Source organism: Populus euphratica, unplaced genomic scaffold (genome assembly GCF_000495115.2).
Source record: "Populus euphratica unplaced genomic scaffold, PopEup_1.0 scaffold1.1, whole genome shotgun sequence".
Lineage (NCBI taxonomy): Eukaryota > Viridiplantae > Streptophyta > Magnoliopsida > Malpighiales > Salicaceae > Populus > Populus euphratica.
Genome location: NW_011499845.1, coordinates 5,736,982 through 5,795,714, shown reverse-complemented (window position 1 = coordinate 5,795,714; position 58,733 = coordinate 5,736,982). Strand labels below are relative to the sequence as shown.

General features: G+C 33.4%; 6 protein-coding genes and 2 long non-coding RNA genes across 9 annotated transcripts in view; 3 read left to right on the top strand and 5 right to left on the bottom strand.

Annotated features, from left to right (window-relative positions):
• Positions 1 to 14,658: 14,658 nt before the first annotated feature.
• LOC105124291 (uncharacterized) lies at positions 14,659 to 17,327 on the top strand. Its single transcript, XM_011024251.1, has 2 exons — positions 14,659 to 15,973; positions 16,120 to 17,327. The coding sequence occupies exons 1-2, from the start codon at positions 14,742 to 14,744 to the stop codon at positions 16,991 to 16,993; spliced, it is 2,106 nt and encodes a 701-aa protein (XP_011022553.1). The 5' UTR covers positions 14,659 to 14,741; the 3' UTR covers positions 16,994 to 17,327.
• Positions 17,328 to 24,460: 7,133 nt separating this feature from the next.
• On the bottom strand, positions 24,461 to 25,878 carry LOC105124286 (uncharacterized). The gene is made up of 3 exons (XR_842024.1): positions 25,502 to 25,878; positions 25,149 to 25,257; positions 24,461 to 24,652 (listed from the first exon to the last, which is right to left on the bottom strand). It is a non-coding gene; the product is annotated as an uncharacterized LOC105124286 (long non-coding RNA).
• A 1,322-nt stretch (positions 25,879 to 27,200) lies between these two features.
• On the top strand, positions 27,201 to 33,064 carry LOC105124275 (uncharacterized). 2 transcript variants are annotated; one of them, XM_011024221.1, is made up of 9 exons: positions 27,209 to 27,772; positions 27,875 to 27,952; positions 28,408 to 29,091; positions 29,253 to 29,355; positions 30,884 to 30,984; positions 31,104 to 31,278; positions 32,155 to 32,325; positions 32,411 to 32,511; positions 32,603 to 33,064. In XM_011024221.1, the coding sequence occupies exons 1-9, from the start codon at positions 27,446 to 27,448 to the stop codon at positions 32,660 to 32,662; spliced, it is 1,800 nt and encodes a 599-aa protein (XP_011022523.1). In that variant the 5' UTR covers positions 27,209 to 27,445; the 3' UTR covers positions 32,663 to 33,064. The 2 variants fall into 2 exon arrangements, with proteins under 2 accessions (XP_011022532.1, XP_011022523.1); XM_011024230.1 differs by lacking the exons at positions 32,155 to 32,325; positions 32,411 to 32,511; positions 32,603 to 33,064 and adding an exon at positions 31,908 to 32,148 and having other exon boundaries at positions 27,201 to 27,772.
• A 3,275-nt stretch (positions 33,065 to 36,339) lies between these two features.
• Positions 36,340 to 39,522, top strand: LOC105124268 (uncharacterized). Its single transcript, XR_842022.1, has 2 exons — positions 36,340 to 38,955; positions 39,204 to 39,522. It is a non-coding gene; the product is annotated as an uncharacterized LOC105124268 (long non-coding RNA).
• A 3,356-nt stretch (positions 39,523 to 42,878) lies between these two features.
• Positions 42,879 to 45,968, bottom strand: LOC105124259 (probable inactive leucine-rich repeat receptor-like protein kinase At1g66830). Its single transcript, XM_011024202.1, has 2 exons — positions 44,058 to 45,968; positions 42,879 to 43,911 (listed from the first exon to the last, which is right to left on the bottom strand). Exons 1-2 carry the CDS (start codon positions 45,556 to 45,558, stop codon positions 43,238 to 43,240), a joined length of 2,175 nt encoding a protein of 724 aa, XP_011022504.1. The 5' UTR covers positions 45,559 to 45,968; the 3' UTR covers positions 42,879 to 43,237.
• Positions 45,969 to 48,047: 2,079 nt separating this feature from the next.
• Positions 48,048 to 51,528, bottom strand: LOC105128191 (reticulon-like protein B14). The gene is made up of 6 exons (XM_011029752.1): positions 51,328 to 51,528; positions 49,297 to 49,363; positions 49,029 to 49,209; positions 48,446 to 48,578; positions 48,280 to 48,349; positions 48,048 to 48,202 (listed from the first exon to the last, which is right to left on the bottom strand). Exons 1-6 carry the CDS (start codon positions 51,526 to 51,528, stop codon positions 48,048 to 48,050), a joined length of 807 nt encoding a protein of 268 aa, XP_011028054.1.
• Positions 51,529 to 51,559: 31 nt separating this feature from the next.
• On the bottom strand, positions 51,560 to 53,203 carry LOC105124253 (uncharacterized). Its single transcript, XM_011024190.1, has 3 exons — positions 53,033 to 53,203; positions 52,740 to 52,948; positions 51,560 to 52,131 (listed from the first exon to the last, which is right to left on the bottom strand). Exons 1-3 carry the CDS (start codon positions 53,126 to 53,128, stop codon positions 51,834 to 51,836), a joined length of 603 nt encoding a protein of 200 aa, XP_011022492.1. The 5' UTR covers positions 53,129 to 53,203; the 3' UTR covers positions 51,560 to 51,833.
• A 2,364-nt stretch (positions 53,204 to 55,567) lies between these two features.
• LOC105124243 (uncharacterized) overlaps positions 55,568 to 58,733 on the bottom strand; it is a 4,696-nt gene continuing 1,530 nt past the window's right edge. Inside the window, exons 3-6 of the mRNA XM_011024178.1 lie at positions 57,704 to 57,992; positions 57,503 to 57,588; positions 57,333 to 57,424; positions 55,568 to 56,421 (exon numbers count right to left, since the gene is read on the bottom strand). Of these exons, the coding sequence (XP_011022480.1) occupies positions 56,189 to 56,421; positions 57,333 to 57,424; positions 57,503 to 57,588; positions 57,704 to 57,992 (700 nt within the window). The 3' untranslated portion in view covers positions 55,568 to 56,188. The remainder of the gene's footprint in view (positions 56,422 to 57,332; positions 57,425 to 57,502; positions 57,589 to 57,703; positions 57,993 to 58,733) is intronic.

Genomic DNA, 58,733 nt, shown 5'->3' with positions numbered 1-58,733 from the left:
TGCTTTAAATTTTATTTTTTATATATTTTATGTTATGTATTTGAATTGAAACTTTATTGTTAACTTAATAAATTTATATATCTTAGTTAATAATTAATTTTAAAAAATAATTTATATATATTTATATCATAGCTCAGAATAAAAAAAATTCTTTGCTCCGCCCCAGCATGACAAGGAGGATAAACGATTGCCACGAAATCCTAATTTGGTAGTTGAAGGAACTTAGAATAAAAAAAATTCTTTGCTCCGCCCCTGCATGAGGATAAACGATTTCCACGAAATCCTAATTTGGTAGTTGAAGGGCGAGGAACAGATCCAGATCGATCGGAAGCATTTGTATGACCTTTAAATGAAAAGATGTGGGAGATGAGTTCATGAGGAAGGATGAATTTCCAATTTCATAGTACGGGCAATCTCTAAGGCCGAAAAGGGAAAATAAAAAACCGGTTCCTTCTGCAGTTTTCAAAACAGTTCATGAGGCATTGAAAGACTTCGACGTCACTGTTAACTTTTTGAAATATGGGGAAGAAGTGAAAGCCTTGGGGAATTTATGAGAAAATTCAATAATGACACCCTAAAGATAGTTGATTTGATAGCTTCGGTAGTAGCATCTACTTTGATAGCAGCTATTCCTGGTGAAGAGTTCAAGAAAACTTTGGTATTGGAGGGATAAAAGTCCATGCAAGAGTTGAAATGTACGTAAAGTTGAGAAGGGTATCATGTCTAATGGTAGAGCTTCGTAATCGTTACTATATTAATGGCTAGCTGAGGATCTTGATTGATAATGATAACGCTGCATGCGTGTATATTATACTATGATTGTTTGAGGCTTATAAGGGAAAATCAGATGGGGTTTGTGTTGATAGAGTTTATGTTTGTTCGGCACAAGGATCAGGAAAAAGGATCGCATGGAAGAGAATATCTTCTGGAGACCAATATATTTTAACTTTGATCTCCATTTCTACTTGTCGAACACGAGACACGGAGATCATGATGAGATAGAAATAATTACCACAGGGAAGTGATTCAGTGACACAGAGGGGCTGCGATTGAGCCCGCGAAAAAGCTAGCTAGAAAGTGTGTGAAATGGGATCATTACGAGGCTCAAAGAATAAAATTCACGCTATCACGTGATAATGAATCGCAAGACTTGGAATACTGATTTGTTCGAAAAATCCAAATGTGTTCACGTCGACCCACCAACGATGTGCAAAACTTTCAACGATGGAGAGATTATAAAGGCATTAATTTCAAAAACAAGCCAAGAGCATGCGATATTACATTTTCCCATATCATTATTTTTTGGGTTGACGAACACAAAAATCCATTTTTCATATCACATTTCTATTATTCCCAGAAATTAGTCCGAGTTAAAATGGTTGCTTTATTGAGGATGAGTGATGGCTGCTTCGAATCATTCCAGGTAAAAACACCTTTGTGTCACATCATCATCGTCCCATCTCAGAATTATTTTTTTAAAAAAAAAATTACTCTAAAATTATGTTTAGTGCAATTGTTTTTTTTTTTTAAATTACTCTAAAATTATGTTTAGTGCAAGATTAAGATTTGGAGAGAGAAGCATTTATTGATCACATATTAAGGATATATAAAGTATTAAGAGATGAGATATTAAAAATGTATGGTAAGAATTGAAAAAACTATAGGTAATAGTGGGTCTCATTTGAACTAGATTATAAAAAATATCAGATAACATATATATCGTGTTAAAAAATTTAAGATGGAATCAAAATAATAGAAAAGATGGGGGAAAAAGAAGAAGAGGAAAACATAAACCTCAAAGTGAGGAAAGGATGGGGAAAAAGAAGAGGAAAACATAAACCTCAAAGTGTTTCCCTCTTGAAAAATTAATCCTTTAGTCCTCCCTCTCCAAGGTTACATGTTAATTAATCTCCTTTAATATTTTTCCTTTCCTCTCAAAAATATACTAAACATGAGTGAAGAAGATGAAAAATTATGAGTAAATTCTCACTTCCCTTAACCTTCTATGAACATATCCTAATAATAATTTATTTGTTCTCTAACTTTCAATATCCAGGCAATATATATATATATATATATATATATATATAAGTATGTATGTATGTATGTTGAGGTGGTCTCCATCAGCTACGGATCTTTTATTTGCAACTGGTCGCTCATGAATCCAATTATTCTCCGACCAATATAGCAACTTGGCTATTCTGCGGTTCCATCACTTAAATCATTACGTTTACATATAATCGGGAAAGATATCAAAACAATCAGGTAAGTGCTAGGTGATAGGGAAAAGTAGAAAATAATTGATGACTCGGAAATCACAATAAAACTTATTCTCATTTGTATCAAGGTCTTCGACCTTAATCTAGTAAATGTTTGTTTTTACTGCAAAAATAATGTTTTGATTTTTTTTTGGCTTGAAATTAAAGTTTTTATCATTTTGATATAGTAATAGTATAAATAAATAAATTATTTTAATATATTAATAAAAAATATGTGAAAAAAACTATACTGTAACTGTAGCAATGACTTGGACGGCAATGAGTGCCTGTGGAATATTTATAATGGGAGAGTAAAATTCATTCGTTCTTTCCAACAGCATCAGGTTAAATTCTTCGAACCCACCAAACTTTAATCCTTTTCTACTGCTCCATCGATTGGCAATAGATAGAAGTGAAAATAGCAATGATTATGAATATGAATTTCCCCCTTTTTTATTGCGGACCCTTTCGCGGCATCGTTACTGGTGAGTTGCGGATGATTGATTCGGTGATCCAGTCCATTATAAGCTTCTGGGTATCAATATTCAACTCAGCGGGTGCCTATTCTTTTGTTCTTTTGGGTTTTAAAAGTTGCTGAGCCTCTTGTGCCTTGATTGATCATTGATATTGTTGTCTGATTGACGCCTTGAATTTGCCATAATCTCATGTTCAATTCATTTTTGCTCAACTTCATCGATCTTAATAGAAAATGCAAATCAGTGGTAAACAAATACATATGTATTTGATCCTTTAATTTATTTTATATAATAAAATTATAGCATTTTTTTATCATACTAAAGTATTCTCCTTTGATGCACAAAGAGTGGAAATCCCATTTACTACTTTTTTTTATTCCAGGTGTTCTTTCCGGGCCCTCGTTTTGGATCATGCGAGATTCTCGGAATAAATGCAATTCAAAGCGGTGTTATAATTAATGATATGTGGACTACTCGAGTGTCAATGTATTTAAGTTTTAATGTCTAATAAAAAAATTGAACTTATAAAACGGGTTCACCTTGTCATATATGCATATAAAAAAAAATTGAAAAAAAGAGAGAGTGATTGGAAAGTTTTTCAAGTAGATATTTTAAGCTACAAATTTATTTTAAAATGAATTTTGAAATTTTTTATAAAATATAAAAGTAGAAAAATCATGAAACCGAATTTATTGCATTGTATGATGGTGTTAATTTTTTTTTTAAATGATGCATTTATTTAAATCCACTTCCTTCTAACCCAGACCCAGTATAAGAAAAAATTAACTGAAGAATAATATATTTATGATGATACAAGAAAAAAAATCAGAGTAAAAACACTTCAATGATAATCTGTTTGCTAGTTAATTTATTTTCTAAATATTAAGAAAAATAATATACTTTATAATAATATAATATATAATCATTTAAAAAATTAATGTGATGTACAGAGATGGTATGAATAGAAAAGGTTAGACAGGATTTCAGGACAAACAACACCATTAACCTGAGAATAACTCCGTGCAAATAACTCGGGGTGGGCTTGGAACGGGTAAGAAAATTACTATAATGCCATGAACCATATTCCCACAAGGTTGGATCTCGTAATTTCATATGGTGGGTTTTTGTTAACCAAGATCCAGCCCAGCAGTACGGCAAAGCAAACAGCTTGGTCTTCTTTCTTCAAATTAATGACCCCTTCTTAGGTATTATACTAGCAACCAGTAACCGTCTGTTTAACTGTTTATATGTTTATACGAACACTAGATGAAGTTTATACATACATAAATATATATATATATATATATTAATAACTTTAGATCATAGTTTAATTAATTGAAGCGCGCGAGTCGAAGCCAAAGTCGTGAGTTTGAGTGTTGCGAGGTGCAAATATCCTTTGCATTGTTTTTTTTATAAGGTAGAAGATGTGTTATCCATCTCTTTAAATAATTAAAAATAAATAAATTTACTTCCTTTTTTATTTTGATATTGTTCTTAAACACTATTACAATTTTTATTTAAATTTTAATATTTTTATTTTTATTATTATATATCTAATGTGAAAATAATAATTTTAATAAAAAATTGTTCATGAAAATTAAATTAAAATCATTTTTTATTCTTAAAGATTTTAAATATATTTTGGATATTATTTTATCACATCTATCATTTTTTAACTTTCAGTTACACATAAAATATGGACATTTTATTTTGAATTTTTTTATTAATCTACTTTAAAAATCATAATTTTTTTTAAATAATTCTAATTAAAAATATTGTGTTAATTAAGATAAACAAAAGATTTGTTAACAAAAAAATTTATTTTTTATATTTTAAAAATTTATAATCCCTCCATAGTGGAGTGTACTAGTATCCTCGCTATCGATTCTGATTATCTCGTTTCTTATTTAACTCCCATTATCTTCCTTCTTTGAAAAACGTCACTGGCAACGGTATTGGAAAGAAACAAATCTAAACAAAATAGAGAGAGTGAGAGAGAGAGAGAGTCAAAGTTGGACAAACTAATAAGCACAAGAAAAAAATGTACTAGTTTTTTTTTTACAGAGAAACCAAACACAGCAACCAAGATAGAATTTAGAGTGCATTTTGCAATGTGTTGTGTGTGTTTTTTTTAATTTATTAATTTATTTTTTTATTTTTAAAATTAATATATTTAAACAATCTAAAAAAATATATATTTTTACAAAATCATACTTTAAAATAAACGGGTCTAAGAGGATGCTGACCTATCATACACCCAGCACAATATAACTTGAGCTCCTTCAATCCATGTTCTCACAAGCACAGATCATGGCCCCCCGGATTTATTTTTTTTATCTCAATCTGAATCACAGATCATACAAAAGTGTGGAGAGAAGATGACAGTCATTTCTGGGATGTTAATTTTCAAGAATAATTCCTTCCTTTTACGTACTGCAGCAAATCACATGACTTTGGGAATGATATGTTTTAAAAATATTTTTAAAAAATTAAATTATTTTTATTTTTTCTTCAAATTAATATTTTTTGATGATTTTATATTATTTTGATTTATTAATATCAAAAATAATTTTTTAAAAATAAAAAATATTATTTTGACATGTTAAAAAAAAATTAAAAACAATTACTATAACACTATGAAACACCCTAAATCAGCTGCCTCGTCTCAGACCTGATTAGTTGCTTCCAAAGGGTTATTATAGGATGTTTGGGATTGTACATTTGTATTTGAGTGAGTTTTAAAATTATATATAATTTTTAAAAAATATTAGAACGTTGTTTTTATAATATTTTATAATAATTTTAATGTACTATATAAAAAATAAAAATTTATTTTATATATTTTTAAATACAAAATATTTTTAAAAAATATTACAAATCACAGCACCAAACATTCATTTATCTCCACTGAATGGATAATTAGCTAGCTATTTGCTCTACTTGTGGTTCCAACCCTCTGACTTGCTGTCGCAGCACATTTTGTTCACTCTCGGGTTCATTTCTAGAGGTCCGACCCTTCCTTCGTTGAGGGCCTGGGTTACTTTAGCTTTCTGAGTTTATGAACGAAATTCTCCAGTCAATAACTCTCCAGTTTATCTCCTCGATCAGTTCCCATCTAATCTAATCTAATCAAATCAAATCTCATCTGCTCATCAAATACATTTTTAAGTTCTGTTTTAATCCTCGCATTTTCAATAAATCCGCCATAATTTTACAAAATTAATTTAATTAAATATTAGAAATTGATCTTTCTGGTTTTACTACTTGCACAAGATATCGGATAGATACGGCAAAACTGAAGAGGATATTTATTGTTTTTCAAAATATTTATTATACTTGCACAAGATATATACCCTCTGTGGCACGCGTTATCATAATAAAACCAATCAAATAGCTAATTTTTCTCCATTTTTTCAAAGCATTTTCCCTCTTGTGGAAAACTACAGGCACATAAACACCTAATTGTTCATTCCAGTTCCCCCGCACAAGGCTCGCATCTTCATTGTACGGATAAAAGGGGATGTCATCTCCTGAACTCTTTCAAAAGTTTTTCTTCGATACTTCCACTTCTATATCAACGTACACGTTAATTTAAGCTTATTTAGAGTTTATTTGAAAGTTTATTGAAATTGCGGTTATGATTATTTTTTAAATAATTTTTTATATTAAAATATATATTAATAATTTTTTTTTATTTTTAAAAGTTTATTTTTAATATTAGTACATTAAAACAATTCAAAATATATTAAATATATTAAATTTTTGTAAAACAAAAAAAATTTAAATTTTTTAAAAATGTGATTTACACAGAGAAACAGTACCTTAAATTATTTAATCTTAAATATATTTTATTTTCAGTATAAAGCATTCCATGTTATAATTTTATTTTATAGTTTATACGTGATGTCTATGATAATTGGAAGATTTATACTATTGCATGTTCTCTATAATCATAAGATATTATCATGGATTGTTTCGTAGCTGGAATCAACAAATATCATTCAAGGTATCTATCTCCTAACAAATAAATATTGATTGAGTTATGGTTTTATAATATAGATTATGGATATTTTTTTATAAAAACATCAAGGTTCATCTTACCAACTAAATCGTTCTTAAAAAATGGCTTTGACTAATTAAATCTATTGAAGAAATTAATTTCTAGCTACGCCACTGCCCACGGTTCCATTAAAAAACCCAGCAAATAAGTATTATTTATCTTGAAATTCGCCACCGTTGTTTCTTGACAAACTATTAAAATATCTGTGCGGTTGTTAATTTTAGCTACTTTGAAGACTAATTATAAAGATTATTGGGTTTTTTTACGTTAAAATAAAATAAAAGTGGTGGTTGATGTAGAATTGTATACTCAGTTAAACTCTCCTGTTCTTAGAAAAGAGGGGTGAAAGGCTAGAATATAATATTTTTTTGGTTAATTTGGATGGTAATGATAAAAATTATAAACGCATTATATATTTATGTCTATAATATTACATAAACGATCACTCCATGGATAAAGACAGATAACTTCCACAAACTAGGGCTTGGCCTAGCGGTGGAAGATAGATAACTTCCGCAAACTAGGGCTTGGCCTAGCGGTAAAAGGGACTTGTTTCTTTCCACTGTACCTGGATTCGAGCCCTAACATGCACGCTTGTCATCCCCGTGGTGCCTTACATGCCTAATCTGGGTTCGAGTTCTAGCGTGTACGTCTGTCACCCTCACGGTGCCTTACATTCCTATTGGATTTGCAGGATATTCAGTGGGCCGTGGGGATTAATCGTGGTACGCGCAAACTGATCCAAACACCCCACATAAATAAAAAAACAGATAACTTCCTAAGCAATTAAATAATTAATCCTATCACGCTGTCCATGTGTCAACATCATCGTACCTGCTTTCCTCGGAAAATACAAGGCACGGAAAGCATATTAAAATGTATTATTATAATCATCCTTGTCTATACCGCTCGTTTTCTCTTTAACAATTCAGACACTTCTAACTCGAGGCCAAGAAAAGGCAGATATAAATTGGGATGCTAGAGGTTATGTTTACGTGGTTGTTTTTAAAATGTATTTTTATTTAAAAATATATTAAAAAAATTTTACAAAAAATTATTTTTAATATTAACATTAATAATTATTGACACCTTCATCAACTCGACGATCCTTTAAGGAACATCCGATCTGATACACCATCGTTTCTTGCCGTGTACGTCCGACACTTAAATTAAGAGAAAATGTCTGGAAATCATGACGACTACATGGGCTTTATACATAGATCACGTGGAACACTATGATTGGCAGGCTTCTCGATACATTAATTATTTCATGCACTCCATCATACCCTTCATCAGATCAGTATGAGTTTATTCTAGGATAAACTTACTTAATTCCTGCTCCTATACATCCTTATAGTTTAAAATTTATCAATATTATAATTTTAGTTTCAAGAGATTCCCAGCATTATCCCCTGGTCATCATTGTATAGCTTACATTGAGTTTCCATCTCAGATTTCGATTTGTTTTTTCAGAATACCATACCATATATGTGGATTCAGGAGGGTGAGGTGGGAATGAGATACAGATGAGCATAAAATAAAATAAAAGCATGAAAGGTTCGCTTTTTATTAGTTCTTTTGGTAGGAAAGAGGGAAATTGAAAGACTCCTGGAGTAACATTAAGAAATTTAAAGCTGCAAGGATATATAGAAGTGGAACACTGATAAATTTACAAGGGCAAAATTATAATCTTCCCTCCTTTTTAAAAGTGTGCTCGCCGATGAAAACAGGGTCAAATTTGGTTTACGGGAGGCAATCAGGGCAGTCAGTCATCAGATTCACATTCCTTTTCTCAATCTGGGTCTAAAGGCTAAAGGATAATATATTTATTCCTGTCTGGGCAAGGGCCAAGGAAAACGAGACGAACTACTCTCTTGTCAGCAGCGTCTGGACTACCAGATGACCTTTATATCAGAACACCAATGGATTAATTAGTTGTCTATCTGATCCTCTTGCCATTAGCAAAAATTGAGACATGGCGAAACTATAATAACGTTGCAGATTGATAAATTTACAGCACGATACCGTGATCTGTTAAAATTGGTTTGCTACTTTAGATTCAAAATCACATTGAAATTTCAAGTTATTTTTTTCAGTAAAGCTGGGAATATTATCCCTGTTCTACGTTGCTTGATTTTGATAGAGGAGTCAGAAAGTAAAATGTATTGAAAATCGATGGCATTCTTCCAATCAAAGAAGAAATATCTTGTTATAAAAGGAAAATTAATAGCACTATGGTTGCCTTGTGACAGAAGTTAGGTTAATAGCTACGACAACAACCGCGTCATACGGGAAAAGATAAAGAAAACCAAAATGGATGACACAACAGGTGCCGCTATTTTAAATTTTTATATCCTTTTGTTTTTATAATATGTTAAATATAAAATTGTATATATCAAATATAAAATATAAAATTGAATATAATTTTTTTATAATATGTTAAATATAAAATTGTATATATTAAATATAAAATTGTATATCATAGGCCTCACATAAACAAAGTATGTATCAAATATAAAATTTGGCATAATGCATTATATATCCTTTTTTTTATAATATGTTAAATATAAATGGACATTTTATCCCAGAGCTGGTTACTGATATCTTTTTCATTACTTGTGTTTTTCTATGAAAACCATTTTCTATTTCTCCACTGATATTGATATCATAAGCAGATTCGGTTTGAAGTTAATGGATGCCCAGCTTTTCAAAAATTTAATAAATATTTTTATTTTTATTTTTATTTTTTATGTATGTCTGACAAGTACTGGAGCCCTTTAAATAAATAAATTACGACAATTTTTATTTTGTACTTTAGATCTTTTGTTAATTAGAGACAATCTTTATTTTATAAAGCATGATTGATAAATATATTTTATTTATTTATAGAAGTTTGTATTAAATGAAAGCTAGCCTTGAATTATTGCTAAAATGGCTCTTGAGCTATAGCTGACTCTGATCATTAGATATATTACTGCAGCTTTGAATTTTAATTTGATTGGAGATTCATTTTCACTGAAAGAATTATGCTTGGTTTAAGATGTTCAATGCACTGCTGTATCTTTGAATCCAGATAAAGAATCTGATCGAATCTATGAAAAAATGTTAGTTTTGTCATTCTGAAATTTTATTTCATTACGTTCGTGTGATGGCACGAGGGAAATATCAAAACAATTTTTTATATTAGTTACGTGATGGTTAAAATAAATATCTGGAACAATTTTGAAAGATTTAAATAAAAAAAATGTATTTATTAAGTCAATGTTTTCATTCTTTATTCACGTGTTTTTGGTTTTGTTCGATGGACTTTTTTTTTTTTTTGTTAACAATGTCATTTTTATTATAAAATCTCGAGTTAATTGACATAAATATTTACAAGAATATATATTGATAGTTTAAATTAAGGAGGGGAAAATTTATTAGTTGAGATAAAATTTCCATTTTAGTATTATTATTTTACATAAACATGTCTTTTGTAACAGTAGCATATTTTTTTAATGAAAACTTGTCATAATTTAAAAAGGAAGTTCCAAGAAAAAACAAAAAAAAATGTCTAGTTTTTTTATATGATTGTATGAAAAAATAAAATAATAACTAATTCGTGAAAACTATGTAAAAAGTTATAGATAAAAAATATATATTTATTCTCATTTTTTATATTTTATTTCATGTTGCGCTCATATATAATTATTAACATAGGTGTTGCAAATATAACCATAAAAGATCTAGTTTTTTTTACAGTTTCTTTCTTCTTTCTCCTTTTCTAGTATTTTTCTCCCTTGTCTTCAAGAACTCCAAATTAAATTATAATAAAAATAAAGTTTGAGAATTAAAATATAAAATTAAAGAAATCAATCATCAAAAAATCAAACGATCAAATTAATATTTTTTCTTTTTTAAAAAATGCTTTCCAATTCAACAAACAATGAAACCATATGTTTTTGTAGTATAGAACTGGACTAGGTTCTTAATTTTTTTTTGGGTAAAATATCTAGATATCATAAGCATATTTTTAAAAAAATAGAAAGAAAGCCAATAACTAATGATAACAAACACAAGTGTGTGTGGGTGTGTGTGTTTGTGTCTTGATGTCAAGGTGACTGCTCTGTTTTTTCTTGAATATAGCCTAAACGCTACATGAAACTTGAACTATCTATACTTTTAATATAATTATAAATATTGGTATTTTAAATATTATTATTAGTTTTCTTAATTTTTTTAGAATAATTAGTTTTTAGAGTATTAATAGTAAAAATATTATTCTTTGTTTTGTTGATATTATTTTTTTAGTATGAATTATTATGTTTTACCTTAATATATTTTCTTGGTATAATTGTATTGGTGTTAAAAATATTATTATTTGTCTAGTCTAATTAGCATGTTGATATCAAAACTATTATTATTTGTTCTCTTAATATTATTATTATTTTGTATAATTAATATTAAAATTAAAATTATATTTTTCTTAATATATTTTTTAGTATAATTAATAGTATTAATCTCAAAAATATTATTATTTTTGGAGTTATAAATAAGATTATTTGTATAATAATTAAAAATATTAATACTAAAAATATTATGATTCATATTATAAATATTATTATTTTTAGTAAAATTTATAAGAGGATATTTTATTGTAATTAACATTATTAATAAAATAATTGGTGAATTTGAAAGAAAATGTTATATTATTTATTAATTTTACCAAACGTATCGTAATAATAATTTTATTAAATTACATTTAATTTTTTATTTATAAATTACAAATAAATTATTAATTGCAGGATCTAAAAATAAATTTAAATCCTATAATATACACAATTCAAATAATTTTGAGTCTTGCATAACCTGACCTAAAACTAATTTAAAACTAAACTTAAAATAGATTTAGCATTACCCAAAATAATCTTGAATCCTGGCTATAACAAGATATAGATATACTTAAAACTTAACTTAATTGGACCTAAATAAAATTAGTTTTTGCTCTTAATTTTTTTAAAAAGTTAAAGGTGAGTTGATAATATAACACGGGTTACCTCACTAGTTTTATTTAAATATGATGTAAATAATAATAATTCATTAAATATTCAATCCATTAATGTAAATTTAAATGAATATTTATCTAATTGGAGCAAAACCATCTTGCTTGCTGCCATCCCAAACGCCGAGTGGATACCAGAGTCCACAAGCACAAAAATATGCTCCACCAGAAGAACCTGATTTTTTGGATTTTAACTTTTATGCTGTTCAGTGGTGAAACGAAACGTGGCCAGGGCAATTCTACCGTTACTGTGCTTTACAGCACAGCATCTACATGGACGCCGCCTGCCATTATCCCCCACTCTCCATCCTTACACGCGCCAATGGCATCACTACTCGAAATTTTCAACTGGCAGCCAGCTAATATCACCGTGTTTCGTGTCGCGTCGCAAGTGGGTCAGCCTAATAATTGTTTTTAGTCGAAAAGTCTGTTTTTTTTTTTTCAAACAAGTTTTCTTTTTTTAATATTGGTGAAATAAACAGTTTGTAGATACTATTATTAGAAACATGATTCTTACATCTTATTACTATTCATAATAGACATAGTTTAAAGAAATATTAAATGGATAGAAGAAGGCAAATAATTTTTTTTAAAAAAATATATCAAAATTCTAATTACAATACTAATACTTTTACAAAAATCTTAACAAAAAAATCAAATAACATCAAGTAATGTTATCAAATATAAACTAGATACGTCACACTTATCCTAAAAAACAAGGGGCTATTCTTCATATGTATACGGTAAAAATAATTTACTCAAATCATTATATATGAATTTTTTTTAGTAAGAATTTTTCATGTTTAATTTTTAAATCTAATGTTTAGGGTTTTTTCTCTCTCTCATTGTTTTTTATGTTCATTTAACATTTTTTAAAAAATATTGTTATTTTTAACTATAAATTGTGCAAATATTTTTTTTTAAGAGTGGTAGATAAAGACTGCATTATTTTTTTTTCCCTTAAACTTTGTGTTATTGTGGCATAATTTTTAATTAACACTGACAGTTTCTTAAAAAACAAATAACAACTGAAAGGCTTGCAGAATGATCGCGTCACCAGTGGTGCGCGTTCGCATCGCTAAAGTTGCGGCGGCATGTACAAGACCGTGCTCGGCTGGAGTGTGAAGTCTCTGTAGGCAATTGGCACCCTAGAATATAATTTCCCTCCTCACGTTCACCGATGGGATTATAATTATTCAAATGGAACCCACGTATTTACCGGTGATTTTCACCTGACAGATGTTTTCACGGCAAGTTTTTTTTTTTTTTAAAAAAGAAATAGAATAGTGACAGTGCTTGTAAATTCTCCTTGTGTTTTAATTACAGTAAATATTTATTCATGACAAACCAAGCAAATTCGGCAGATCCTTGTTATAGACAATTACTAATGAACACGTCATCGCATCGTAGATGTCGTTATAATACAAGCGATATAAGTTCGTGCTGAATTTACTTATTTATACCTTTATTATTCTATAAGCTTGATTATAATTACACGGTCACCCAAAGACTTTTCGATCTATTTCACTATTACCTGTCATTGTAGCCGATATCAAACTACGATCTTCTAACTATTGCCTGCCTGTATTTTTAGTATATATACGTGAAAATCATGCTTTTTATTTGTTAATTTTGTCAGGGGCGGAGTAAGAAAAAAAAATTAAATTATAATTACACGGTCACCCAAAGACTTTTCGATCTATTTCACTATTACCTGTCATTGTAGCCGATATCAAACTACGATCTTCTAACTATTGCCTGCCTGTATTTTTAGTATATATACGTGAAAATCATGCTTTTTATTTGTTAGTTTTGTATTTCTCGGCTCACCAAGAATAATAGACTTGAGCTTTGCATTTTTAGATTATGATTATCAAATTTATTAGGACATCTTCGATGGGATATTAGCTATACGGAGAGAGAGAGAAAAAAAACTATTAAAATGATTTTTTATTTGTCAGTTTTGGATTTATAAGGGAATGCCTGTGTGGGATGCTAGAATCTCTTTTTATCTCGTACATGTAAGATTAAGGGAGGAAATTGAAATATTTTTTCTCTTTAAACCTTGGTAAAATATAAAATACAAAGTTAAAATGTCCTTTTTCCATTCACGTACCGATAAAAAAATAAAAAAATATTATTCAAAATACTATATTGATAATTTGATTCCTTCGAATAGGTATTGCGATTAAAGATGCCCTGAGAAAATGATTATAGCATCCGTGACTATGCCTTTATTTTCTACAATAATCTTAATTTTATTTAATTATTGAAATGGCCTCCATTCGAAGCTGTTCAGTACTGGTCTGTTTTATTAGACATTTCACTGGATCATGGGTGGTTCATGGGCTCCTGCGGATTCTCCTCCTCCTCCTCCTCCTTTTTGTTCTTTAGTTTTTACATACAGTCATCGACATGTTAATGCTTCCAGGTGCATCAATCCAAGTTTCGAGCCCAAAAAGTGATTTAGTTGTTTAGTAGTATTGAGTTTCTACATGTTTTATTATTGTATTTTAAAAATATAATTATCCTGAAAAATATTAAATGAATTATAATATTGTTTAATAATATTCATGTAAAAATATAAAAAAAACTGAATTTTTTAAATATATATATCTAAGCAAAAAGCTAGCAGTCAACCCCTTAGTTTTTATCTCAACTTGTCTTCTCTCCTTTTACCTCTCATCAGTCCCCACTGATTTTCACCCCCTCCCAGTGAAGTTTTTAAAAAACAGAAATACTAAATAAATAAATACTGTTAAAATTAAATGAAACAATTAAACATTTGAAAAAGAAAAAGACCCACCTAGACGCCAGACCAGGTGTGGAGTACCTATAAGAGCCTCAATTCCCACTACACCCATCTCCCTTTACCCCCTCTCTCTTCCGTTTCCAACCCATCCGCCATGGACCCACCACCACCACCTCAACCTCCTCCACCGTCCGCCACCGCCGCCACCCCTACTATCTACCCGGATTCCGTCGAATCTTCCCCTCGCTCACGCAACACCGACTCCAACTACTTCGACGACCCACCACTCTCTCTCTCTTCAAAACTCCGCCTCATGTGCTCTTATGGCGGCCACATAGTTCCTCGCCCACACGACAAGTCGTTGTGTTACGTAGGAGGCGATACCCGCATCGTTGTCGTCGACCGCCACTCAACTCTCTCCTCACTGTCATCTCGCCTCTCCAACACTCTCCTTAACGCCCGACCCTTCATTTTAAAATATCAGCTTCCAAGCGAAGACTTGGATTCCCTGATTTCCGTCACTACAGATGAAGATTTAGAGAACATGATTGATGAGTATGACCGGACGAACAGCAACAACGGTCCGAAACCATCGCGATTGCGGCTCTTTTTGTTCCCTTTGAAGCCGGAGTCGTCTCAATCGATTGGGCCAATTCTTGAAAACAGTGCGAAATCAGAAGATTGGTTCTTGAACGCTTTGAATGGAGCTGCCGCGGCGGCGGCTGCTGGGTTGTTGAACAGAGGGTTTTCGGATTCTGCTTCGGTAAATTGTTTGTTGGGTCTTGATTATAATGATAGCAGTGATGGTTTAAATAATGAAAGCAATAGTAATAATAACAGTAACGCTGATTTAGTTGTTGTTGGTGGTGGTAGAGACGGGGAGGGGTCGAATAAGGGAGTTGTAAAGCAAGATGTTCATTCAGTTCCGGATTCTCCTATGTTGGAGACTACGTCGTCGTTTGGTTCGACTTCTTCTTCGCCTTCGCTTGCGAATTTGCCTCCGATAAGGGTTCACGTGGAGGATGGTGGTGGGGTTAGAGATCAGAAAGTGGTGGGGATCGAGGATCAACTTGCTCAAATGACAGTTGGTGGTGGCCGTGTCGGGCAGAGGCAGGATGAGGGATTTGCGGCTCTATCATCGCCGCCGCCGATGCCTGTTTCAATTGCGGTGTCGAGTGTGCCTGTTGGCGGTCAAATGGTTGTCGGTGAGTATCAGAATCGGGTTTTCTCTGATGATGAAAGATCCGATCATGGGGTTGCTGTTTGTTATAGAAAGCCGCCGCAGCCTCAGACGCAGATGCAGACTTTGACTCCCCAGAATCAACAGAGGTCAGGCAGTGGCGGCGGTGTTGCTATTGATTTACCTTCTCCAGATTCAGTTTCAAGGTACTTAATTTGCTACTCTTTTTTATATTATTTTGAGCTTTATTTAATAAATAAATCTGAATGATCCGATTAGATTGTTAGTTTAAATGGGAAGAAAATATTAGATTTTGATTTGGGTTTTGCTGGTATTTGTTTTGATGTTCCAGTGATAGTAGTCTAAACAATGCTATAAATCGACAAAAACCTGTGATTTATCAAGACCAAATTATGCAAATCCCATCTGGAGCGAACAGGGTTGCTGCTAACCCTGTTGATTCAAAGATCAATGCTTTCTCTGATCAGAACACTAGAGTTCAGATTCATCAACAGGTTCAGGATTCTGGTTATGTACTGCAACACCAATTTGATCAACAGCAACAGCAACAACAACAGCAACAACAACCACAACAACAACAGCAATTTATACATGCTGGTGCTCATTATATTCAACATCATCCCACAGGAGCAGTGCCCATGTCGGCATATTATCCTGTATACCCTCCCCAGCAGCAACAACAGCACAATCACCAGCTTCAGCCTCACATGGATTCGCAATACCCTGTGTACTATGTGCAGACAAGGCAACCCCAAGCATACAATTTGCCTGTGCAACAACCCAGTATTAATGAATCGACAAATACCATCCCTTCTAGCCGAAACCAAACACCTCCCAATGCCAACATGGCACCTCCTAGCACTTTCAATCCCATGAGAAATGCTCCCATTGTGAAACCTGAATTGGCTGCTTATAGAACAGCAACTCCAGGCGCACCACAGTTAGTTCAGGTCCCGTCCAGCCAACATCAACAGCAATACATTGGTTACTCTCAAGTTCATCATCCATCTCAGTCTGTTGCCCCTGTTTCTACTGGTACTGCTAATTATGGTTATGAGTTTGCTGATCCTTCTCAAGCTCAGATATACTATGCGCAGCCTATGGCACCCGCAATGCCTCAGTACCATACCATGATGCCAGATTCTTCAGGGCAACTTTCCAATGACAACATGAAGCAGCAGATCAGAAGTTCACAGCCAATGTAAGTCAAATTCAGAGGGGAAAGAAGACACAATTTTGAAAGAAGGTTCTGTGGTTTATTTGACATTTCTGCTTAGCGTCCGTCTTGGAATGGTTTTGGTTTGTGTTTATGTATTTGTGGTAGATAATAAGGAACCCTGCTTGTCTTTACTCTTTCTTGTATGTCATATTGTTACTTTCATAGGAAATGAAAGTGGTCTGGGATTATACTGTAAAAGCTCAAACTACATATATTGTGTGGTTGTGCAGTTCATATAGCAGTTGTTGAATAAATATTTACACAAGTGGTGAGAGCTTTGAATTAATTAAATCCATGTTTTAGGCGTTTGGCTCTTGAGATATTGAATGCTGAAGGTCTGCATTTTTGCGTCTGATATTGTTCCAGTCTTTTGTGTACATATCTTTGTTACTTATAAAGATAACCTGCAGAAACTTTAGAACCAATAAATTGGCAAATGTGAAGACAAAATGAAACCAGAGAAATACTTGGCTAATCTGCCTCATATTTGCCGTGGAGTTCTTTCTGCATCACCTTTGTGCTCTGTTCGAAACTGCATTTCAGTTGTGTGACGCAGCAGCTTCAACTATGTATACAAAAGATCTCGTTAGGTTTTCCGGTTCTTGAGTGGAGAATCTTCTCTTCTAACTGGTATGCTTTCAAAAAGAAATAAGCTTAATTCTCTTTAGCCCCATATTTCAGTTCTGCTCGCATCTTGCAATTTAAACTGTTTTTCGAGCAAATTATGGTGAGAGGGAACTTTTCTGATGCCCTAATTTTACCTTTTAATTCTATAGTATTTTGGGTAAAAATGACCAGAATTTGATGCTATGATAAATGGTGAAGCCAGTCCTTTTCATTCTTTCAGTACATTAATGTCACGTTATAACAAAGTTGTAATGCATATCCAGATTTCGGTCTTCACTTGTTAATTTCTTTCAATCGCTCTCATTGTTTCCGACTCTTCTTCAACCATCTTTCCTGAGCTTACGTAGGCATCTTCTTTTCCATCATCTCTCGCCAAACTTCATAACTAAGAAATGTAGGCGTCAAGTTGCGTTCAAGTAGATTGTTTCAGGACGAAATAAGACACTGAGGCATGGCCTAGCTTAAAGTAGGCGAACTCGATTCATCCTATTAAATCATAGCCATTATTTGATTCTTTTTAAAGGAAACTACTTTTTATCAACACTCACCATGGATTGAAATTGAATAATGATCACCCCCGTGTTTTTTTTGCTCTCTCGGAGCATCTCTAACAAGAGAGGTAAAAAGAGAAAAAAAATAAAAAAATGATTTTTTTTAATCTTGCAGTTTCAATGGAAAAGCTAAAATGTTTTTTTTTTGTTTGAAAGATCATTCTTATATATCTATAAAATAGTCAAAACATTAAAATAAATTATTTAAAAATTCTTTCTTTTATCAACTAAATTTTTCTCAATGACTTAAAAAAAACTAAAAGTATGAATATTAAATATATTAAAATATAAATAGTCTGTTAAAATAAATTTTTTTATTAGAGTGCACGTATGAAAAATCATATTTATATTATTAAAAAACCATATCAACAATCTTACTCTTTTTAATGTATTTTGTCATTAAAGATACTTGCAATCTCATAAAATCAGATCAACCTTGTTCCTATTGCTGGTAATATGTCCAAACAAAGGAGAGAAACAACATTATTGTGTGCTCACTACGAGCCACTGATTTCTCATGTGACTGCACTGTTACAGCACATTAGATTCTCTGTTTTATTATGCCTACACTGTGTGGTTAGTAGTTAAACTATGCAATTAGCGTACGAGGTTTTGTGTTTTGTTTTTCGAGATGGGAGAGATTAAGCTGTTTGTGTCTGCGATTATTAAGCCAGGCACGTGTTTTAGCTAGCTTTCAACTGTCGCAACAAATTAAAGCAGCTGCTGCCAGATTCTTGAAGAATTAGCCTTGTCTTTAGAATGAGCAAGGACTTGCTGCTGATTCCACTTCACGCCACCACATTCCTTGATCGAATTTCAGGCCGCGTTCTCAAGAAAGGATAAAAATGGGCGGTGTGGAGGAGAAAGGACTGATATTATAATCCATCTATTAATTTGACTAACAGAAGGAAAATAATTGTAAATAATTGTATTCAATCTCTCTAGGTTTAGTGGGACTATAAATTACAAATGAGGAAGTTCAAGAATAATCCTTTCATAGGTCTTCATCGGTTGTGGCAAATCAGGAAATTATCTGTCTTCTCCCTTCATCCATTCCCTCTCATAACATGGCTCTATTTTTTTTTAGGTTAACATGGATGATCAGGTTAGCTTATATATATTATAACTAATCTCATGAATTTTAAAATTAATGATTATATAAGACTTCAATGATTATTATATAAATTAATTAAGAACTCAAACCTAAAATTATAAAGAAAACAAACTTTTTAATTTTAAATTTTTATTAATTAGCCACCATCTAAATCGTTTAACATAGCTCTATTTATTAAAAAAAAACAGAGAGAGAAGAAGGAAATACGTACGATAGAGTAAGGTTGGAAAGTAAAAGGATGGATCTTCATCTTCTAATTAATTTTTCTTTCAATCTAATTACGCAAATTGTATGCTGCTATAGGCTGGTAGGGTGGATTACTTCTTTTCTTTCCCAGGCTTTTTATTTAGCGTGTCAAGTGAGGAAATCATCACACCCAACCCCTCTCATTTGTCCTCCCAGCCATTATTCCTGACGAAGTGAATAGCGGGCAGTATTTACAAAGTAAGAGAAGGGATACCGTCAACTTCTACTTAGTTTAGGTTGTGTGGGTTTTAGACTGTGAATACATTGCATTTTATCATAGATTAAAATGCATAAATAATTCTAGTAGTAACAAGCGTTAATATTTTCGTTCAAGTCTCTCTGTTGCCAAAATATAATAATAGTAATAGTAAAAACAATAATGCCTGTGTCCATCACTGGCGTGAGTGTTTAGCACTTGATAGGAATGGCAAATTATTTCTAGTGGCTAAGCATCTTTTAAGAGGCATTTGGGGGCTAATTAATAGATTGGGATCTTTGACAATCTAACATTCAATGTTAAAGTCCTGACCGGGTCATATCCAACCCCAGGCGTGCTTGTTGAGAAAGCTATGAAGAAAATGCTGCGCCTAAACTTCTCATGTCATGCTGGAAAGCGTGGAGATTAGAGAGGTATCCTTTGTTTTTCTTGCATGTTTAAGCATATAAAACAGATCATTGAAGCTTTTCACATTGGCAAGTGAGGTAAGGGCTTCCACCTCTGCCTCGGACTCTCAATCAATGGCTGCCTGTCTCCTCAAAGGTCAGTTCATGGAATGAACTTTCGAAAATGCATGGTACAAGGGGACCACAAAGAAGATTGATATCACTATATTAAAATAACGTAAAATTATAAATAAATTAAATTGAAATAAATAAATTAAAAATTTCAAAATAAATTTTTTTCTAAAACGTATTTTAAACGAAAAAACAAATATATTTTTAAATATAATTTGTTTTTGTGTTTAAAATTGTGTTGGGATATATTTTAAAATTGTATTTGATATGAAAATATTAAATTAATATTTTTTTAGTATTATTTAATAATTTTGATGTCATAATATAAAAAAAAAATCCAAATTCATGTTTATGTATTTCAAGTGAGAACCAAACATATATTTAAAAGAGAATTTGTTTTTACAGCGTGGCTATGTTTTTTTTTAAATTTAATTATTTTATTTTAAATTAATTTTTTCATAGCAAATCACTATAACAAAAAAAAAAAATCAATACTATTCTGGACGAGCCTAAAGCTATCTTTTTGGCAACCTTCTCCCATAAATCTTCAACAGGAAAAAAAATAAAAATATAACAAATATTTCACTTTCAAGCAACTCTCTGCTAATCACACAACGAGAAATACAAATTTCCATATAAAACATGCTTTACCCTGAAGTTAGTGATGGTATATAAGTCCTGGAATTAATATTTCACCATCTAATTATGAAACTAAAAAGATAAACCCAATAAAAGAATACAACAGTTCACCAAAATGCAGCTCCACTGTTCATTTTAGATACTTGTGTAGGATATTTTAGAGATAAGTTCTACAAGAAATGGTAATAGATCCTCCTTTACTGTACGCTCACCAGTCCAAGCGCATCCAAACCAATCCAGCAAAACAGAATACATCAATCAACTATCCATTATAATGGATCCCCATTTATTTATTTATCAATTTCCTTTTGTTCTTATCAAGAAGATGAAATTCTTCGATGTGCTTCACAGTTCACACAAACAACGTGCCAATTGGAAATGCATGGCTTCAAGGACCAGCAAATAAATGCATGAGAAGGTGCCCCTGTTCTTTTGATTGTAAAAACGGAGAACATCCCATCTCTTGACATTGCCAAAAGCATAATGTCATCACGAGAGAATTCCATTTGTGTCACTGTTAAGCTACGTGACTTCAAACGACCAACTGCCTTCCAGCCTCCAGGAACCCACTTGCGCCATGGCCATATATTTCTGCTACCATTGCAGACCGGGCCTGTAAAACATAATATATCTAACAAAAGATTTACAACCACCAAAACCATCCTGCATGTTTGCAGAGGGGGGAAATTAGAGCAATCATAGAAAATCCATGCATGTATTGGAAAGAATGCCACTCATCACTTGTGCAAATAGCATAGAGTGCCATAGCTGGTAACTTACATAAGTTTGTGTGTATAATAATATATATCTCCAGTTTAAAATAATTTTTTTGATGTATTCGAATGTGCAGCCCTCCCGATTCACTACTGAATCACTTCAACTTTAGATAAAAATATTTTCTTCATTCGCATTTCTATGGGTTCCCAAATTATAAGTTGTCTATGAAATGTAACTGTTTCCCATTTGACCGCAACAGCAGTGAAAATGAAACCAAATTACTTCCATATAAATGCTTCTACGGAAGCCAATGGCCATAATATGCCAACATGTCTATTGGATGCATGGTGGGGACGCCAGACCGGGCCTGAAAAACATAATATATCTAACAAGAAATTTACACGAGGAAGCGACAAGCTTCCCCTCACGATCGCAGCTGATCAAGGAAAGAATTTCATTTCCATGACCGTAAAGTTTTTGCGACTCTGACCATAACGTATGGAATGCCAGTTGATCTTCATAATTAGGAGGTTCTGTGAACATAAATGGAACTGCATCAGGAATGCTTTCGAGGGTGTTGAGACCATCATTCCTATTCCTTTCTGGGATCTCCTGCACAGATTTGCGCAGCCAAAACATCAGTTAAATGCTTTTAGTTTTTGAAACTTGCACTCGCTGCTAGTTACAATAAATCTTGGTCTTCTCTTATGAACAACAAATAGGAGAACATCATCAGTTTAAAAAAACTGACGTGCCGTTAACTTTTTTGTTATAATCACTAAAAAAGAAGAGCCTTTATCTAATTATGGTCCCAACAAAGCTAGGTCCTCCAAGGAAGAATTTGAAGCCAGTCCTCCCCTTTTGTTTTTTCTATGAAGAAACGATTCAGTGTCTTCAAAAAAGATAAAGGAGCTTCAAACGCACTGGCAACTTTCTCATCAGCTCCGCCAAAGAAACGATGGCTTCCCTTTCCTTGGATGATGGCCACACAATTGATGTGACCATGGATTTCAGGGCGACCAAATTCATGCCAAGGTTCCTTATCCACGAGAGAAGCATTGCTTTTCCATAGAGCAAAAATATGAGTTATCTGAGATGATTTGTCAAAGTGACATGCAAAATTCTGATGTATGCTAATCACAATATCATATTTTTAGTTCTACGCAATGACACAAAATAACACTTACAGGAAATTGACAACATGAATGTCTTCAAGGATGGTTCTTCTAAGCTCCTCCCTTAACTATTTTGTTTCTTTTTTTTAACAACTTCTTCAAAAGGATAAAATGATCTCTCTTCCTTAAATCCACAGGCAATAAGTTGACAAGATAAAACCGAAGGTGGCATGAATTTTCTTCTGGTACTTTTTGCTTATAATTTGTTTTTGGACAAAAACTGAAGTATACCCCTACTTTTACTGCACCATTATGTAGAGGCAATATTCATATCGTTACATCTACTCTCTTGTGTATACCTAGGATGTGATTGACAGATTCCCTTAAACAACAGCAAGAAGACATGAGATAAAACGTATTTACAAATCACTCTGATATTAAATTAATGTTATGCCTCTACTTGAGAGACTTTTCGTATTTATGTCAGTTTCAAGATTCTATTTGTTCATTAAAAGGTTTAATCTGAATGTTACCTGATTAATTTTCCACTTTGTATATATGAGATCGATTTACCCAGCTATAATCAACTCGAAAGAACTTCTGTGGACTTACAATGAGGAAAAAGACATCATGCATGAAACAGTTCCTATGTGATGAATAAAACATGACCTGGTCATGACTAACTGCTAACATGTATTCACCAGACCTCACCTATGCAATATCCGTCACTGCAGCAAGGTGCCCAGATGGAACTTTCTGCAGTTGCCAATTATCCACATCAACACCAACATTTTTCCACAGATGGAAAGCCCCGCCATATCCATGTGCTGGAATCGCATTTCCATCTGGGCTCCGGTGTCCCCATAAAATCCCAGAGCAGAGTTGCTTAAACTCCCCAACAGTGACCGCATTCATCCAGATACCACTTTTCCTTTCAGGTTGCCAGATCATCATTGCCTTGTCCATTGAAGCTGAAGCTGATGGTAGGTAGTCCCTTCTACAGATGCAGTTGAAGGGAGCTGTCACTCCACTGAATACACCCTTCATGTCCAATTTTGAGAGATTCTAAAGATATCTACGTGAGAAATAGCTAGCACTCGCTTGGATTTGACATAGCTGCTAGTCCCAAGAGCCTAAAACACTGGATCCCATACGAATTTTGAAGTTAAAAGTGCTTGGACTAAAGCAATACTAGAATAGATGATTTCTTGGGAATCACTGTACAACTAAATTAATTCACATACAAGTCTACATTCACACACAAATATACGATCGCCGGTGACTCGAGTTAGTGGGCATTTTCCCTTGTGATTTTGCTCTTTGAAATGGCTGCTCAATCATGGATGGCATCAATGAGTCGTGACAAAAAATAAAAAATAAAAAAAATGAGAAAGAGCCAGCAACAAGTTAAGGACCCTCGATATAATTAAGATGCCAGGCTTATTTCCTCTTTCCTATATGTACCCTCGCTGTTGGTCAGTGGAGCCCTAAGGGTCATCTTCCATGTGCATATGCCTTTCTTGTCCTAAGACGAACTTACAAGCAGAATGCTCTGTTTGCTTCATCAGCCATACATATGGGTAATTAATGAGAAGTGCAAACTCCTGATCCAATCTGTATGTGCTTTCAAATTGCAAGCATGGACATGCTAGATATATAAGAAAAGAAACAGTATGTTTCTATTGCACAGAAAAGATTTTGTGCTGGAAAATGGGTAGGTTTAGAAATTTAGAGTTGGAAACCCTTCCTGTCCTCTCCCCGCAGTAAAGATGAATCATGTTCTCCAGTCCTCCCATGGCAAGGACCCGCGCCAGAATTTCCATTCAATTCTGCCAGCGAAAGAGCCACCATAGGCTTAGAACCAACAGATAGGGTCTCCTGACATGACAATTTACTTTCACCTGAAACAAACAAAGCTTTAATCATTATCAAGAGCAATTAGTGCAATGCTTCATCAAAGATGACAGAAAAAAGAGGATGATATGGATTAAGTGTTGCACAGAGGCCATTATCTGTACATAATATAGATGCAGACAAATACAGTTCACACAAGCAAGTGTTACTGAATTCAATAAACATTAAAGATGTCAAAATGCATGCAAAACCTGTAGACTGATTACAATAACCATTTCTATACTAAAAAAAACGTTCAAACAAAATTTAAATGGAAAGCATGCATTGATCAACTTAAGATAGTCGATAAAATATTCTCCATCGATCAGATGTCAGCTTTATGGTAAGCTTTTGGTCTGTTTTATAAAAATGTCATGAACAAACACTAAACATTGTTTAGCTTTATATTTTGATGTTGATGAGAATGACATAGTCGACAATTTTTACTTGCTTACTACCAGCAGTAGAAGGTAGGACCAGTTCCCACACATAATTAAACTGTACCATCAGAAGAAGTAGATGCAAAGATTGAATCTGTTTCAGAAATAATAATTCCAACTATGCATGTAACCCCTTCTTGTGTGATTGTGGGCAACTGTAACACTTGCCTCCACTGAAAACCAAAGCAACAGAAAGTTGAAAAAAGAAATTATAGAATATAGGGTACATAATAACACTAAAAAACTGCCTAGAATGAAACATCCTAGTTATCAATTATGATACCGTACGTTCAGATTCAACAAATTATATAGCTAAGAAATAAGGGAAAAAACTAGGCCATTTTTTTTATATATAAAATGGAGCTGATTTGGATTGAATTACATTAAAACATAAGAAGATGAAAAGAAACAGATTACCTTTTGATCTGCAAGAGTTTAACTCCCACGGAATAATAACACCATCAGTGTCCCCGGAAAGAAGATGATGCCGGTGTAATTGTTTTATTTGGCAAATTGGCAAATCTAAATGGTTAAGAGAGAGCAAAAAAACTCTAACTTTATTGTCCTTCTACAGCTCTTAACATTTCTCAGCAACCAAAGAACACATTAATCATAAAGTTTAATTTCCGCTTCGAAGAACGAAAGAACAGCCAAAAAACATATATAGAAAGAAAGCACCTTTAAAAGCAAACTTGATGCTTGGAATCCAGTGCGTGCAGTTGACAGAGGCCTTAAGACCCGGAAGTGTAGTCAGACTTTGAGCAGTCTGTCCCAAACCTACCCAAAAATAAAGCAGCAGCAAGTTAGTTAAGGAAAAACTACAAATAAAGTTATGGTAAGCTGGATAAGAAAAATATGAGAGGGGGGAAGCTCTGCTCTGCCTTGGGACTGAAAATAGCAACAGCATATTGGGCACCGTAGGAAACCAAATCATAGAGCGTTATTCACTACTCTGTTTGCACCCTGCTCCTATAGACACTCTTGTCACTTCAAATTCACTTTCTTCTTTATTTCCAGACATCATCATCGTTTGTCGTAGTTTGAATTTATAGATCAAAAGAATATTACTGTAGAAAAATTGACAAAAATATAACATGAATGGTTAAAAATTCAGTCTCGTTGCTGTCACTTTGTTTTTTAACGTTGTGTTGGATCACACTAGATATGTATGTATACATGTATGAAGGACCGAATTAAAATAATTGCCTTAGTAACCATGTATAGAAGAAGAAGAGTACCAGAGTTGTACATTGAATTAGTTAGGTGTGCAATAGAGTTTATGGCCAGTGTGATTTTACGTTTTGAAAGTATTTTAAAAAATTTTAAATTTTTTTATTTTTTATTAATTTTAAATTAATATATTTTTAATATTTTCAAATTATTTTAATGTCCTGATGTTAAAAATAATTTTTAAAAAATAAAATAAAATTATTAATATTTATTTTGACATGAAAAATTATTTAAAAAGTAACTACAACTATATCTCTAAAAAAATAAAAAATAAGGGTAAAATAGTGGATTAGTAAATTCTAGCTATTTTCTGACAAAATTTGATTCTATCGGTGAAAAATAAATAAAAAACTTAAATTTTAAGAATTTTTATAATACTGGATTAGTAAATACTTAGAATTTACTTTCAAAACAAGGAAGGAGTAATTACTCCATAATGTATATAAAAAGATAAATAGATGATGAAATGAAAAATTAAAACAAGATGACTAAACTTTAAAAAGTAGTTATTTAAAGGTAAAATTCATGAAATTTATTATTTAGTTTCTTTGTAGTTATTTTTTAAAATGTTTTTTATTTGAAAAAATATGATAATAATATTTTTTTATTTTATAAAAAATTAATTTTGAAATTATGAAAATATAAAAAATATATTAATTTAAAATAAAAAATAATAATTTTTTTAAATAATTTTTAAGCACACTGTCAAACGTATTCGCACAGTTAATTCCTCTTTTTTTGTAGAACCTTTTTTATCGCTTGTATGGGATTCGGAAAAGAGGAATCTTATCTTGTGTAGGTTTGCAGACCGGTGCACGTCATGGGATTCATAAGATTCTTGTGCCACATCGACCTATTTTGTCCCCACAAAAAGTCAAAACTGGGGAAAAACGAGCGGACGAGATCCATGGAGAGAAGACGCAGAAAGGACGAAGAAAAACAAAACCCACCGGCCCATCCCATCCCCACCGCATCGCATTTTCTGTCCTCGTTTTTGCTATCTCTACACCAGGAAAAAGCAAAACAACTACCGCCACCAATCAAAACCAACAGAACCAGCTCCAACAGCTGTTCTTTTCTTTCTTTCTTTCTTAAAAATCAAAGACAAGAAACACACAGACAGCCGAAAAAATGGCAACAACATCAACTATCCAATCGGATATCCGTTCTGCTCTCCACGCAACCAACATCATCATCTCCAATCCCAGTCTCATCCTCTCACGCGCCACCTCTTCCTCTGCGCGTTGGCCTTTTTCTTCACGACCTCTAATATCCTTGCACTATAGGATTTCAACTCCCGAGTCGTTTCGAGTGAGAGCTTTCTCCACCGAGTCAACTGAACCTGTCGTCAGGGTTCCAGACAAGCCTCCGATTTGTACCGCAGACGAGCTCCACTACGTCTCCGTGTCCAATTCTGATTGGCGTCTTGCTCTCTGGCGCTACCATCCTTCTCCTCAGGTCGGTCCAACTTACTCTACATTCTATGCTCTAGTTCATTTAAATTTTTTTTCTTAATCATAATTTATTTTCTAAGTTTTTTTTTTTGTTATTTGATTACAGGCGCCTCCAAGGAATCATCCGCTATTGCTATTGTCTGGAGTTGGGACTAATGCCGTTGGTTACGATCTCTCACCTGGGGTAATACTCTTTCTTTGCAAGTCATGTTTAATGCCATTTCAAGCAAGATACATGTGAATTACTTGCAGTAATTACTTGATTTTTTAGGCAAAACATTATCTAGGAAGGCGAGGCACGGCGTGACATACTCTTGGTTTGTAATATACGCTGTGTGTCATGTGAAGTTTATCAAAAAATGTCTGGTTGGTTCTAGTTATGAATGACCTTCCCAAATATCTCCAATTCACTCAAGTTTAGCTTAATTTTTTACTGCTTCAAAATACTTGATACAGTGAAATCAGATTATAACTTTTAAGCTTGAGTTTGAGTTTCCTGTTCCAATACATGCTGAGTGATTATTTTGTTCTGTCCTCCTTTGTAGCACGGGGGATCTTAAAATCAATTCTGCGTATTTTCTATGACTGTGCAACACTTTACACTTTACCCTCTAACTGATGCTTGTTATATGGTTGCAGTCTTCGTTTGCACGGTACATGTCTGGCCAGGGATTTGAAACATGGATTCTTGAGGTTCGGGGTGCTGGTTTGAGCATACAGGGTTCAACTCCTAAAGATGTTCATCAGTCTGCCCATGAAGTTTCTGAGGAGATGGAAGCTGTAGCTAAGAGTGTGACTAATGGAACACTGTCTGTGGACCAGCAGCCAAGTAATGTTCCCAGTCCCCTGTTAGATTCTAGGGTTTCTTTTGTCGAAGAGGACTCACATCTAGCTGGGATTGTATCCGTGTGGGATGAGTCAAAATTGGTGACCAAGTTGACAGAAATCTTTATGCGTTTGTCCGAAAGACTCTCTGGCTTTCTCAGTGAAAGTGAGTTGAAGATTATGTTTGCTGAGTTGGTCGATCAGATATCAAAACTCTTAGTAGATTCTCAATTATCTGAACGAATGAATGAAATAAGGGGAAAGCTTTTGAGCTTGTTGGAAGCAAGACAAAACTCAGCTATTGCTGGTCAATTCAGGGATCTGAGTCAAGGGCTTGTTAATGTTATTGAGGAAGGTCAAAAATCTGTTTCACCACAGTTGTTTAACTTGCAGGAGCGTCTTTCATCAATCATTGAAGATTTCCAGAAACAGCTTGACTTGATTGTGAAGTATGACTGGGACTTTGATAATTACCTGGAAGAGGATGTTCCAGCTGCGGTGAGGTGACATTTTATCTTGCTGAGACACTCTATGCACTATTCTGTCTCTGCAGCTAACTTTTTCAATCACAATATTATTGCTATGATCATTGAAGTTTGGGTAGGAATAGTTCTTGGATATTCCTCATATGCTAATAAGCTTCACCTTTATCCTTGAAGATGGAGTATATAAGGGCCCAAACCAAGCCAAAGGATGGTAAATTGCTTGCTATTGGACACTCCATGGGAGGCATCTTGCTCTATGCAATGCTGTCTCGATGTGGTAGGATACCATCTTTTTGCTATGTGCATCATATAATTGCAAACTCACCTTCTCACAATAAACATAGCATGCTTGTTTTCCCTCTGGTGGGTAATAGATGTGCTTTCCCAACATGTAAAAATATTCTTTATAGTTGTTCATGCAGGTCCCTTAATACTTTGGAATCTGGGTTTAGTCATTTTCCTCAAGCTTTCAGTTTATAACCTTTTTATCCCCTACAATCAATAAAAGTTCTTTCTGCTCATCTAAAGTGTCAATGTGCAATTAGTGTTTACAAATGTTAAAAAATGTGGAGTAGACTTCTGGTTAGAATCTTTTGTTTGAACTATGATTGAGTATTTCTGGTGGAGAGTATGAGATTCTCTCTCTTATATCCATGGAATTGGAGAAGGACAAGGATTACTTCTAACCCAAGTTCTAGGCCAATCCAAGTTTTAAATGAAAGCAAGTGAGGGCAGTGGGGGAGGTCATCATCTTTGAGCATCCAAGTTCATTGTAACTTGCCTGCTGGATGTAGCGGTAAGAATTTAAGGTGAAAAAAACATAGAGCTTTCTCAAGTATTTCCTAAAACCTTCTATCCTGGAGACAGCAGATATCATGGATCAGAATATAGTATTATTGTGTTTTCCTGTCTCTAGCAGTATCATTTGCTTCTCATGATATATGTTTGAGTGATTCTGCAGTTTATAATCTTTTCCTTTTCTAGTAGGCATTAATCCTGCTTTAATTTTTAAACAATTGAATGCTAGCTCGTTTAGAGATGATCACTGACTTGCAGGAAGCCTGAGTCCACTTGCCACCAGTTTACCTGATTAAGTTACCAAAGAAATATACAATGGAAGAAAACAAGAAAAGAGAGAAAAAAACCTTGCTGAATGCTTTCATGCCAGCTTTTGGATGCTTCACACAGCATTTACAAATGCCTGATCGTTATGAGTTTATGTCCACAAATAATTTACATCAGTAGATGTTACATTTGAACACAAGGATCCGATGAACACTTGTAGTATGACACTGATATTTGCATATTAATTTTCTTCCTTTACTTCAAGACTTGTGTTGGGTCCACATAAGAGTAAGACTAATTAAAGAATTCAAGGCAGTTCTTTCTCTTTTTTGAACTCTGGAGTTGATGTGAAGGTAAAACCATTGACATTGCATGTTTAACATGGATAATTTAGAATGTTCTGCCCATGACTTTGGCCACATTTGTCAGACTAGGCTGCAGTCTGGAGAACAGTAGCATATGGGAGTGTCTGAAACCTCTTATGTTTGAAATATGCTTCTAGTGTTTCCCATGCTCTCATTGAGCATTGATTACTTATATAAACATATGACTAATTAGTTTATCTATTGATAGAATGCCTTTATTGCAAGTTTCACCAACCTGAGAATAAAATTTGAACATTGTCTTCTTTCCATTCTCCTAGTTTTTTTTTCCCTTTCATTTTCTGACGATAATACAAAAGGAAATAGATATATCATAATGTCACTAATCATTTTTATGTTTGGTTTATCATATTCAAGGCTGGGATGGAAGAGATTCTGGATTGGCTGCCATTGTTACTCTGGCATCATCACTTGACTACACACCTTCAAATTCAAGACTCAAATTGCTTTTGCCCCTTGTAAGTTGACAACAAAATTCTGCACATAATCTCTATTTGTCTGGATCAGATGCCTACTTGTTAATTTTGTGAGGAATAGCTTTGTTTGAGATACTAATAATGGGACTATTGTCATACAGGCAGACCCTGCTCAGGCTCTTAATGTACCTGTTGTTCCTTTGGGAGCAATGCTGTCAGCAGCATATCCTCTTTCAACCCGCCCTCCTTATGTCTTGTCTTGGCTTAATGATTTGATATCAGCACAGGACATGATGCATCCAGAGTTGTTGGAAAAGCTTGTCTTGAACAACTTTTGTGAGTATATTTTTCCTAATGAGCAGAAATGTTACCTTTTTATTTGTTCAATTTAGGAGCAACCTGTGTGCATATATTTGATCTGTTTAGATTTTTTAATCAATTGGGATTTATGCCGCATCTTTATGTCACATGAGGTGATGACATGCCCTCTCTAATGTAATAGACGGGGGACAGACAGAACAGCAACTGCTGAATTAGCATGGAATTGTTAGAAATCAAGAAATATTTCCATTGACACTGTACATTGATGATAATGACAGCGCATAAATGCATCAGGAATATGGACCTGAGAAAATTAAATTTATATGTTACACATACAGGACATAGATGCAATCCCGACTCTATGCCATGTTGAAATGTCCCATAATTGCACAACTGATCTCAAGCCTGGATAAATGCAAAAGTTTATGGTGTCGATGGTGACTGGTGAGTGTAACACAATGGGAGATGAGAGAGTTAGCAGGAGTGATTTGTTCATCTGTGAAAACATCTGTTCAAGTAAATGAGACCAATGCAGGGTTTTAAGGAAAGATTAAAGTTAACAGTATCTTTCCTTTGATTCATTCCTTCTCTTGTCCATTTCTCGATTGCATTTGATTGTCAAAATAATATCCCTGTTCATACTGGAGATAATCTTGAGCTTGTCTCACAAGAACTAACATGAAGTTATTCCCAGTGGTTTCATAACTTTAATTGTGGAGACTGTCTCCCCTCGCTACACACACTTGAGGATGGGATGGAGGACTCTCCATTGCTAAATTGAAACTCTTGTTTGAGCATCTTAAGTCCTTACTCTGTTCTTAACTCATTTCCCCCTTTTCATCATCTTTATCGTCCTCTTTTGTTAACAAATGTTTTGATTATTTCTGGCAGGTACCATACCTGCCAAACTTATATTACAGCTCACTACAGCTTTTCAGAATCGTGGATTGTGTGACAGGAGCGGTAAATTTTTCTACAAGGATCATCTACATAAGAGCAATGTACCTGTATTAGCCATAGCAGGGGACCAAGATCTGATATGCCCACCTGAAGCTGTTGAAGGTGTGGAGACTAGAATAATTTGTGTATCCGTCTTCATTAGATGCCAATGTTTTGCTTCTTTCTCATGATGATTTGAATGCATCAGAAACTGTTAGGCTCATCCCCGAGCATTTGGCATCCTACAAGGTGTTTGGAGAACCTGGAGGTCCTCATTATGCACATTATGATTTAGTGGGGGGGAGAAAGGTAAGCGGTTCATAAATGCAGTAATGGTTAATATCTTGTTTGGTAATTTATCTTCAGTACTGTGTTGTAACGTGCCCTTTTCTCCTCACAGGCGGTGGAGCAAGTCTATCCTTGCATAATTGAATTTCTAAGTCGATGTGACTTGACTTGAGTATCCAGCAAATGAAACTTCATTACCCAGGTTAGCAGCAGCAGCAGCAGCATATATTATTTTCCTACAGGCTTGAAATACGCGTCTTTGATTCTAACCCCTGCCCAGCTCCATGTCAAATGCCGAGTAGACATGCATTTTTTTGGTGAAGTTTTACTTTGGGGAAAATTGCCAGTTTTGGTTACGAGGCGTACACAGGGAAGGAATGGAGTTTATATGACCATTAATCCTGTTATTTGGTCAGGAAAGTCGGTTAAAAGTATGCCCATTACATTACAATTACATTTTTAAAAAATGAAAACACTAGAACAGAACCTACTTTTATTGGATCCCATCTCTTAAAACCGGACGCCATTCATTCCACGGTGATTTTTTCGGTCCTCAAACTTTATTTATTTACAATTACATTCTTGCACTCGATGTCTGCTTAGACTTGTTTATTAGGATTCACTTTTATTTGCACGATGCATGTTATCGTGTATACGAGGCTCCTGCGAGAATTTTGTCAGTGAATTAAACATCAGATTTATATATAAAAAAATTAATTTGGTGGAAAAAATTGAAAAAATGAATGATGATTTCACGCATCCATCTTTCCTTCAATTCATTCCTTCTAGTGTCCATTTCTCGATTGCATTTGATCGTCAAAATAATATTAGTGGCGATAATCTTGAGCTTGTCTCACAAGAACTGGCATGAAATTATTCCCAGTGGTTTCGTAACTTTATTTGTAGAGACTGTTCCCCTCCGCTACTTTGGGACAACGCAATTTGTCAATTGTCAATTGGGACAGTGTAGGATGTGGTTTTTTTTTTAAAAAAAATTATTAAAATTTAATATATTTGGTATATTTTGAATTGTTTTGATGTTAAAAATAATTTTAAAAAAATATTATTAATATAAATTCCAACATAAAAATTATTTAAAAAAAAAACATGCTTGTTTTGCATTGGAAATCTGAATCTAAAATGTCCAGCTGTATGTTTCTGCATTGTGATAATGATTGTGGCAGTCGTTAAAAAAATATTTTAAATTATAATTTTTTTAAAATAAGTTTTTTTAATGCAAAATAAATAAAAATTATATTATTTTAGATTTTATAAAATAAAATTTTGAAATGCAATTATTGCACCATGGCCCAGTCACAATTTACAGAAATTTTGAAATTAATATTTTTTATTTTTCCATCTTGATTTGCAGATATTAAAATTAAAATTTAAAAAATAAAAAAATTATTTTTTGTATATTGACAAGTAAAAAATATTTTTAAAAATTATCTTTATCACAACATTATAGATTAATCTATGTAGGGGATTTAATGCAAATCACATTCTATTCAGCTAACCAAATAATTGTTCTTTGTGGCTAGACAAAAAACACAAGCGATATTAAATTATCTCTAACTAGAGTTTCTTGAACATGTATAAGTGACTTCATGCTCATGATTAGATAAATTTAGTTTATATTTGGTATTGTGATACGGGAAAATTTTTAAAGATATTTTTTATTTAAAAATATGTTTAAATAATTTTTTTAAATGATATAAAAGAATAAAAATTATAAAAAAATATTAAAAACTATCCATTTAATATTTTTTCAAATCAAATAAACTTAAACAATATATAAAACCTAGAAAAAATGGGAAGTGCAGGAGGGAAATACATCCGAGGTCTCACTCTTGCCGGCTTTATGTCCAGGGTTCTCGGAGTCGTGTCGTGCTAGGTTTCACTCTCCCCTTCATCATGAGAGGTGGTTCTCTCAAAGCTGTCAGGGGCGTGATCTTTCTCCCATTTCCTGAGTCAAAGAATTGCTCCAAGGAGTCTTTTCTACCATAATCATTACTTCCTTCTTCATCCCACATGATGGAGCAGTCATGTCATTGTGCCATCTCCTGCATAGGAGTGGGTGTTGGTTAGAGGCCTCGTCATAAAAAAAAAATTGAAATCTTTTTAAAAATAACAGCATGGTTTTTATTTATTCATTAGAAACCGAATTTCCTAATAAAAAACAGCAATGATTAAAAGAAAAACTTATTAAAAATCAAGGGATTTAAAATAAGTGAAAGCATTTGATTATATTAGTGAACAAGGGCGGACTCATAAATTTTTCATGTTCTACGCTATTAAATAAAAATATAGTTGTTTTAAGATTAATTATTAATTTATATATATGATTTTTTAAAATTAATAGTAATGTTTTAATTCAAATACATTACTCGGCATATTAAAAAATAAATTTAAAAGTATATAAAATTAAAGTAAAAATAAAAATAAATTCACTATTAAAATTACATCATTTGATGTTTTGTGAAATATAATTTATTTATAATTAAATTTAAATTGATATTATAATAACCCTCGACCGAGATAAAATAACAATCCCATGTCAACTGAAAAACAAAATAATTAAATTTTCATTTTAATTTTTCCTTCCTTCACTTGATACTTTCTTAGATTAGTATTTTATAAGTTGAATTCTGTAAATTTACAAGATTATCCTCCTACTTCGCTTATTTTTTTCCTTGAATCTTTTTTATATTTTTTCCTTATTTTTCTCTCTTTTTCTCTTGCCTTCTCTTTTCCTTCTTTTTCTATTTTACTTCTACTCAGTCGATAACATATAAAAAGAAAAAAGAGTTGATTTATTTTATTTTTTAATGGCAAATAATCATTTTACTCTTAATGAGTCGTTTTGCTTTTATTTGACGGTATTTTTTTTCTTAATGAGTCATTTTGCTTTTATTTGACGGTATTTTTTCGTCAGCACTATCAAACTCCATTCATCCTAAAATATTAACCAGATTTTGTTTGATATATTTTAAAATCTCTCGTAAAATTTCAGCTCAATCTAATGATCATATTAAAAATTATGTTAAATAACGTAAAACTTGTCTAATTGTGATTTTTTATCAAGTTTCTGGATTTCTTAAAAAAATCTGAAATTTTAACCCAAGCTAAAGCATTATATTAGAAAGCTCCATATAAAGTTTTAATTTTTTTGATAACTTAAATAAAAATTATAAATTTATTTTTATATAAAAATAATAAAAAAAATATTAATAAAATCTTAACAGGAGCCATAGCATACCTAAAATTTTACCATGCCTCTGCCCCTCATAGTGAAAGTATTTTTTTGTACTCTAATCATTGCTTAAAATAAATAAAAAAAGATATTTCTTGATTTTATTATGTAATTAAAAGCTAAACAAATAATAAAAATATATTTTAAAAATAAAAAAATTGAATTTAAATGAGTATTCATCATCAATTAATTATTATTATTAAAAAAATTAGCATTCTAATAAAATTTTATCATATTACCATCCAATATGTAAAAATTGAAGAGCAAATGTCCAAGTATGTCACTTAAAATATTTTCTAAGATTTATTTGTTTTTATATTTTAATTAAAAATTTAATTTTTTATTTTTTATTTAAAATTAATAATTTAATATTTTTATATTATTTTCATTCGTTGATATTAAATTAATATAATTTTAAATAAAAATATTTTAAAAAATTACAGAAATTACCAGTACCTGCCCTTAGAAGAAGGGTGGGCGCATTTGTGCAGACTTTGTTTTTCAAGGCGGGAATGACACATCATCAGCCCTTTTTTTAAAAAAACAGTTATAAGAGTTTAGCTGGAGAGAGAGAAGCGATGATAACGCCATCCCCTTCTCTTACATTTCCCTCCTCAGCATAAATAAAAACACGATCTTTCCCTCATTCTTTTCTTTTTATCTTTTAGTTTTTGAGAGAGAGACCCAGTAGATCGAAATCTTCCATCTTCTATCTCTCTCTCTCTCTCTTTTTTGAAGTTCGGAGAAGATATATAAGCTCCTCTAATGGATTTGCAATAACACCCACTTTGTTATTAGCCGTGCAATTATGATTTTTTTTTTTAAGCTTATTGGCTGGGTGTGTGTTTTGATAGTGTCAGTCTTTTGGACTCTTTGAATTTTGTCAATGGTGTCTGTCAAATGATTGAATCTATGGGAATTCTTGAGTAAATGAGATAATAGGATGTGGGTATGAGGTAATATTTATTTATTTTGCATTTTCTTTCAATCTAATTTGATTCATGGTTTTTTCTTGTTTGATGATTTGATTAATTAGGTTTTAATTTGTTTCATGCTTTTATTAGTAAGTAGTCTTGATTTTGAGTTTGATAAATTGTTGGGATTATTGCTTGATCTGGCGATTAAAACAAAAGACACTTTCTAGATCCGGGGATTTTAGTTTAGTTTGATTTTTGGGTTTTTCTTATTTGGTGATTTGGTTAATTAAGTTTTAATTCGTTTCATGCGTTATTAATAAGTAGTTTCGATTTTGAGTTTGATATATTGTCGGGTTTATTGCCTGATCTGGGGGATTAAAACAAAAGATCACTGTTTCATCTTGGGGATTAAATAAAAAGACACCTGTATGATCTAGGAGGTAGTGAAGCACCATCACAAACCCCAGATCTTTTAGCAGAGAAGGTAATTGTCCAGTTTTAGATTCTGGGACCTACGTGAAATAACATATAGCCCTGGTACTGATATGTAAAACAAAAACATGTTTGATCTGGGACGCTGGTGAACTTGAGAGTTGAGAGCAATTTTGGGCCTTCTAGGGTTTTGATTCCTCATGAACTCATGGGGGCCATGGAGAGGGCATCTTTTTCCTGTTTAAAAACGATATACCCAAGATGGAGCAGATTGCAATGATCTGGAGAGAAACAATGAGAGAGACCTTTGTAGATGAGATGATCTGGCTGAAAGCCTTTTTAGGGCTTCTGCGGCCGCTTTTCATCTTCAACAACAATCGGGTATTGCTAACTTTCCTGTTTTTATTTTTACGGTTCAATCTTCCAGTTCCAAATTCTCATACCCTAACTTGCAATGCTCCTGCGCCTAGCACTAGATTTATTGTGAGGAATGGCATATGATGTTTATATTTTAAACATCTCTATTAACTGTCTCTGAAACTTGATTTTGCCTTTTTCTGTTTTGGTGTTCAAACTTGGCATTTAACTGCCTTGTATGAAAAATCTAATTGCTGATGCCATAATAAATGTTGGATATTTACAATTATAATGCTTGGATGGATATTATTTGCAAAGACATGTGGAAGGATATTGTTTTGCAAAGGCAAGTGGATGAGGTTAAAAGTTATTTAAAATACAATGGTCAGCCAAGGTTACGCATCTGACCTTCATAGTCATAACATCCTGATCAATGGCCATTGTAAGAGAGAAGGATCCATGATGCAAAACATTGACTCCTGATATTCCACTCTTACAGAGTCCATTGATTAAGATGTTATAACATTGTTCTGAAAGGATTTCTTCTCAAAAACTGCACATCATGTGTTGTGCAAGATCTCAATGAAAAAGGTTTGGATCTGGTATCAGATGGAAAAATTATACTGTGTTTCTACGAGGGGATTCTCAAAATGGGAATTTCAATCGAAATATCTTTTTCAGCTCAGCAGTGCTGTGGTGGTCTTTCTTTAACAACAGCTATGCTGCTACAACTCATGTAAGTTATTGTTACCCAGTTTTTCCACCTTAAGAACGGTAGAATCTACTATTTCCTTTTCATAATGGTGATGTGTCTTGGCTCTAGGTCATGCTGTAGGTTCTCCTGAACATATGGTAAAAAGTGATCAGTTAATAGATACTGTAATAAAAGTGGCAAAGGTTTATTGTTGTTGCTGGTTGTTTCTGATAAATTTGCATGTTTAAGTACTCTTTAAGGGTTTATTTTGGGGACTCCTTTTGTCGAATTTTAAAGAAAACAACTCTGCTAATTCTCTACACGTCTCCTTCGATCTTGAGCTCTTGGTCTATAACTTGTTTAATGTACTCAGATTGATGATTTGACAATGACATCTGATTCTGTTTATTGTGGGATCTTTTTCTATTTTATTTTAGCCTCTTGAATTCTTTTTGAAGTTTGATGATCGAGACCATGTTGCATTACAGGATACAGATTCTCACTTCTGTATCTCAATTATCTGTGTCCTGGTGAGATACTTCTCATCCGTGAAGAGATAAGTCAAGTTCAAGAGGAACCCTTTTCCCCTTGTAATTGTGTGATCTTCATGTAAATTCTGATGAAGATAGAATCATAACTTGAGAGCAAACTCTGAAATGTTATAGCATCGATTATTTCATCTGAACAGCACATGCATCTTTCTATCTGATCATTGTTCACATTTGCTATGTTTTGATCATGTAACTATGTGACAATCAAAAAATGATGGGCACGTGCTGCTTAATCAACTGAAGTTAGCTTGTCATTATATGGTCTTTTATGTTACAACTCGAAACCCATATATCATAGCCAAATTTAGTTGCAATCAGATTAAAGACCATGATATTTACCAAAAGTGTTGTTTGTTGTGTTGTGTGTATACATGCACCCACTTTCTTCCGTTAGTTTATTCAGCCTTCCCTTTACATTGATGTTGATAAAAAATTGAGCCCAAACATGTATGTGTTGCTTTACTCATGAGATTGACTACCTCTTCTGCATTCATGTGTTGTATGTGTAGGTGCTGCAGAAGGTATGAGGTGATTTGAAGGTAAAAGAAATGGAATGAATTCAATGCCTGCGATGAACATGGGAGAGATCTTATAGTTCAGAGAAAAATTGTGGAGTCTCATTGAAGATTTGGCGATTTTATGATTAAGTTTTGCATGTTGGATGAGTGTCCAATAATTGGCCCTTAATTTGTTTCTAGTCAGCAGAGGTGGTCTGCAGACAAGTAGTTTTTGGCCGATTGGCTGCTTCTATCTATACATTTTACGAATGAGATTTCAATTGACCAAGGTATTGCTCAATTTTTTATCAGACTCGTTCATTTTTTGGTAGTTATCCTGGGTGGCGAGTTTGATGAAGCATATCATTATCCATCATTCATTGTTTCAAGCATGTGCCATCACGGTAATGTGAAGGCTGAGAATTTTCGAAAACAAAAAGGGTGGGTGGGAAATCGGAATCTCTCCTTTTAGAATTTTGCTGCGAACAACTCATGTCTACCATTCATAATTTTGCAGTTTATGTTTAGAAGTTGCCAATCAAAAGATTCTGGCGGTAAATGTTAATGCATCGAGTAAAACCGACTACTCCTGCTTGGAATTTGAAGATAGGCTGTCAATATCGTTGTGGTCATAATTCCATGGTTCCATGTAATTACAGATATAGGGTGGGTGGGAAAAAATGTCCTTGCATTCTTTCTCCTGTTCTATCATGAATGAACACTTGTAGGGTAGAAGGTATGATAAATCCCCGGATCTGAAAACGGCAAGGGAGAAACAATTGACCTAAAAAAACTTGAGTCTCCCATTGATTGGTTATTTGGTAGGGTGGTAAAAAATATTTTTTAAAATGTATTATTTGGTAGGGTGGTAAAAAATATTTTTTTAAATGTATTTTTTTTAGAAATATAATTTTTTATTTTTTTAAAATTAATTTTTGATATTAGAAAGTCAAAATAATCTATAAAAATACAAAAAAAAATAACTTAAAGCTAAAAATATTTTTAAAACAAAAAAATATGATCCAAAACCGTGTTCTCAAATACTCTCTATCTTGAATTAAATATAAAATTAAAATGCATGGATTTTTCATTATAGCTGCTAACAATGTGTATCATTATACATTTTACTATGGATTTATAATTCATAATTTTTTTTTTATTTTGTTCTTATTTTTTTTTATGTGATTGCATCCTTTCTAGGCCAAAATCAAGGGCAATTGAGTTGAATTTGTCAATTATAAATAAAATTAAAAGACAGAGGATCAAAGTAGAAAATACACCATAAATGAGTAATGATTTTAAAATTCATGCAAAAAGTATAATTCAATCCTCATACTTTAAGAATTATACATATTCACCTTGATTTTTTTTAATTTAATTTTGATATAAAAATTTATTTTAGTTATTTTTTAGGTTTTGGTTCAAGAGAAAGAGGTCATTAGATTTCAGTGGTAGAAAGAAATTTTATTAACAATGATTTAGGCATTAAAATAATTAATATTTGTGTAAAATGGTTCCATTTGATAAAGCTAATTAATATTAAGTATTTTTTTACATTTAAAGTTTGTTGAAAAAAAAATTGAGCTTGTGTAAATTTTTTGTTTCAGGTTAATTTGAATTTTTAGGATGATTTGTTTGTTTTTTATGTCACAAATAAATTTATCATAGTTTCTAAGATGTTTTCTATATGTTTTGGGTTAAAATTGATTTAAAAACAGGTTTTTAAGTTAAAAAATCTTAAGTCATAATTTTTCAGCAATCATAATTGTCAGACATGTCTCTTGATTTTTTTTTTAACAAAAATATTTGAGATAAATGATGTGATGCAAAAAAATAATAATAATAATCTAAACACATGAGCCCTAATGAAATGAGCCATGCGGGCTAGTCTGGCTTGCCATATTTAGTAGCATTTAACTTTTTTTTTATAATTTTTTGAAATTAATATAAATTTTTTATGTTTTTTCCATAATATCAATTATCCTCTCCTTTTGATTTTGTTTAGAGATATTTTTTTAAATGACAATTATTTTGTTGATTGTGCATTTAAATTTTGAAGAGGTTTTTTTTATTCATCTATATTTTTTTAATCTTTTTGTATAGATTAGCTTTATTTTTTAATATAAAAAATTATTTTTAGATAATATTTTTAATATATGCAACCTTGTATAATATTTTTTATTTTATTTTATTCAAGTAAATCAATGTGTATGTCTATTTCTATTATTGTTTAATTAGATAAAAAAATAATTTTAATTAATAAGATTTAGCAAATACAATCAAGTAAATATCCCGTCTTGCAACATTAAATATCTTAAACCATATCTGTTTTTTATTTTTTAAATTTTACTTTTAGTTAGCATTAGTATTTTTATTTATTAATACATATAATTCTTGATTCATTTCATTAAATATATATATAAATTTTATGATATGCACTTACAAACTTTTTTAGTGACAAAAATGCATTATATATATATATATATTTTAATAAAAAATAAAAATATTTGAACCCCGTGGACATAACAACTAGGGCAGATGCACTTTCTCACTTTCTTTCCTTTTTTTTTTTTTGAGAAGCACTTTATCATGGATGGAGATCCTATAAAATCTTGACTAAATAAGATACATATTCTACAGGTAAAATTTATTCAGAAAAGAGGAACTCTGCTCTCTTGCTTACCCACCAAGGCCAAGAAATTGAAGCCCCGTGATCGGTAAAACCTGAATCAGGCAAGAAACCTAATAGACTAGCTTAACTGTGTAAAGTCATGTAATTAGGTGGCATAATTAATGGGATTTGAGAAATAGAGAGAAGAAGAAGAGAGTGAAGAGAGAGTAATCCCACAATTGTGAGGTATTTGTGATAGAGTAAGTGAGGTGTTTTCTCCTAATAATAGAGAGATTCTTAGTTGTTCTCCTATTATTCGAGAGAGGTTGTATTTCCCACATTACTTAATGAAATCCTTCTATACTTGTCTGTGGACGTAACCCAATTGAGTGAACCACATAAATTCTTGTGTGTTCCATTTCTCATTTTATCCTGTCTCTTACCTTTTGTCTTGTCAGGTTTACATGTCAGCATCCTAACAAGCTGGAGTGAACTGAGCGAAGACATTCCAACAAGAATCTATGTTAAAGACTTGTCTGTGGACGTAACCCAATTGAGTGAACCACATAAATTCTTGTGTGTTCCATTTCTCATTTTATCCTGTCTCTTACCTTTTGTCTTGTCAGGTTTACATGTCAGCATCCTAACAAGCTGGAGTGAACTGAGCGAAGACATTCCAACAAGAATCTATGTTAAAGTAAAAAGCAAAAAAGAAGAACAAATCCATGCCAATGCTAAGAGCTTTTCTCAAGTAATTGGATACTTCGACTAGTAGTGGCTCCACTTCCAATATTCGTGCCACATGGTTTGTGTAACTAGTGAACCCTTCTACCTCTACTTGCTTCATTGTTTTAACATAGGACAATTCGGAAACACTATCCTGAAATCTTTAATATCATGAAGGGATTAGCCATGGAGATTTGAGTTGAAGGGACAAATCGGATGAGCGCGTAACGCAAACTACTGTCTGGGGGAAATATGGCAGCCAGAAAGATTAAAAATAGTTACACTCTTAACGTTTACTTTGCAAGGTATTTTCAGGATATATAAACACAATTTAGTTCCAATTATATATATATCTTAATGTATTTTTAAATTAAAATATTTTAAATAAACATCAGCTTCCACAATCGCAATGCCAACGATTACCAAACCCAGTAGCAAGCATGCTCTTGTGTCTTATAGCATACCTAATTTCACCTAGTCTCCACGGAATAATACCGAAGGACAGAATCCTAACATGAACAAAGACATTAAATTACACAGATGTCATCATTACTCTTCACACCGCTTCAATGAATTTGATAGAGGTACATGTTTCCACGGAAAGAGGCCAAAAACAATCATCTTTGAAATCCTTTGAAACCCCTACTCAATGCAACTAATGATTTTCGAGAACCACTAGAGTATTGGATTGACAATGCCGTTAGATTTCTTAAGCAGAGGATGTAACCAATCTGTTAAAAACATCAGAGACATGCCTCATCGTAGGCCTCCTTTCAGGGTTGCTATGAACACAAGCAATTGCAATCTTCAAAACGGCAACAATCTCTTCTTCTTCCTTATCCACATCAGGAGCTAAGTACGGATCTAAGACATCTACAAGTGGTTTCTGCTCTTCAATGCAAAGCTGGATCCAGTGAACGAGATCCATCTCTGAGGTACCGACACAGACCACTGGCGACCTTCCTGTGATCATTTCTAGTAAGATAACTCCACAAGAGTAAACATCCCATTTTTGTGATGGTTTTAGAACTTTTAGTGCTTCAGGAGCCTGGTAATAAGATACCAAGTTTGTAGATGAAACTGTGGCAACTTCTGAGCTTGGCTCACCCTTCTGTTGCCTCTCTTGTGGTTTTTCCAAGGTAGATCGATTAGATTCCCGTGTTGGGGACCCTCCAGCAATAGTAGCAAGTCGCCCAAGTCCAAAATCAGAAATGTGTGGTTCCATGTTCTGTCCAAGAAGCACATTACTTGGCTTCAGATCTCCATGAACATATTTTTTAGTGCTGAATTCATGAAGATAAACCAAGCCTCTCGCAATTCCCTTCATGATTTTCAACCGAACAGACCATGATAATGGGGTAAATGACACCATTCCAGGCTTCCCTATTGACATTTAGAGAACTAAAACTTTCAAATAACAAAAATATAAAACAAACAAAAAAATACTACATGAGGAAACAAAATAAAAATCAAGGGAAATGAGGCAACAGAAAATTTACTCTGGTGGCAAGATGGTTTTTGAAACTTACCATGAAGTGCTGTGTCAAGACTTCCATTCGGTATGTAATCATAGATAAGCAACTTCTCATCAACAGACCAGTAATATGCTCTGAGAGTCACAACATTAGGATGCCTTAGCTTGCCAATTGCTTCCACTTCCGTTTGGAATTCCTTAAATCGTTGAGAGCCTCCCTCGCCCAATCTTCTCACAGCTAAAGTATACCCATCTTCAAGCACAACTTTGTAAGCAATCCCAATTCCACCCTTCCCTAAAACAAAAGCAGACGCTTTAAGCAGCTCATCCAAATCAAAAGCCACCTGCGCATCCAGTGGCACAAGGTCATACTGCTCCACGTCCTCAGATAGAGTCTCGGACTCATCCTTCCTAAAGCGCAAGCACCCTTTCCTTCTCTTCCCTCCCTTGTCAAAACCATTATCATTTTCATCCTTATCCTTACTGCGTGAACAAGCCCTAGAAAAACAATACGAAAACAACAATCCAACGAGGCAAATCCCAATGACATCACTCACAATTATCGCAACAACTGCACTCTTACTCAGTCCTCTTCCTTTCTCACTCTTTCTGCCACTGTTATCTGAATCTCGAGGGGGGAAGTTATTAGGCAAAAAAGGGATTGCTGAAGGTGCACTTGCACCGGCGGTATCTGAAGGACATGGATTTTTCAATGGAGGGCCACAGAGACCAGGATTTCCAATAAATGCTGTAGGACCTCTGTTCATTAGAGCACCATTTTGAGGTATTGGACCGCTCAAATTGTTATATGTTAGATCAATATAAACCTTCTCAGGAAGGTTTCCAAGGCTAGCTGGGATTGAACCAGTAAAGAGATTGTGTGACAAGTCAACAGTTCCTTGTAAGCTAGACAAATTTCCCATATCACTAGGAATTGAACCATTGAATTTATTAAATGAAAGATCAAGTTTTTCAAGAGAAATCAAACTGGCACCAAACCCAACTGGCAAAGAACCAGTGAAATTGTTTTGGCTAAGATCAAGGACCCTATGTCTCCTGCATTGAACAATTGACGTGGGTATTGATCCATTGAAGAAATTCTGGGATAAATCCAAGGTTTGGAGGTACTTGAGCTTGCCAATCTGATTTGGCAAAGACCCAGAAAGGGAATTCCCATAAAGGACCAAACTTTGGAGTCCTTGAGCTTGAAAGAGCTCAGCAGGCAAAGGGCCGAACAACCTATTATTCCTCAAATTTATATGTCTAAGGTCAGAGAGTGACCCAAGAGCAGAAGGAAGAAACCCATAGAGTTTCTTCTTTGGAATACTGAGAGACATGACATTAAGGTCCCTGCATGTAACCCCATTCCATGAACAAGGGTTGTCATCAGAGGAGTTCCAGTTACTCAAAGACCCTTCTGGGTCTTCGTTAATAGACTGCTTAAACGACAATAGTGCATACCCTTCACTATTCAAAGAAGTCACCAGACTGTAAGAGTTAAAGAGAACAAGAACCAGCAAACTCAAAGAGAACATGTCCACAAACAAAGTGACCATTGGAGGGTGCAAAATGCAAAAGTGGGGCTTTAAAGAGCTTACCTTTCAGTACGCAAAAAGCCAAATGAGAACGAAGAAAGCTTGACAGAAGCAATGAAGTCTCTCTCTCTCTCTCGTTGTGTCATGTGTGTGTGGAGAAGAGAATGAGGAGAGAGAATGGAGTGTGAATGTGAAAGGCAAAACTCAAGAGAGCGTGGAAGAATGGTAAAGGTTTTCTTTAGTACCAGGGACTGCACCTTGGGAAGATGGATAATTTTAGTGAGAAATGAAAAACAAATGGGGAACATGAAAAAGTAGTTGAGAGTATTCAGATTACATAGAAAATTAACCTAATTATCTAATCTATGGGGCAGTGCAGTGATGTTTCTTCAATCTTGGAAAGCGACTCCATGTAATTAATAACACGAGCATGCTCTTTTTCGCTTTATGGGCAGCTCCCTCCATATTTTTCTCATCTTAGTTTTTGTAATGATGAGTGGCACTGATTATAGGATATTAAGCACCAAGAAAATAATGATAAATTATATTATATCAGGAGATATTGCAAAGCCTGATGGATATTTTTTCCTTAAACCTAATATATTTTCAGATATTACATTTTTAAGATGATTGGCAAATTTATAATCTTTGAGAGATTTTAATTATGATTTTAGACATTCTTTAATTTCTTGAAAACAATTTGTTTAAATCTTATTCTTACGGACACAATAACAAACCCGTTGTCTGTAGTGTTTGACAGCATATATAATTCATAGTTGTCTATAGTGTTTGACAGCATAATTCATAGTTGTCTGTAGTGGATAAAATCTGAATTCATAACTTCAATAGTCCAACATTTAAATCCTGAATCAAGCTAGACCAGGAGATGGTAATGAGAGGGGCCTCCATCGTTTTTGAAATATAAAATTACGAACATCTAATTAAAATTAGAGAATATTGATTCGAGAACATTAACTTTCGCAAACAGTTGGGAAACTAGACAATCAGGAAAAAAAATTGTAATATATTAACATTTGGGTTTTCACCAACCTTCGTCTTGAAAATCTAAAATCTAAGATATAATATCAGTCTTGTCTTCATGCTTGTAATTTCTCTTTTTGCGTGGCTCTCGTGATTTCAAGCTATTTCAAATTGCATGTGGATGTTATAAAAAGAAAGGGTTTCCCAAGCTTCAGCAAACAATTAACCATTGCGTCTTGATAGTAATTTATCATGTATCTGACACTACTTGTAAGAAAAGATGAAACAATAACCTTAATTTCCAGCATCAGAGCCCTCGGTATCACCCCTCGAAATACTCTTGTTTCTTAGATTATTTCGATTTGCTTTGATCATGTAATCGAGTCTATCTCTCTCAACATTCACATATGCACCAACTAAAAAAAATAAAATGAAAGTTGTAGATTATAAACTATAAAAATAAGTTTTGTTTCTAAAGAGCCACTGTATATATGAAAATAGCGAAGCGTATATGAAATAATTAATTATTAAATTTCAAGAGTCCCATCTCGTTGCACCCCTGGTCTTCGGCATGCTCCGTGTCTTGGTATTGAAGAGCAAGTTATTTTCTACGGGCCTAGGAAAAGAAAAACATGATCCCTCTATTTGATTTTTGGGATCTACATTACTTATAACAACTGTAGATAGAGTCTTACAGTGTTGATGTTCCTATTTCTTTATTCTTTTTATTAGAAATTAAAAAGTGCATATCAATTTGTCTGGTTTCAGGAGATTGATGAGCTTTATGGAGAGACAGAGACAAAGAAACTTAATCAGAGGCATGGAAGGACACGCTCGGCTGAAATGCATATCATGTCTGAGACAGTGAGATGGTGTAAGACTATTTGAAATGCATATCAAATATTTGCAATATTTGATACTGAGCAGAGACGTAGGGACCGGATAAATAGAGAGATGAAAGCACTGCAGGGATTGATACCCAACTGTCACAAGGTTACTGATTCTTTATCCGTAATTTTGACTATATGTTCCCGGATTCCGGTATTTCTCTCTATCTTTCATATAGCAAAATCTTAAGAAAATACTGCGAAAAGAACATGCTAAATGGTTGAAAGGTAGCTGCTATAAAGTGATCGGATGTAAGGTATAGGATCTTTACTGTTGTTTTATATTTTTGCTAAAATCATAACTGTCCAGATCATGCCCTGGTGTATATTAGTTTTCTTCGGGCTGAAGGACTAAATATCCACCTCATGCTAGCCAGCGATGTGTATTGCAATATTGGACCTCAACGATGCTTTAATTTCTCCATCATCATCATGGTTATTGTCGTCGTCGCAATCATCATTATCATTATTATTATTATTATTAGTATTGCTATGATTACTTTTATTATATTTTGAATCGTTTCATCATATGTCAACTACAGGAGGTCATATCAAGTTAAAACCATGCATGCTAAGAAGTTTTGAGAGATTTTTTGCATTCCGTTGATCATTTAGAGAGCTATCAAATTCTGGCAAGCTTAGCTAGTCATCTTTTCCTCTAGGAATCTTGTCAACGAGTTTGGACCTGAAATCTTTCAATGAATTGTTTATTTCTCTGTAGCTGTGCCCAAAAATCTCATGCACCTGCATCTTATTTTGCTCATAGAAAGCTGGTATTGTCGCACAGCAGGCAAAGACTACAAGGAATAAATGAAAACACAAATCCAATCAGGTTCAAACAAAAAAATCGATAAAGAAAACTCCATGGCCGTACCAAGGTATGCAAAAGTCATGGTGCTGAATAGGGATCCAATAAATGACAAGATGTAAAGCCCAGCTAACGTCTGAAAATCAAGTGCATAATTAATTTGCAATTAAATCTATAATCCAAATAGATAATGTAGAGAATTAAGATGGTCAGCAGATGGAGACTTGTATACCACAAAAAAGGTTTTTAAACCTTTCTGGCCTGTTGATGTTCTGTAAAATGTAAGTATAGTCTCGTTAATTTGATCAAAGAAGAATCTGAATGCTGATTCTGGCAACCTTATTTCGTTAGAAGTAGGAGGATTCCTGAATTGATGAAGAAAACAGTAACATATGGAATTTCAGAAGTACAACATTGCTAGGACCTCTATTTGTAGTTAGTTTCCCCTATGTTATAGTTTTGTCAATTTCTCTCGAGAAAATATATTAAAGATTGCAAATTTAAAATTATAAATTTCAGAGTTATTAATTTTAAGATTTATAAAATTAATCAAGATACATATAAATTAATTCAGATATCAATATTAATAAAAAGTGGAAATTGAAATTTTATTATAATTGTTATAATCAATGGGCATGGTTAGAGTCATATCTTGTCAATTATAATTAATTTGTAAGGGAAATTGACCAAAAGTAAAACAAAAAGATTGACTTTCCACTACAAATATAGGAGGCAAGATAGGATTATATATCACAAAAATAAATGGTTCTTAAACAGGCACTTTACATTAGAATATGCTAACAATAACTTGTTACCTTTTGATGAGTCCTGCACTCTTGGACCATGTGAAGAGGGTGATCATCAAAAGCATGAGAATGTGACAGAAGAAGGTTGCTAAAGAGTACTCTGTAAGTTCAAAGAGAACCCATAGAACAGTAACACCCCCCAGGATCCCTCCTGATAATGTCTTGTTCTTCCACGACAATATGTCAGCAACTACAAAGGGAACCAAATACACAGCATTAGAGAAATGAATCTCAGACCTCATGAACAAACTAAGGGGAAGATATGTGCATGTATTACCCTTTCCCCGTCCAAGGACGGCATGCATGTCACTTCTCATGATTGTGTTGGATGCTACTACCTTAATCTAATTCACCAAAAAGAAAATATCCCAGCAATGCAGCAAATCAGGTGTTGCAATCATCATTCTATAAAAAAGCCGTGGTTAATTCTATTAAATTTAATCTTAGAATAGAAACAGTTGATGAGATTGAATAAAGTACCATGGCTTTGGCATGCAGGAAAGTAAATGCCCTTCGCGCATGAAAAGTTCAATAATTAATTCAATCAGTTCATCGATCCACGCACGAAGAAGATCTTCGTCCTCGGCAGTGATCGGACAAGTGAATTAATTAGAATTAATGTCGATGGAGATTTTAGAGTTTAATATCGCTTTTGATCATGGGGGGAGCAATTATGGAGATTGAACTGTAAAGATGAGATCCATCAAATTAAATTTCTCCACGGATTATGCTAATTATTTAAGGTAATTTATTATTACTGCATCAAGTGAGAATTTAAACACAAATGGAATTCACGTTCAATTAAGCCATTCGCTTTTGTACTCCAACACAAATACATAATATCGATATAATTCGACCTTTTGAGTATGCTAGGATGAAGATACTAAACATAAATGGATGAAATGAAGTAATTCAAGTTCAATTATTTGGGCTATGAAATTTTGTGTTATCTTCTGTGTCTTAATCTTTTAAAGATTGTCACATATGCTCACTTAATTGTGGTTCGTGATTGAATTTTGAAGAATTTAATTGTTAATGTTGTCTGTTTTGATTTTAATGGTTCTCGAAAACATGACCACTTATTATTATAAATAATATCTTACATCATCTATTGTTAGCCATGAAACTATCTATAATTAATCATCAAGATATACATGAATCTGACACTTTATATAAATATTTGACATTAAATAAAAAAATAGCCTATAAAATATATAATATACATAACTCATATTCATCATTATTGAATGTTTTTATAAAATATAACTTATAATAAGAATGGGGGGGTAATTTCATAAAGGATAAAAAAACCCAAGATAACAAAAAATTATGTCATGTATAAAATTTCTTTTTAAAAGATCTCAGTTGATTGTAAAAATATTCAAGTTTTTATTGGGAAAAAAAAAATTTGAATATCAAGCCAAAAAAAAAAAAATCTGTGTAATCCCGGGCCGGCACACTAATTTGCAGTGCATTTTTCTCATTGTTGAGCAATGAAGATAAATTAGGTAATGTTTGGGAGTTTGTTAAAAATTATTTTAGGTTTTTTTTTTGTAGCAATTAATTACTCAATTAATTTTTTTTTCTATTATTTGTTGTTAGACGTCTGTCGCTCCGCTTTCATCTCCTTTCCTCTGTACTTTCCCTCTCTGCAATACATATTATTCTTTTGTTTACCGGTTTACCGGTGATTATGTAATTCGACGAGTATAATCCATTCTCTAGCTGAACTCATCTCTACTACTTGAAGAACATCGTTTAAAATGACGCTAATTCTCAACTTTAGTTTTTGGACAGACACCGATGGAAAACCCATGTTGGGACTGGTTTTTAATTTTATCCCTGCAACTGGGTTTCTGCCATTGAGGATCTCTGTCAAAGTTGGTTTCCATGTGAAGTGATTTTTCGTTGATTCAGTTGACTCCTATTGAAAGTAGAAGCGGTATTCTCCTTTTCGACTTGAAAATGAAAGCTTAGAAACCATTTATTTCACATTAAATCGGTTAAGCATTATCGGTTAACCTGTTTGGTATGGAGTCTCAAATAGGATTAAGCAAAATTTAATTTCTTTTACTTAAAATTAATTTTTTATATTTTTAAATCATTTCGATAAAGTAATTTTTTAAAAATAAAAAAATATACATTATTTTAATAAATTTCTAAATAAAATTTATTTTCAATTCAACTGCTACTGCATAAAAAAAATAATCAAAAAAATTATTATCGAGGAGTTGGCTTATTTTAATCTCCTACAGTGGATGAGTTTCGCTGGCTTCCTCACTGGCAAGAAATGACAAAATTCAAGTACCTTGTTGGGTTTCCTAACAAGTACATTGAACCAGTCGGATTTACAGCTGTTCTGCTCTACTCTATAATCTTTGGATTCACAATACCTTTTAGATCCATGAGAAGGCCCATTGGAAACCAGAGATGCACAACTTGGAGCGGCCTTCTGCCATCTCTCGCCCTCCTTGAAGGAACCACACCAATGAAAACTTTGAGCAAGCATAGTTTGTAAGAACTAGTTTTTTTTATCGCCATGGCAGGAGATAGGCGGATGTGATATTAGTACAACTATAATGCTAAGACATCGCATGGAGTGCAAGCGGCCAGTATAACTATAATTCTTGGAGGCAGTGTCAAGAAGTGCACAACAAATATACACACAGAAAACACTGGCTATTTCACATCAGACATGATATAAGATCATACATGCGTGCTTGTAGCTCTCTGAGACCATGTCAGTTTCCTCTACCCATCTTTCTCCAATGATATGCCCCAAAAGCTTTAGTCATTGACCTAATCAATTCATAATCAAGCCTTCTCAAATTCACCAGTTTGTTGCTGCTGGGGGTAACTTGCACTGGTCATTCCAACGCCTTCATTCTGGTGCTTCTCCCATCCACCAGTATCAGCTCTCGAGTGAGCCCAATAGTAAAGGATTGACCCTATCAGTGATAACAATGTAAGAGCTGCACCGGCAGCAAAGACACCTCTGCGGAGTGTGGCACATGATAAGTCACCCTGACGAAATAATCCTCGGTATTTGGTATGATATGCATTCCTTGCTGATCCAGCTAATAAGCATGCCTCGGCTCCCAAAAAGCTTAACCTGAAGATTTCTTTGTTAAAATTCTTGATTTCTCACGGATGATAAAGCGAAATGATTGGCAAATTGAGCTAAATAGGTATGTCGTTTCGGGGGAGATCAGTATCATACATGTACCATTCAGGTGTGCTAAAGATAGCAGGCATGAAAATAAATTGGAAAAAATGTTGTTCAGGTTGGTTTTACCTAAACTCTGAATTGTCCTACCAAGAGCACCAAGCTCTTTAACAGTCAGGTAGAGAAATAAAGAGTATGCTGTTTCACAAGAAATAACAAATTTACCCACATCAATTATTATGAAGATTCCTAAATAATAATCTTAAATCCATAAATCTTGAAGATTAATATATTTCCTATTTTTGTTGCTTAGTTCACATGTTGCCGCTTGGAGACCCACAAGTTCAAACCACAGAAATCAAATATTCGAAGATTTTGGCTTCATTTGTCGGTGGAACAATAGACCCAAAACCCAATTAATCAACCATGTATATATAAAGGACCGGTCTAGACCGTTCAAATTAATAATACTGAAAAAAATGATGATAAACAGAGAAAATAAAGACAGGGAATTTGAAGGGATGGGGAGGGAGAAAATGGTAAATTTATTTTACCAGGAAAAGATGAAGAAGACGATGGCACAAGAAGTGGAGCAGCTTCCAGTAACAAGGCCTTTTCCAAAGCAGAGACACCTAGTAACGCCATTAACAATTATTTGGCTAATAAGTAGCAGCCCAAACGCAGCTAATCCGTACACGGTAGACGCGTCCGTATCATAAACACAGTAAGTCCTCTCATCGTACTGATCAGGCACCACCTTAGCCTTCACACAAAACACGCAAGATAAATTTAACAGAACAGATAAAAACGAAAACTCAAAAATCGAGAGAAAGAGAGAGATAGTTACGGTGCTGCGGCGGCTTTCAGCGCCGATGGCGAGGACGAAGGCGACGAGGTGAAGAGAGGTGATGATGACAGAAATGGAGATTGAGACCGCCATCATTGCTGTCGCTTTTCCTGCTAATCTCTCCGTGTGTGCGTGTCTCTCTGTTATAGTGTTATGCAAACTGTTTTTTCTCTACCTAGTAAAAGCATATCTCGCTTGATTTTTTGTGCAATTTCATTTTTGCCCCTAAATATTCCTCCATGTTTCATTTCTGTTTCTTTAGTTTAAATGTATCCTGATGTTACCCTTTTGGTTTGCAAATCATTCCTGCAATTACCATTAACAAACAAACAGCCTACTTTTTAATTTAATCTTTGATTTTTTAATGAAATTTTTAAGTGTTTTTGTGAGATATCGTGATATATGTCTAAGATCAATTGGGACTAATTTGTTTTTTTTCTTTTTGAGGCTCTCTGCAGATGTTGGCCTTCTACAAAAAAAAAAAAATTCTGGAATTGGGAGGGAAAATGAGACGAAAATGAAATAAAAAATGGGAAGAAAGGGCTGCTTTCTGCTCAATAGCATCTGGTGAAATGGAAACTCTAAATAATGGTAAATAATAAGCTATTGGATAGAAGTGGGATGCACTTAAATTTATAAAGGGCAAAAGTGTATTTTACGTTTTTTTTAAAGGTAGTTTGCCTTTTTTTTACGACTTTTCTGTTTTGGGGGGGCCTGCTGTGCTTTTTTGGATATAAACCAATATTTTTTAGTTTAATTAAGAGCTAAATTATGATTATAATTAATTGGGGGGTTCTGATCTGGTGTGGTCAAGAACACGGGTTTAAGGTGCAAATAGCCTAAAGATAGGGTTGTTGAGGGTTTTGATTGAAATTCTGGGTATTTCGGTGTGAGGGTATGTAAGAATGTATGGATCGGAATGGGACCTTTTACTGGCTTCTGTTGACTAGCGTGTCTCGTCAATAGCTGGAGCGCTGTTGGCTTGTCGGGATATTGTAGAAGCTTGATTTCAATAGCTGTCGTTAGCTGCATGAGCCTGGCGTGTGCTATTTTTTTTTTTATATGAACATAAAACTGAAAATACATCTATGATTAAATAACAATAACAAAAAGCGTCCCTGTAAAATTATAACCAAGCCCTTAAGCCCGACTAAAAAAATTTGAGTGACAAGAATAATTGAGTAATTTAACTAACTGTTCATAAAATTATATATAAAAATGCATCTAGAACTAATTAACAATAATAAAAAAAATCACTAAAAATTACAATCAAACCCCTTAAACCAAGAATAATAAATTTGCATAGTAAATATATGTGCGCAACTCAACCATTCATGAAAAAAATAAAATTAACATACAGCCCTAGATTAAAAATTTTAATTGTTTATTCTTCAAAAAAAATATAGTGATTGCAATGTTATTAAAAAAAAATCCCCAAACCAATTAAGAATAACAAATTAATTATGTGCAAAGATCATCTTAACTCTTTAATAAAACTTTAAAAAATAAAAAGTAAAAAGATAATGGTAAAAAAAATAAAAAGTAAAAAGATAATTTTACCATGGCCCCAGTACCCATTTCACTATGAATGTACTATAGTGAAAAACCCATCTCTCAAGTTTCACTTACTTTTTTCATATTCAGTTCCTCTTTTTCAGATTTCAGTTCAGACCACTAAAAATAAACTGTAATTTTTATAAAACATAAGGATATATATAAAAAAAAATACAAACACACACCAGTTTGTGAAAAAAAAAAATGTGAACTAAAATAATTTTTAAAAAATTGGAGGGAAACACTGTCAAGGCAACTATTAAATTCCGAAAACTTCTACACTAGTGAATTAAAGATTTGATTGTACAAATTCATTACATTGCATCATAGCAAACATGACCCAAGTATATTAAGAAATCCCAAAATCAATGATCAAGAAAAATTAAATATCTTGAATCTCTTAAAGGCACAAAAAGATTAATGAGTATCTTCATTGCACTGAAATCATTCTTTAAATAAGTTAAAAATCTGGGTTTTATATTACCAAACGAACCTTTTTTCTTACACGAGGACACTGGAAAGACTTTGAAACACATTACATCCCATGAATGATGGGTAATAACTACCATAAACTGCTTCGAATGAATGAAACTGGTTTCTCTACCCAAGACCCCGCCTGGAATACACAAAGAAAACAAGAATAATAATAACAATATATATATATATATATATATATATATATAACTGTATTCCAACAAATCTGAAGAAGAAGAAACAGGCAGGTCTTTCAGGCCCTGGTCGGTTCTCTTCCCACCAAAGCAAGAGCTGTTATTACACAAGTTGAAGATGGGACTTCTAGTTATAGAAAAAGTAGGCTACTCAATGATTGTAGACCATGGCAGAATCCATGGAAAAGAGACGTATTGTAGAATCTGTAAGCACAATCTGGATTGAATTAGAGGCACTAAAATATGGCCATGCCACAGCAGTTGGTGTTAAAATGGCAGGGCTAGTGGGCGATACACAAGAATACAAGTGGGGAAAAAAATATCAGGGACCAACGTTTCAGCTAATCATAATGTACAGATAACAATACCATTTCAGTACATTACTCCTCATGGACATCACAACAGTAAAGTGTTAGATTACATAAGTGAGGCAGGCTCAAACTTGAAAACACAACCTACAAACATCCCCTTCCAGATGTTGAATAAAACACTACATCCTAAACACGGATAATCAGGACAAAAAAAAGTGCCTGGTTTATCATGACATACCCATTATATAAAACATTGAAAAGAAGCAAGACGTATCTTAGTTACACTGACAGCAAAGCCAAACCACCTCTTTACCCTGGTTTCACTCATCAGACCTTCAGCAGCATATCCTAACTCTATATTTTTTTTTTCTATTCACTATGCTTGAACCTTATTGCAATTGCAACCCTTCCATTCTAAAGCATTCTCAGCATTTTTTTTCACCCCCCTTTTCATAAATTATTAAAGATAACAGGAAACCTACTAGAATATGACCACCCAAATCCACTTATCATGATGGTCTCCAGAAATTAACTCACATGCCAGGTGTGTGCATGTACCAATATAAAACTGGGCTTCACTTGTATAATAGCTGGAGTAGTGTGGTAACAGTCATATCTCGGTATCAACTGCGGCAGAAAAATAGGAAATCTGGATGGTTGACCTGAAGCAATCTCAACCATTTATCAGCAGCCTGGAATAGTGAGTTTGACAACTGATGGTCACATTCACCATTGGATGTCCACAAGGACCCCTGGAACTTGTAGGATGCGAGACCAAAAACAGGCAAGGACATCTCAGACACACCATCCACTTCATTGGAATACGTCATTACAGGGGCCTGAGCACTTCGCCCACCTGCCAAGAAAGTTGGCATGATGAGTCTCATTAAAGTAGAAGAAAATCTTTATTTGATAGAAACATGTTAAGCATTTAGATTTGTCATGCTGAAAATTATTCAGGTCCAAAATTGTTACAATGAGAAATAGGGTTGGTACAATGACAGTATCAACAAATGCTGGTGCCTATAAAACCATAAGATTTGACTTTCATAATACCATCACACTATTTCATTCAAATCCACTGGTCTTACAAGCATCATCAGCATTGTCCCGATTGCAGGTATTCTAGACTTCCATTGAGAAATGAAATAAAGAAAAGTCCAGTCTATAAAGGATTAGGGTAACAATGCCTATGCTAAAAAGGGTGGCAGCAGAATAAAATTATAATTTGGAGAGAAGCAGTGCATACTTACTGAAAGTTAAATTAAAAAAAGAACAAAAATGCATGCTTTTAATTCATTAATTTATGTACTCCTTCATCCACAGTTATGGTCCTCCTTTCCCTTTTTGTCTCAAGATTTATGCCCGTCTCAGATAGTCTAAGAAATGTTATTGTTCAATTTCCTGTAATATGCTGTATTCTTACGTTGACCACATAGTAATCTTAATTTTTTAATACCAAAAACCAATCCAAGGGTAAAGCCACGCTCCATTATACATCAAATGGCAATCAAAGCATTAAATGCAAGATCCTAAAAGATGGCTTTTCATATGGAAGTGCTTTTAGAGGAAGGGTTGGTAACTTTGCAATATAGTTAAAATAGTTCTAATTTAGGAACATCTCTAAGAGTAAGAGGCCCACACATAAGATCTAACTAAAAATATCAACAAGCATAATAAAAAACTAAAGACACCAAAAAATAATACATACAGTTACAAATACACAATGCAACATAAAGAAATCAGCAGCCAAGTATATTTCATTACCTTCCAATGAGGTATAGAGAGAATGGAATGTCAGGAAGCAAGCATCCAGATCTTTTAAGGTTGGTCCTGTTGGTATTCTGTAAATTGGGTACCTATACAAGTCCATAAGGAACTATAAGCCATGTGTGATGATAATATTCGAATCAAATGCAACACTAAATGTTGAATACCAGGCCACAGAAATCCAACTTGAAGGTAATAAATCACAACTTCTTCGAGTCTTCAGCTCAGGGAAACGGAAGGCAATATCCGATATCTGAGGCGGTAAAAAAGAGTTCAGGATCAGGTAAAAAGAGAGAGAGCCTAAAAAGGGAACCGTACTCATAAAAATATGCATGGATTTCTATATCTGAAAAAGGACACTGGATAACCTTATCAGCTAATGGTACCCGGCTGTAGGGAGGGTCTTGTTCGAGATACTCAAATAGCAAGCAACCTTGAGAACTCACATATTCACCCTCATCACTGAAGAAATCCTCTTGATGGGCACCACGTTGATCTCTTAATGATAATCCATCCATTCTAGGAGGCAAGTCATTGGTTGCATGAGAATGATTCCATCGTTCCCTTGAGCATTTCAGTCCTCTTTCATGCTCATAATCACTGCTTCCATCACTACTTGAATCTCTAAAATCACTGTCACTATCCTCACCCAATTGTCTGCAACGAGAACAAACTTCAGTTCTACCATACAATCAGCCAATCCAAAAAAAACGAACATGTAAAAAAATGTAGGAGAACAAGATAATATAAGCTGTAATATGTTCAGTAAAATAGATTGTATCTGCATTGGCCTGTGAGCCATTTCTAAATCTAGTTAAGCAAATGAGACAAGTTGAGTACTAGCTATTTGTGCCTAGTGACAATAACACTAGGACACAAACATGATACTGATTCTGAAACAGCACGTGTAGCCTGGTTATTGAAAGATGAGGCATAAAACAATTTTGAAATTTATCATCAGGAATTAGGTTGTAGGGGATACCAGAATATGACTTTAGAACAGAGCTAATTTGTAATAAGTTGAAATCATATCATTTGATAAAAAAAATTAATGGAAATATCATGCTAAGTTGAAATCAGAGCTGTATTGGCTTGGGCCTGGGTTCAGTTTTGCTAAGAGTGACTATATTTAAAAGAAATCACACACGAAATAACTTTGTTGTTAAAATGCAATACAACATTTTCTGACACCCATTCCATAACCCACAATTTTGATAGCCCCAAAAAACAAGGTAGTAGCCAGTAACAAATGCCCAACAGCATGAGATCTTATTCCAACACATCAAAACCCAAGAGAAGGCCCAATGCAAACTTCCTGTCTAACAGAATATTGGTGGTACAAATTTAAATGTATAAAAATCACCTTTGAAGACTTAAGACTCATTTTCTCATTCAGCA

Excerpts from the sequence above, each read along its gene's own strand:
- LOC105124291 (XM_011024251.1), top strand. The coding sequence starts at position 14,742 with ATGGACCCACCACCACCACCTCAACCTCCTCCACCGTCCGCCACCGCC. Across the intron at positions 15,974-16,119 it reads TCTCCAGATTCAGTTTCAAG|TGATAGTAGTCTAAACAATG; the intron begins GTACTTAATTTG and ends TTGATGTTCCAG.
- LOC105124275 (XM_011024221.1), top strand. The coding sequence starts at position 27,446 with ATGGCAACAACATCAACTATCCAATCGGATATCCGTTCTGCTCTCCAC. Across the intron at positions 27,953-28,407 it reads GTTACGATCTCTCACCTGGG|TCTTCGTTTGCACGGTACAT; the intron begins GTAATACTCTTT and ends ATATGGTTGCAG. Across the intron at positions 32,326-32,410 it reads CCCACCTGAAGCTGTTGAAG|AAACTGTTAGGCTCATCCCC; the intron begins GTGTGGAGACTA and ends TGAATGCATCAG.
- LOC105124259 (XM_011024202.1), bottom strand. The coding sequence starts at position 45,558 with ATGGTCACTTTGTTTGTGGACATGTTCTCTTTGAGTTTGCTGGTTCTT. Across the intron at positions 43,912-44,057 it reads TCTTGACACAGCACTTCATG|GGAAGCCTGGAATGGTGTCA; the intron begins GTAAGTTTCAAA and ends AAATGTCAATAG.
- LOC105128191 (XM_011029752.1), bottom strand. The coding sequence starts at position 51,528 with ATGCTTGCTCAAAGTTTTCATTGGTGTGGTTCCTTCAAGGAGGGCGAG. Across the intron at positions 49,210-49,296 it reads CGTCCTTGGACGGGGAAAGG|TTGCTGACATATTGTCGTGG; the intron begins GTAATACATGCA and ends TTCCCTTTGTAG. Across the intron at positions 48,350-48,445 it reads GTTTAAAAACCTTTTTTGTG|ACGTTAGCTGGGCTTTACAT; the intron begins GTATACAAGTCT and ends CTTGATTTTCAG.
- LOC105124253 (XM_011024190.1), bottom strand. The coding sequence starts at position 53,128 with ATGATGGCGGTCTCAATCTCCATTTCTGTCATCATCACCTCTCTTCAC. Across the intron at positions 52,949-53,032 it reads CTGAAAGCCGCCGCAGCACC|GCTAAGGTGGTGCCTGATCA; the intron begins GTAACTATCTCT and ends TTTTGTGTGAAG. Across the intron at positions 52,132-52,739 it reads GTCTTCTTCATCTTTTCCTG|GTTAAGCTTTTTGGGAGCCG; the intron begins GTAAAATAAATT and ends AGAAATCTTCAG.